This window comes from Myotis nattereri (assembly GCF_964212035.1).
Source record: "Myotis nattereri genome assembly, chromosome: 3".
Taxonomy (NCBI): domain Eukaryota; kingdom Metazoa; phylum Chordata; class Mammalia; order Chiroptera; family Vespertilionidae; genus Myotis; species Myotis nattereri.
Window position 1 is genome coordinate 115,896,138 of NC_138077.1, and position 65,897 is coordinate 115,962,034.

The window sequence follows — 65,897 nt, forward strand, 5'->3', positions numbered from 1 at the left end:
ACTTTAACACAGAGAAGGAAGAAATGTGCCTAGTGTAGGTTCTGCAGTAATGGCTAGAGTCCAGTCTGCCTGTGGTCTGTCTCCCATCTGGAGCGTGCAGTGGGCAGAACCAGCCACAATACATTCTGCATGGAGTCACTTACGGTCCCTGATTGGCTTTGTCTCGCTGGGTCATCTGCATCCCATAGCATTTGTGCTTGTACCTGTGCTTACACCACTGCCTATGGGGGTGGGCTGGGGGCTGAGGTCACCACGTAGGCCCCTTGGAGACTACCCCAGCCTTCCCTTCGCTCAGTGTGGGTCAGCATAGATGCTTTGGTGGGACCACTCTGGCCAGAACGAGAGAACCCCACGGTCCCTACACACACTCACTTGCTCCAGGTTGTCTGGATCTCACCAGTAGGAATGCAGACAGGTGACCAGTCATCTTAGAGCCTAACTCCTCAGAGCCCCCGTCCACATGTGCTTTCACTCCCTCAGCCTGCAAGGGTCAAATTGACATCAAAAACAACAACTTCTACTTTTTTCTTTTGTATTTTGATAAACACTGAAGAAACTAGAGCTGTTAAAATTTATCTTGGGACAGTATGGAGTTTCCTTAAAAAACTGAAAATGGAACTCCCATTTGACCCTGTGATCCCACTTCTAGGAATATATCCCAAGAAACCAGAAACACCAATCAGAAAGGATATATGCACCCCTATGTTCATAGCAGCACAATTCACCATAGCTAAGATCTGGAAACAGCCTAAGTGCCCATCAGTAGATGAATGGATTAGAAAACTGTGGTACATCTACACGATGGAATACTATGCTGCTGTAAAAAGGAAGGAACTCTTACCATTTGCAACGTCATGGATGGAACTGGAGAGCATTATGCTAAGTGAAATAAGCCAGTCAATGAAGGAAAAATACCACATGATCTCACTCATTCATGGATAATAGAGACCATTATAAACTTTTGAACAATAATAGATACAGAGGCAGAGCAGCCTCAAACAGATTGTCAAACTGCAGCAGGAAGGCAGGGGAGGGTTGGGGGGCAGGAGGTAGGGGGGTAAGAGATCAACTAAAGGACTTGTATGCATGCATATAAGCATAACCAATGGACATAAGACACTGGGGGATAGGGGAGGCTAGGGGACTGTCTAGGGCGGGGTGATAAAATGGACACATATGTAATACCCTTTGTAATACTTTAAGCAATAAAATAAAAAAAAAAAAAAAGAAAAAGAAAATCCTCTAAAAAAAAAAAAAATTTATCTTGGGGAAAACCTCAGAACTGGTTTACCTGGTGTTGTGGAACCTCTTACTGCTTTCAATACATGATTAGTAATCAACTGTTTTGTATACTTGTTTTCAGTTTTCATTTCGACAAACAAGCACTGTAATTATAGCTATTAAAATAGAATCTCTTAACTATTAAAAAAAATGATAGGAGCCCTAACCGGTTTGGCTCAGTGGATAGAGCATCAGCCTGCTGACTGGAGGGTCCCAGGTTCAATTCCAGTCAAGGGCATGTACCTTGGTTGCGGGCACATCTCCAGTAGGGGTTGTGCAGGAGGCAGCTGATCGGTGGTTCTCTCTCATCGATGTTTCTAACTCTCTATCCCTCTCCCTCCCTCTCTATAAAAAAATCAATAAAATACATTTAAAAATAAATAAATAAAAAATAAAAAAATGATAGGATGTAATAGGAGACAAATAAGGACATTACATTATAATTAAAGAATCAATCCAATAAGAGCATATAATCCTTGTAAACATTTATGCACCCAACATAGAAGCACCTAAATATATACAGCATAAATTGATGGAAATAAAGGGGAGAGGTCAGCAGTAATATAGTCATAGTAGAAAACTTTAACATTCCATTGACATCAATAGATAGATCTTTCAGATAGATCTATCATTGACACACTAGACCAAAAGGATTTAATCAATGTCTTTAGAGTATTTTATTCCCAAACAGCTAAACATATACATATATTCTTTTCAAGTGCACATTAACCATATTCTTTAAATGTATCATGAGAGAGGGCTCAAAATAAGTAAAATCTGGATGAAAGAGGATAAGAAACAATTGACACCATAAAATATAAAGGATTATAGGAAAATCTTAACAAAAATATATTACAACAAATTGGAAAATCTGAAAAAAAGGATACATTTCTGTCACATACAATCTTCCAAGACTGAATCAAGAAGAAACTGAACATTGAACACACTAAAAACAACTTCGAATTCTAAGCAGTAATCAAAACACTCCCAGTAAACAAATGTCCTGGATTAGATGACTTTAAGGGGAAATTTTATCAAAATTCAAAGAAGAGCTAACTTTTAGCCTTCTCCAAGTATTTCACAAAATTCAAGCAGAGGTAAGACACCCAAGCTCATTTTATGAGGCCATCATTATCTTGATTCCAAAACCAGATAAAGATATTACAAAGAGCCCTGGCCGGTTTGGCTCAATGGATAGAGCGTCGGCCTGCAGACTCAAGGGTCCCAGGTTTGATTCGGTCAAGGGCATGTACCTTGGTTGTGGGCACATACCCAGTAGGGAGTGTGCAGGAGGCAGCTGATCGATGTTTCTCTCTCATCGATGTTTCTAACTCTCTATCCCTCTCCCTTCCTCTCTGTAAGAAATCAATAAAATATATATATTTTTAAAAAAAGATATTACAAAGAAAGAACTGAGAGGAGATGATAGCAGTTTCTTCAAAGGCAGACCTTTCTTTCACCTACTCCCAGGACCAGACTGCAAATAAACTAAATTTGTGAACATTCACCAGGAAATTCCAACTGAGGTCCAGCTGAGAAAGTGACTTATATCAAGGAAGGACCTAAACCACCTGGAGACTGGTAGGAAGGGTGAAGTCTTGAGAAGGGTTGGCCAAGCTTTCACGGGGATGGGCGGAGGCTGAAAGTGATGAGGAATCTCTCAACTGCATGGGGGTTGTCCCTGAGAGGGTCAAGTCCCAGACCCCAGGCTGGACTCCCCAGTCTGGAGCACCAGAGCTGATAACAGTGGTTTACATAACATACAGCCATGAAAGGTGACCAGAGCCAATTAGAGATAAAGCACAGATGTGTGTGTGTGTGTGTGTGTGTGTGTGTGTTTTATTCTTTTATTTTTATTTTGTAAACAAAGCTCAGATCACAGGATTTTCATCTGCAACTACTCACCAGAGGCTTCAGTGGAGGGAGGGAAGTACAGACTAGAGGTGCATGAGGAGAGGCTGGGGTAGGAAGCATTGGGGAAAGACATGGAAAAACGGCAGCTGGGAGACCTGAATTTGGTCATATGCCTCCCCCAAATTGAAGTGACCATTTTTCACTATGGGTCTCTTGAAGCTTCAAAAAGGTTGCTGAGAGACAAATGAGGACAGTTTCTGAAAGTGGAAAGTGCCTAAGTACCTCCTAGAAGGCCCAGAATTGGCAGACAAAACAATCAGCCTCAATCGTCAGAGGAAAAGGATCCGAACGAAACTCCCAGGAGGCACTAAACTCTGTTGAGATGAAACACTTCACTTATTTTTGCATTATCTTCGTCATTCTTCTTTATTGATTTGTTATTATTTTACTCTCTCTTTTTTTCATATCTCTAATTTATCTTTTCTTACTCTATTTTTTCCTTCTTTCTCTTCTTTTTTCCTTTCCTTATACTACATAAGTCCACCCAATGAAGACTGAGAGGCATAGCAGTTTGATCTAATAAATAGAAATAAATACAAAGAAGCAGCAAAAAATTGGGAGACAAATAAACAATCCCCAAATGAAAGAAAAGGGGAAAACTCCAGGAAAAGAACTGAATGAAATGGAAGATATTTATCAGCTAAAAAGATCAAAGTAATGGATATAAGGATGCTCAAGGAACATACTGAGAAATTCAATGAACTTAGTGGGAACTACAAAAGCATAAAACAAGAAATAGAGAGATGGAATGAGCAGCTGAAACGAATAACATCCATGCCAAATTGGCAAAGGAGACTCAGCTGGAGCAGCAACCATGCGAGCAGTCTGCCCCCATCTGAGGAGCAGTAGTCACATGAGCAGCCTGCCCACGACTGAGGAGCAGCAGCCCTGCACAGCCTGCCCCAATCCGAGGAGCAGCAGCCACACACAGCCCACACGTGTCCAACAAGCAGCAGCCGGGTGAGAGTCCTGCCCCCATCCAAGGAGCAGAAGCTGCATGTACAGCACACTCCTGTCCGGGGAGCAGCAGCCATGCAAGCAGCCCATCCTGTGACTGAGGAGCAGCAGCTGTGTGAGCAGCCCACCCCCGTATAAGGAACAGCAGGCCTGCGAGCAACCTGCCCCTGTCTAAGGAACAGCAGCCTCATGAGCAGCCTGCCCCGTCCAAGGAGCAGCAGTCACGTGAGCAGTCTGCTTGCATCCGAGGAGCAGCAGCCAAGCAAGCAGCCCGCCCCCATTGGAGGAGAAGCAGCTGCGTGCATCCTGCGCCCATCCGAGGAGCAGCAGCTTTGTGATCAGGCCACCCCTGTCCAAAGAGCAGCAGGTGTGCGAGCAGCCTCCCCCAACCAGCTAGAGGAGTCACCACTGCTGCAAACAGCACCCACCAGAGGAGCTGCTGCCAACGGAGGAGCAGCCACTGCCATGACTGCCCAAGGAGCAACCTCAGTCCAAGGAGCCACTGACACCCAAGGAGCAGCTCCTGCACGACTTGACATCTAGATCCATCAGTGGGATAAAAAATGGGTAGACAAAGAAACCCCCAAAGGAAAGAAAAGGAGGAGTGCCAGAAAAGCAGCTAAGTGAAAGAGAGGCATGCAATATGCCAGAAAAAGAATTCAGAATAAGGGTCATACAGTTCATAAACCAGATGGATGAAAAAATCAACAATTTATCTAAGAATCAAGAAAAAATGAAGAGTAATATAGCTGCAATAAAAAACACCATGGAAAGTTTCAACAGTAGACTAGGAGAAGCAGAGGACTGAATTAGCAAATCAGAAGACAGGGAAGCAAAACAGACCCAAACTGAAATGCAATTGAAGAAAAAAATTAAAAGATAGGAGGAGAGCCTAAGGGAGCTATAGGACAACATGAAACAAAACAACATACAAATAATAGGGGTATCAGAAAAAAAACAGGAAGAGGAACAGGGTTAGAAAACCTATTTGAAGAAATAATGTCAGAAAACTTCCCTGGTGTGGGGAAGAAAAAAGTCACACAAGCACAGAGAGTCCCAAACAAGATGAACCCTAAAAGACGCACATCAAAACACAACATAATTAAGATGACAAATGTTCAACACAAAGAGAGAATCTTAAAGACTGCAAGAGAAAGATAGAAAGTTACATACAAGGGCTCTCCCATTAGATTATCAAATAATTTCTCAACAGAGACACATCAGGCCGGAAAAGAATGGACAGAAATTTACAAAGTGATGCAAAGCAAGGGACTGAATCCAAGAATACTCTATCCAGCAAGGCTATCATTCAAAATTGAAGAGGAAATAAAGAGCTTCCCAGACAAAAAAAAAAAAAAAAAAAAAAAAAAAAAAAAAAAAAAAAAGCTAAGGGAGTTTATCACTACCAAGCCAGCAATGCAAGAAATGTTAAAGGGACTGTTGTAAAAAGAAGAAATAGAAAGGGAAGAAGAAAAACAGGCACAAAAAATAAAAATGGCTACAAACAAGAACTGATCAATAATAACCTTAAATGTAAATGGAGTAAATGCTCCAATCAAAAGACAGTGAGTGGCTGAATGGATAAAAAGATGACCCCATATATATGCTGTCTACAAGAGACCCACCTCAGAAAAAATGACGCACACAGACTGAAAGTGAAGGGATGGAAAAATATCTTTTAGGCAAATGGAAAATTAAAAAAAAAAAGCTGAGGTAGCAATACTTATATCTGACAAAATAGACCTCAAAGTGAAAGCCATAACCAGAGATAAGGAAGGCCACTTCATAATACTAAATGGATCAATACAACAAGAGGATATAACCCTGATAAACATATATGCACCCAATGCAGGAGCACCCAAATACATAAAAAAAAACTTCTGGTAGATATCAAGGGCAAGATTGACAGCAATAAAATCATAGTAGGTTACTTTAATAGACACTGACATCACTGGATAAATCCTCTAGACAAAAAATCAGCAAAGAAATAGCAATCCTAAATGACTCACTAGATCAGATGGACTTAATTGACATCTTCAGAACACTTCACTCCAAAGCCACAGAATATACGTTCTTCTCAAGTACACATGGGACATTTTCAAAAATAGACCACATATTGGGTCACAGCAAAGTCTCCCCAAATTCAAGAAGATTGAAATAATAAAAAGCATCTTCTCAGACCACAATGGCATAATATTAGATATAAACTACAATAAAAACAATCCAAAAAATTCAAACACTTGGAAGCTGAATAGCATGCTATTAAACAATGATTGGGTTACCAAAGAGACAAAAGAAGAAGAAAAAAAACACACTGGAAACAAATGACAATGAAAACACAACAATCCAAAATATATGGGACACAGTGAAAGCAGCACTGAGAGGGAAGTTTATAGCTCTACAGGTCTACCTCAAAAAACAATAAAACGTGGTAATATATTATCTAACTCTACAACTTGAAGAATTAAAAAGAGAGCAACAAGAAAAGCAGAAGGAATGAAATAACAAAGATCAGAGTGGAACTAAATGACATTGAGACAAAAAAATACAAAAGTTCAGCCAAAACCGGTTTGGCTCAGTGGATAGAGCGTCGGCCTGTGGACTGAAAGGTCCCAGGTTCGATTCCAATCAAGGGCATGTGCCTGGGTGGCGGGCACATCCCGAGTAGGGGATGTGCAGAAGGCAGCTGATCGATGTTTCTCTCTCATCAATGTTTCTGACTCTCTATCTCTCTCCCATCCTCTCTGTAAAAAAAATCAATAAAATATATTAAAAAAATACAAAAGATCAATGAAACCAAGAGCTGGTTCTTTGAAAGGATAAACAAGATTGATGAACCTCTAACCAGGCTCACCAAGAAGCAAAGAGAGAGGACCCAAATAAACAAAATCAGAAATAAAAGGCACAAAATTACAACAGACCTCACAGAAATACTAAGGATTGTAAAAATAATAATAAAAAAATACTACAAACAACTCTACTCCAACAAATTAGACAACCTAGAGGAAATGGACATATTCCTAGAAAAATACAACATTCCAAAACTTAATCAGGAAGAATCTAAAAATCTCAATAGGCCAATAACTATGGAAGAAATTGAAGCAGTCATCAAAAAGCTTCCTTCAAACTAAAGCCCAGGACCAGACGGCTTCACAGGGGAGTTTTACCAAACATTCAAGGAAGAACTAAAACCTATCCTCCTCAGACTACTACAAAAAATTCAAGAGGAAGGAACACTTCCAAGCTCATTCTATGAAACCAGCATCACCCTAGTACCAAAACCAGGTAAAGACAACACAATGAAAGAGAATTACTGGCCAATATCCCTCATGAACATAGATGCCAAAATCCTCAACAAAATCCTAGCAAATCGGATCCAGCAGTACATCAGAAAGATCATACAGCATGACCAAGTAGGATTTATCCCAGGGATGCAAGGATGGTACAATATCCGCAAATCAATAAACGTGACACATCACATAAACAAATTGAAAGAAAAAAACCACATAGTCATATCAATTGATGCAGAAAAAGCGTTTGCCAAAATTCAGCACCCATTTTTGATAAAAAAAACTCTCAGCAAGGTGGGAATTGAAGGATCATACCTCAACATAATAAAAGCCATATATGACAAACCCACAGCCAACATCATACTCAATGGACAAAAACTAACACCATTTCCCCTAAGAACAGGAACAAGACAGGGATGCCCCCTCTCACCACTCCTGTTCGACATAGTACTGGAAGTATTAGCCATTGCAATTAGACAGGAAGAAGAAATAAAAGGCATCCAAATTCGAAAAGAAGAAGTAAAACTGTCCTTATTTTCAGATGACATGATATTAACACCAAGAAATCTATGGCAGTTCTATACACCAATAGTGAACTTACTAGACAAAAAATCAGCAAAGAAATAGCAATCCTAAATGACTCACTAGATCAGATGGACTTAATTGACATCTTCAGAACACTTCACTCCAAAGCCACAGAATATACGTTACAGAAAGAGAGACTAAAAAAGCAATCCCATTTACCATCCCACCAAAAAAATTTGGCTACCTAGGAATAAACTTAATTAAAGAGGTAAAAGACCTCTACTCAGAAAACTACAGTTCGTTGAAAAAAGAGATAGAGGAAGACATAAAGAAATGGAAGAACATACCATGTTCTTGGATTGGTAGAATCAACATCATTAAAATGTCCATACTGCCCAAAGCAATCTATAAATTCAACGCACTTCCCATTAAAATACCAATGGCATATTTCACAGACCTAGAACGTACTCTCCAAAAATTCATCTGGAATAAAAAACGACCCTGAATAGCTGCAGCGATCCTGAGAAAGAACAAAGTAGGTGGGATCTCAATACCAGATATCAAGCTGTATTACAAAGCCACTGTTCTCAAAACTGCCTGGTACTGGCACAAGAACAGACATATTGATCAATGGAATAGAATAGAGAGCCCAGAAATCAGCCCCAACCAATAAACTCAATTAATATTTGACAAAGGAGGCAAGAACATACAATGGAGTCAAGATAATCTCTTCAATAAATAGTGTTGGGAAAATTGGTCAGATACATGCAAGAAAATGAAACTAGACCACCAGCTTACACCATACACAAAAATAAACTCAAAATGGATAAAGGACTTAAATATACGACGGGAAACTATACAAATATTAGAAGAATCCAAAGGCAACAAAATCTCAAACATATGCCGAAGCAATTTCTTCACCGATACAGCTCCTAGGGCATTGGAAACTAAAGAGAAAATAAACAAATGGGACTACATCAAAATAAAAAGCTTCTGCACAGCAAAAGAAACCATCAACAAAACAACAAGAAAACCCACTGCGTGGGAAAACATATTTGCCAATGTCATATCTGATAAGGGCCTAATCTCCAAAATTTATAGGGAACTCATACAACTTAACAAACGGAAGATAAACAATCCAATCAAAAAATGGGCAAAGGACCTAAATAGACACCTTTCAAAAGAGGACATTCAGAAAGCCAAGAGACATATGAAAACATGCTCAAAGTCACTAATCATCCGAGAGATGCAAATCAAAACAACAATGAGGTACCATCTCACACCTGTCAGACTGGCTATCATCAAAAAATCCACAAACGACAAGTGCTGGAGAGGATGTGGAGAAAAAGGAACACTTGTGCACTGCTGGTGGGAATGCAGACTGGTGCAGCCACTATGGAAGACAGTATGGAGTTTCCTTAAAAAACTGAAAATGGAACTCCCATTTGACCCTGTGATCCCACTTCTAGGAATATATCCCAAGAAACCAGAAACACCAGTCAGAAAAGATATATGCACCCCTATGTTCATAGCAGCACAATTCACCATAGCTAAGATCTGGAAACAGCCTAAGTGCCCATCTGTAGATGAATGGATTAGAAAACTGTGGTACATCTACACGATGGAATACTATGCTGCTGTAAAAAAGAAGGAACTCTTACCATTTGCAACAGCATGGATGGAACTGGAGAGCATTATGCTAAGTGAAATAAACCAGTCAATGAAGGAAAAATACCACATGATCTCACTCATTTCTGGATAATAAAGACCATTATAAACTTATGAACAAAAATAGATACAGAGGCAGAGCTTCCTTGAACAGACTGTCAAACTACAGCAGGAAGGCTGGGGAGGGTGGGAGGGCAGGAGGGAGGTGGGTAAGAGATCAACCAAAGGACTTGTATGCATGCATATAAGCATAACAATGGACATAAGACACTGGGGGGTAGGGGAGGCCAGGGGATTGTCAAGGGCAGGGGGAAGAAAAGGAGACATATTTAATACTCTTTGTAATACTTTAAGCAATAAAATAAATAAATAAATAAAGCAAAAAAAAAAAGAAATCTTGAGATCCATGGCTTTAGACAAAAAAAAAAAATAAAAAATAAAAATAAAAATAAAAAATGGAACTCCTGTTTGACCAAGTAATTCCACTTCTAGAAATATATCCCAAGAAATCAGAAACACCAATGAGAAAGGAAATATGCACCCCCTATGTTCACAGCAGCACAATTTGCCATAGCTAAGATTTCCAAAGAGCCTAAGCGCCTATCAGCAGATGAGTGGATTAGAAAACTGTGGTACAGCTACACAATGGAATACTACGCTGCTGTAAAAAAGAAGGAATTTTTACCATTTGCAACAGCATGGATGGACATGGAGAGCATTATGCTAAGCTAAATAAGCCAGTCAGAGAAAGATATATATCACATGATCTTACTCATTTGTGGAATATAATAAACAATATAAACTGATGAAGAAAAATAAAACCAGAGTCATAGAAGCATTTAACAGATTGTCCAACTTATGAGGGAAGGCGGGGTGGGAGGGTAAGAGAAACCAAAGGACTTGTATGCATGCATATGAGCATAATCAATGGACACAGACGCGGGGGAATGGGAGCTGGTGAGGGCATGTGCTGGGGTGTGGGAGTAGCTGGGGAGTGGTCAATGGGGGGAAAAAAGGAGACTTATGTTTTACTTTAAACCAGTGGTTCTCAACCTTCCTAATGCCACGACCCTTTAATACAGTTCCTCATGTTGTGGTGACCCCCAACTATAAAATTATTTTTGTTGCTACTTGATAACTGTAATTTTGCTACTGTTACGAAGCATAATGTAAATATCTGATATTCAGGAAATATTTAGGGGACCACTGTGAAAGGGTCGTTCAACCCCCAAAGGGGTCTCGACCCACAGGTTGAGAACCGCAGCTTTAAACAATAAAGACTTTAAATTAAAAAAAGAAAGAGAGTAGCAATAAAAGACCAAAGTAGAAAGAAGGAAATAATAAGGATCAGAGAGGAAATAAATGGCATATAATGACAAAAAAAAAAAAAACCCACAAAAGATCAATAAAACCAAGAGCTGGTTCTTTGAATGGATAAACAAGATTGATGAACCTCTAGCCAGACTCACCGAGAAACAAAATGAGATGACCCAAATAAACAAAATCAGAAATGAAGTAGGTGAAATAACTACTGACCCCACAGAAATACAAAGGATAGTAAAAAAAAAAATTACTATGAACAACTGTATTCCAATACTAATGGACAACCTAGAAGAAATGGACATATTCCTAGAAAAACACAACCTTCCAAAACTTAGGAATAATCAGAAAACCTGAATAGGTTGGTAGCTACTGAAGAAATGAAAATAGTAATAAAAAATCTTCCAGCAAACAAAAGGGCTGGTCTGGACAGCTTCACAAGGGAATTTTACCAAACATTCAAAAAAGAACTAACACCTATCTTCCTCAAATTATGGCAAAAATTCAAGAGGAAGGAACACTTCCATGCTGTTTCCATGAGGCCAGCATTACCCGAATCCCCAAGCCAGATAAAGACACTCCAAAGAAAGAGAAATATAGGCAATATTGCTGATTAACATTGATCCAAGTCTTTATGCTCAATTAATATTTGATAAAGGAGGCAAGAGCATGCGATGGAGTAAAGACAGACTCTTCAAAAAATGGTGTTGGGAAAATTGGACAGATACATGCAAAAAAATCAAACTAGACCACCAACTTACACCATAAACAAGAATATACTCAAAATGGTTAAAAGATTTAAATGTAAGTTGTGAAAAATATAAAAATCCTAGAAGAAACCATAGGCAGCAAAGTCTCAGACATCTTTGTAGCAATATGTTTACAGTTATATCTCCTAGGGTTACTTGGAATCCATTGGTGATAGATTAGGGAGGCAGCTGGAAAGCAAAGCAGGAAACCTCTGGGACTGGATAAAAAGTAAAATGATTGACACATGCTTCCTTTACAGATGGGTGTAGGATAGTTAACAGTCAACAATTAGGAGAAATCAAGAAGACGGCAAAGGTAAACACCTGAAATAGTTGCCTCTCACTACCACTTCAAAAATACAACTACAAGATAAAACGGACATCATCCAGAACCACAGGAAGGCTGGCTGAGTGGAAATTCTACAATTAGAAGGAAAGAGGAAAGCACACTGAGACTCAGAGGAGGCGCGGAAGTTAAGTGCAGAGGTACGGAGGTGCACGCGAAAAGGGCTGGCATCTGAGGACACGGTTGTCTTTTTCAATCAGGAGGGAGTCACAAGCTCCCGTTTGCTCTGAACTCCAGTTCCGGGTGAGTCTCTGGGGACCCATACTCATACAGGGAGAAACTGGACTGTCTGGCATCGGGCAGAACTCGAGGGCAGCTTTCTCTCAGAGGTGTTTACAGCAATAACCACAGGACACTGAGACCCAGGGCCTCTTAGGGCAGAGCTGAGGATCAGCCATAGATGTTTGCTCTGCCCTGTTGATTCCCTGAGACCCCGCCCCACCCAAGCTGTGTGCAGAGGCTTTTGCATATGAATGGCCTGGCCCTTTGCAATCTAAAATTACCTAAGAAACTGAAGCTGGGCCAGAGAGACCCAGAACATCCAAAACAAGGCCCAAGGCCCCACAGCAGCTTGCATTACTTCACAGCTGGGCCTCATCTGGGCACCTCCAAACCCCAAACAAAGAAGAGGAATCTGCAGATCTCTCAATAGCTCCTGCTGGGTAGCCTCAGGCAGAGGCTAGATTAGCACCTCCTTAGAGATCCAAGAGCCAGTGTACCCAGTAGTCAGAATGGGACCATCCAGATTACAACTCCTCAGATCCATAAGGGACACACTCAGGGGGCAGACTCAGAAAGCACCAGAGCCCGACTGAAGCAAGTCTTGCCCCATAAGGGTGTCTCCAGCACAGAAGTTCTTCCACCATAGACACAGCTGAATCTCATAGCCAAATGGCCTGGAGGTCAATTCCTCCCACTGATACCATCAACAATCAAGGCTTAACTACAACAAGACTGTGCACAAAGCCCACATAGGGGTGCACCAAGAGTGTCCACCTCAGGTAATTGGAGAGGCTGAGCCATTGGGCGCCATAGAACACCTAGCACAGAAAGACACTCTATCAACACAGGGAAGCAGCCAAAATGCGGAGACAAAGAAACAGGTCACAAATGACAGAAATGGAGGAAAGCAAACTACTGGATATAGAGTTCAAAACCACTGTTATAAGGTTTTTCAAGAATTTCCTAGAAACCACTGATAAGTTTAGTGAGACCCTCAAAAATCTAGTGAGACCCTAGAGGATATGAAAAAGGACCAACTAGAAATTAAGCATACACTTACTGAAATAAAGAATATTATACAGAGACCCAACAGCAGACTAGAGGATCGCAAGAATCAAGTCAAAGATGTGAAATATGAAGAAGCAAAAAACACCCACTGGATCTCTCTCCCTTCCTCTCTGTAAAAAATCAATAAAATATATTTTAAAAAAAACACCCATTGGAAAAGAAAAAAGAAAAAAGAATCCAAAAATATGAAGATCATGTAAGGAGCCTCTGGGACAACTTCAAGCATACCAACATCAGAATTATGGGTGTGCCAGAAGAAGAGAGAGAGCAAGATATTAAAAACCTATTTGAAGAAATCATGACAGAAAACTTCCCCTACCTGGTGAAAGAAATAGACTTACAAGTCCAGGAAGTACAGAGAACCCCAAACAAAAGGAATCCAAAGAGGACCACACCAAGACACATCATAATTAAAATGCCAAGAGCAAAAGACAAAGAGAGAATCCTAAAAGCAGCAAGAGAAAGAAAATCAGTTACCTACAAGGGAGTACCCATACGATTGTCAGCTGATTTTTTAACAGAAACTATGCAGGCCAGAAGGGAGCAGCAAGAAATATTCAAAGTGATGAATAGCAAGAACCTACAACCAAGACTACTTTACCCAGCAAAGCTATCATTCAGAATTGAAGGTCAGATAAAGAGCTTCACAGATAAGAAAAAGCTAATGGAGTTCATTTCCACCAAACCAGTATTATATGACGTGCTGAAGGGTATTCTTTAAGAAGAGGAAGAAGAAGAAAAAGGTAAAGATAAAAATTATGAATAGCAAATACATATCTATCAACAAGTGAATCTAAAAGTCAAGTGAATAAAAAATCTGATGAACAGAATAAACTGGTGAATATAATAGAATCAAGGGCATATAACGGGAGTGGACTGATAATTCTCGGGGGGAAAATGGTGTGGGGGTGGGGTTAGAGACTGGAAAAAAATCGTACACCTATGGATGAGGACAGTGGGGGGTGGGGGGGTAAGGGCAGACGGTGAGGTGGGATCCGGTTGGAGAGGAGCTATGGGGGGGAAAAAGAGGAACAACTGTAATAATCTGAACAATAAAGATTTAATTTAAAAAAAATTAACATGATAACAATAACAATGAGGGAATTTGTGGTCTGCTCCTGGCACCAGGGTTGTGACCTGAGGAGTCCAGAAAAAGGGAAGTTATAAGTTACCCTGACATTCCACAAATATGTTATCTTAGATGCAAAAAGACAATAGGCTCAGTAAAAATCAAAGTTGATCTTTATCAGCGAAGATGCTGGCCTAGGACCTGACTACCAAATATAAACTGCTTTTTAATTAAAGGTTTTAATTTCAGACCATCCTTTGTGGTTACTTTAGGTCTCTTGAATTTGCAAGGCCACCACACAGGCCTTTCCTGAGTTAGTCACATTAGCATGTCCCTTTACTTGTCCCTTATCATCCACAACTGTTAACTATCCTGCAATGTAGTCAGCAAACTTTCCCCCCTCTGCCTCTGCTCAGGGATTCCTGGTGGCAGGTCTTCTTCGAAGATGAACCCCCAGGGGGAAGCAGTGGCAGTAACTGAGGCTGAAGTTGGGAAATACTGTTTCACAGGTGACCTTTATAATGGTTTGTTTGAAATCTGCAATTAATGCCAATGTCCAACATACCCAGAAGAAACATACTAGAACATTAGTGAACAGTATGGGCTCTAAAATCCCTTCGTGGTGACAGAGAGAAGACGCCCCCCTGCTAAGGTTGAGTCCGTCTTGAGGCTGAGAGAAATTCTGGCAGAGATAACACTTGAAGTCTGACTCTTCAATGTAGTACACAGAGTGACATAAGGACAATGCTGGATTCACTACAGAATGCGTGAAACTTACAGTGCTACCAGACAGCAACTAAGTGAGGTAAATATAAGGCTGCCATTCTTCCACACTACCAGAGTGAAAAAAATCTCAAAATTAAGGAAAGCTTTAGACAGTCATTCAGACAGGTGGTCATGTGGCTCTTTTGATGTCATTAAACTGTGTCCTTTTCTATGTACTGGGAAACAGGCAGTTTCTACTCAAGTTAATCATATCTATGACACAGCAGTTCAGATCCTAGGCATACACCCAAGGTAAATTAATGCATATGTCTACACACAAAAAGGAAGTGTTAAAGTCTCATAGAAACTTTATTCATAATCATCCAAAACTGGAATCAGCCTATATTTCCATCAAAAGAGTAGCAATTAAACAAATTATAATATATTCAGTTATATGGTGTATAGTAATAGAATAAATAAACTACTGACTGTTGCAACTCTATCAATAATGTTAAAAACACTATGTTGAAAGAATAAAGCCAGATATGAAGGGGTACATAATGATATGATGCCATTATATAAGGTTCAAGATTAGGCAATACTTATTTATGGCAATAAAAGTTAAAACATTATTTGCCTAGACATGGGTTAGTGGTGAGGAATTAACTGGAAAGAGGTAGGATGGGACTTTCTGAGGTGAAGGAAATGTTTCTGTCTTGATCTGGTGGCAGTTATATGGGTGTATCTATAAACAAAAATTCATTAAGATGTAAACTTAAGATTTGTGCATTTTATTGTATGCTAATTATGCCTTGATTTAAGAAAAAAAACACACCTCTATCTGGTAATACCCATTAAATATTACAGTCTAACCTTACACTTAAAGAAAATTTAAAAACCCACAGCGCCTTGAAAATTAAGTAACTCTCAAATTCAGACTTGGATGTTGGGATGGAATTCCAAGGTGAACTGTCCAAACTGGTGACATCAACATATGCTTCTAACAGGTGGCATGTTTACAGAAGCTCGGTTCTTCTCATTCTTGGGAAGGTATTCCTCCAAATGTCATGGATGACAAGCTCAGAACACAGAATCACTAACTTTGGATGAAGAAAGGAAGGGTGGTTCCTGGTGACTTGCCCCAGGTTTTCCTTCAGTGGCACCTCTCAATTTCCTATCTTTGTGGGTGCCCACAGGATCAGGAAGCGACCTCCCGGATCTGGGGAGGCCCCTTGGCTGAGCTGCCTTCTCACTGTTCTTCCTTCTGGTAACATCAAGGCGGAGTCCTGCCAGAGCCTGGCTATAAGGAAGGCATATTCTGGCACAATACTAGCATTATTTGTTCAGTTCCACTCAGGATATAGAGAGCCATGCAAATAAGGCCTCTTTTTTGCCTGAACAAACATACCTATCATAAGTGACTAGAGATCCGTTCCAAAGCACTGAGTATATAAAACCTGTGTGAGTCCTTTCATTTACTTGTCACGTTCCTCTGTTGGAACCCAAGACAAGATAGAGAGAATGGCTAATGATAAGGTGGAGAAGAAAAAGGAGTTAGAATGGGCCTTGATACCCCCAGCAGAAGTTTCCCAAGTAGATGGGATTGTTCTAGAGAAGAATATGTGCAACAGTTGGGATAAAATCTGGAATTTTGAAGCCAAGCCTGACGACCTGCTCATTGCTTCCTATCCCAAAGCAGGTATGTAAATAGGCATGTAGGATTGCAGCTAAGTTCAAGGGTGGGGTGAAACAGTGTACTTGCCTATAAATCAGATAGAAAGGCAAAAGATCTGAAATTTTTCTACAAAACTATGAGTGTTTTATTTAAAGATAGAGTACTTGATTTATTAAAAACTAGAGGCCCAGAGCACGAAATTCATCACGGGGGTGGGGGTCCCTCAGCCTGGCCTGCACCCTCTCCAATATGGGACCCCTCGGGGGACTGCTGGTTTACAGGGATCGGGCCTAAACCGGCAGTCAGACATCCCTCTCACAATCTGGGACCACTGGCTCCTAACCACTTGCCTGCCTGCCTGCCTGCCTGATCGCCCTTAACTGCCTCTGCCTGCTGGCCTGATCACCCCTAACTTGCCCCCCTGCCAGCCTGATCACTCCTAACTGTCTCTGCCTGCTGGCCTGATTGCACCTACCTTGCCCCCCTGCTGGCCTGATCACTCCTACCTTGCCCTCCCTGCCAGCCTGATCGACCCTAACTTGGCCCTCTGCCAGCCTGATCGCCCCTAACTTGCCCCCCTGTCAGCCTGATCGCCCCTAACCGCCTCTGCCTTGGCTCAGCTTAAGCCACAGTCTGGCCTTCCTCTGCAGGAGGAGACCTGGTGTATCAGGGGAAGGTGCCGCCCCCATTACCCCACTGCTTGTGCCACTGCCAGCCTGAGCCCTTGCAGCCGCTGCGGCTTTGTCTGGAATGTCATCTGGAAGACGTCCGCCCTAATTAGCACATTACCCTTTTATTAGTATAGATATACAACTAGCTAAATTATATTCTGCAGGTCAATACATGCATACTAATAATTTTTCCCATTCAATTATAACTTTTCATGAATCATCTAAACACCAGAGACTAGCACCAGGCATAGTGATAGACAAAATGTTCATTATATTTGCCCTGATGACATTTACAATCCAATCTGGAGGACATTAAATCATTAAGCAAATCAAAGATGTAGGTCTTTGGTTACAATATGTGCTAAAGGCACATAAACATGGAAGCAATAATGAGAAAATATTGGCAGGTCCTAATTTAGATTAAGGAAAGTATCGTAAAGAAACTCTGAACTACTGTGATTATTACACAGGTAGTTGATTAGTCTGATAGGGCAACTACAACCCAGTACTGGGTGGCTTAAACAACAGAACTTCAATGTCTCACAGCTACTGGTCGGTCACGTAGGTATATATATATATATACACACACACACACACACACACACATACATACATACACACACTAGAGGCTCGGTGCACAAAAGTTTGTGCACTCGGGGTGCGGGGGGGTGTCCCTCAGCCCGGCCTGTGCCCTCTCGCAGTCTGGGACCCCTTAGGGGATGACCACTTGCTGGCTTAGGCCTGCTCCCTGGGGGATTTGGCCTAAGATGGCAATCAGACATTCCTCTGGCAGCCCGGCAGCCCAGCAGCCCTCGGGGGATGTCCACTTGCCAGCGGGGGAGCAGGCCTAAACTGCAGTCAGACATCCTTAGCGCTGCTGAGGAGGCAGGAGAGGCTCCTACCACCACCGCTGTACTGGTAGCCATCAGCTTGGCTTGTGGCTGAGCAGAGCTCCCCATGTGAGAGCGCCCTGACCACCAGAGGGCAGCTCCTGCATTGAGCATCTGCCCCCTAGTGGTCAGTGTGTGTCATAGTGACTAGTCATTCCCAGTCTTTCTGCTGTTAGGGTCAGTTTGCATATTACCCTTTTACTATATAGGATAGAGGCCTGGTGCATGGGTGGGGGCCGGCTGGTTTGCCCTGAAGGGTGTCCCAGATCAGGGTGGGGTCCTGCTGGGGTGCCTGGCCACCCTGGGTGAGGGGATGATGGCTGTTTGCATCTGGTCGCACCCCCTTCAGGGTGGGTGTCCCCACTGGGGTGCCTGGCCAGTCTGGGTGAGGGGCTGAGGGCTGTTTTCAGGCTGGTGGGTGACTGAAGCTCCCAACCTCTCCTTTTTTTCTTTTTTCTTTTTATTCTGGGATTTATTTATCTTCTATAGCTGTCACTGGAGCTGAGAGCCAGCTCCAGCTCTGAGGCCCGGCTCTAGCTTGAGGCCTTGGCTGCTGAAAGCAGGTATCTGGGGTTTGTTTGGCTTCTATAATTGAAACACTGTTGCAGTTCCAGCTCTGAGACCTCGGCTGGCTGAAAGCAGGTATCTGGTGTTTGTTTAGCTTCTATAATTGAAACATAGTTGCTTTCGGAGTTGTTGCTTTCAGGCTCAGAGCCGAGCTGTGGCAGGCGGGGAAGCTTGGCTTCCTCCATCACTGGAGCAAGCAAGCATCCTGTTCGCTTCAGCTGCATGGCTGCGGGCCACCATCTTTGTTGGCAGTTAATTTGCATATCCTGCTGATTAGCCAATGGGAAGCATATCAGAGATACGGTTAATTACCCTATTTGTCTTTTATTAGATAGGATGCCATTTAACAAAGAAAAATCAACCAAAAAAATGAGTTCGTGTGTCACCTCTGACACGTGTGTCATAGGTTCACATCACTGGACTAGTGGGATTTAGCTCTCCTGGAGCTAGAGGGAATAATTAGTGGTGAGTGTGAGGCATGATGTGCACCCCCTATAAACAGGATTAATTGCAAGGCAAGTCTGGAGTATGAGGCAAGGAAGTCTGTCAGAAGCCCTTGGATGGTCTGGACCAACCACTAAGGGAGTCTGAGTTTCCTGAGATGCTCACAATGTCTACAACAGCAAAGCCAAGTCTAGAAGCAGAGTCTGCAAAGGAGGAGGGCACTTCCTTTGAGGGGCTCAGCCACCCTCAGAATCCAGGAAAGTCAGCAGATCCAGTAACCTGTATCTGGCAGACCCAAACATGGAGTTAGGACAATAAATTGACAAAGAGGCAACAAAACTGTCAAAGTTGAAGCAAATTCTGATTCCAGGGGGGGAAGCAGGAGAAATTGGTTTTAGTTCAGAGTAGAAACCAACCAGGAGCTGAGCAGATATGGCACCAGAGTAGAGTCTAGATGGGGACCATTGGACAGCACCCAGGGACCATCATCAAGGTACTAGGGAAAGGGGAACTAGGACCTCAGGAAACCCACATGAGGGTACCATGACAAGAATAGCACCTTTCTCCCCCTCAGGTTACCTGAGCAAGATGCTCTCACATGTACTGGTTCTGGCCCTCCAGGTATACTAACATCAACACAGTAAAAAAAAAATAAAACATTTAATATTTATTTAGTGCTGACTGTAAGTTGGGTTCTGCCTATTTTCTAATTCTTAAAACACATGAGAATAATTGGTGGCTCAATGAAATTTATATAATGTATCAAAACCACCCAAATCATGCATACCAGAGATAGTATTGGAGTCCATCAGATTCCACAGCCTCATACACATCCAAACCACCATGCTTTCTCCCTGAGAAATAAGACCAGGTCACCCACATGTCCCAGAAGTCAATCAGGGGGAGATTTTCTGGGAGGCTGAACACTGTAGAGGCCAAGGGGGCTCGGGTGTGAGAGGAACCGCCCTCCCCACCCCAAATCATTAAGCAGTTAGTAGATGAGTCTATAGAAAGAAAGAAATATTAACCCCAAATGGAACAAAGGTTATTTTTCCATTTAAAACCAATTCAACCTTCTTGTAGTTGTTTAATATTACATTGAGTCTTTCTTTTCCTTTTAAAGAGAAATTAATTCAATCTATATTCCTCCAGTTTGTGGATTATTTGTAATTCGTACTTTCCCTTTCTAAATTTCTTTCCTTTTCACATTGGAACAATTTCATGTTTCTAAAAAGAAAAAATAACCAGACGGGAAACAAAATTATTTATTAGCAGCAAGGGTTTAATTGTAAAAGTGAGTGGTTGTGAATTTCTGTGATTTTCCTCAAATGGAAATATTTTAAAAATAAACCCCTATTATTACATATAATAATTATTTATATAATCGTTTTCTAAAAATACAATGCATATTTAGATTTTCAAAAACACATCATTGAAAGATAAAAATGAATGTCACATTTCTTTCCTTTTTGGTGAGAAGATCTTAATAATTGGTTTCAATTCAACATAGTAAAGTAACATAAATGCAGTATTGATAGACAAATTAATTCCTGCTGTAGACAAGCTGTTTCTAAATTGTAAATTGCAGAAGATTAATAATTAGTTCCTTGGTTCTTCATTCTACTCTTAGGAACTACGTGGACACAAGAAATTGTAGATTTGATACAGAACAACGGAGATATTGAGAAGAGCAAACGGGCTCCCATACATCTTCGACAACCTTTCTTGGAGTGGGTAAGAACAACAAACTCTGGTAAGTCTCCAATATAAAAAAAAATCATAAACTTTACATAAAGATGGGAATTTGGGAGTAGAGACTCTGAAAGTCTACTACACTAAAAAAATGAAAAACTTCTTTTGGTCCCCAATTCTAAACACTGAATAAAAGTTATCTTTTCTTGTGCAAATCTAGATAAGTCCCTTAACTTATTTAGCCTTAATACTTAGTAGAGAAACACTATCTCCCTATTAAATGAAGTGTCAGTGAGTTACAAGTGCCAAGGAATGTCCCCCAATAGAGCTCCTGCTTTTACATGTGGGACCCCAGTGCCAAGGCCAAGGTCAGGGAAGCCTGGCACCAAGGACACCAGTATTCAAAGTAAGAATTCACAATGCACTTTTTTTAAAATAAAATTTATTACTCTATTTTTAAGATATAATTCACATACCATAAAATTCAGCCTTTTAAAGTTACACTTTTCAGTAGTTTTTAGTATATTTACATGATTGTGCAACCATCATCCCTATCTTATTCCAGAATATTAAAACAAAACAAACAAAAAACCCTGTATCCATTAGCAATCATTCTCTATTTCCTCTTTCCCCAGCCCCTGGCCACCACTACTCTACTTTTTGTCTGTATGTCTTTGCCTTTCTTGGATATTTCGTCTAAATGGAATTACATAATACATAGCCTTTTGTGTCTAGACTCTTTTACTTAGCATAATGTTTTCAAGGTCATCATGTACCATATATCAGTATTTATTCTTTTTTGTGGTTAAATAACACTCCATTGTATGGATATACCACATTTTGTTTATCCATTCATTAACTAATGGATACTTGAATTGATTCCACTATTTGGTTATTTTGAATAATGCTGCTATGAACATTCAGTTACAAGTTTTTTGGGTAGACATATGTTTTCAACTCTCTTGTGTGTATACCTAAGAGTTGATTTGCTGGTTCATACAGTAACTCTATGTTTAACTTTTTGAGGAACTGCCTAACTGTTCCCCACAAGCAACTGTATATATGAGGGTTCCAACATTTATTATTGTCCAACTCTTTGACCATAACCATCCTAACATGAAATGGTATCTCTTTATGTTTTTATTTTTATTACCTTAATAAATAATGAAGGTCGTCCAGAAGGTCGTTACAGAAGGTTTTTCCACTGACATCTGGTCTAATTAGCATATTAGCTCTATATTATATAGGATTTAAAATGTTTTTTTCAATCTTTATTGTTGAGATTATTACAGATGCCCCTCTTTTCTCCCCCCATAGCTCCTCTCCACTCAGTTACCATCCCACCCCAGGCCCTTGCCACCCTATTGTCTATATCCATAGGTAGTGCATACATGCATATAAGTTCTTTGTCTATTCTCTTCCCACACCCCCCACACCCGCTTCCTTCTGAGAATCATCAGTCTGTTTCATTTCCATGCCCCTGAGTCTATTCCATTCACCAGTTTATTCTGTTCATCATATTTTTTATTCATTCGATTTTTAGATTCACTTGTTGATAGATATATATTTGTTGTCACTTCGTTGTTCATAATTTTTTATCTTTACCTTTTTCTTCTTCTTCCTCTTCTTAAATAATACCCTTCAGTATTTCATATAATACTGGTTTGGTGGTGATGAAGCTTTTTCTTGTCTGTGAAACTCTTTATCTGACCTTCAATTCTAAATGATAGCTTTGCTGGGTAGAGTAATCTTGGTTGTAGGTTCTTGCTATTCATCACTTTGAATATTTCTTGCCACTTCCTTCTGGCCTGCATAGCTTCTGTTGAGAAATCAGGTGACAGTCATATGGGCACTCCCTTGTAGGTAACTAACTGTTTTTCTCTTGCTGCTTTTAAGATTCTCTCTTTGTCTTTTGCCCTTGGCATTTTAATTATGATGTGTCTTGGTGTGGTCCTCTTTGGATTCCTTTTGTTTGGGGTTCTCTGTACTTCCTGGACTTGTAAGTCTATTTCTTTCACCAGGTAGGGGAAGTTTTTTCTGTTATTATTTCTTCAAATAGGTTTTCAATATCTTGCTCTCTCTCTTCTTCTGGCACCCCCATTATTCAGATGTTGGTATGCTTGAAGTTGTCCCAGAGGCTCCTTACACTATCCTCATATTTTTGGATTCTTTTTTCTTTTTGGTCTTCTGGTTGGATGTTTTTTGCTTCCTCATATTTCAAATCATTGACTTGATTCTCAGGATCCTCTAGTCTACTGTTGAAACACTGTATATTATTTTTTATTTCAGTCAGTGTATGCTTAATTTCTGACTGGCCCTTTTCCATTTTTTTTGGCATTCTCACTAAGATCCTTGAAGGTCTCACTAAGTTCCTTGGAGGTTTCTAGAAGATTCTTGAGTAACCTTATAATTGTGGTTTTGAACTCTATATCCAGTAGTTTGCTTTCTTCCATTTCTTTAATTTGTGACACGTTTCTTTGTTCACATTTTTGCTGATTCCCTGTGTTTGTTTCTATGTATTGGGTAGCTGCTAAATCTCCTTAAGTTGATAGAGTGGCCTTGTGTAGTAAGTGTCCTATTGGGCCCAATGTCTCAGCCTCCACAGTCACCTGAGGTGGACACTCTTGGTGCACTCCTGTGTTGGCTGTGTACACAGTTTTTTTGTAGTTGCACTTTGTTTGCTTTTGGTGTCGCTACAAGGAATTGACCTCCAGGTCAATTGGCTGTGGGGACCAGCTGCTACTACAGTGGGAGAGCTGCTGCACAGGAGACACTCTTCAGTAGGACTTTGGTGCTCACTGAGTCTGCCCCTTGAATGTGTTGCTTATGGATGTGAAGAGTTGTAATCTGGTACGGTCTCAAACTAACCACTGGGTACACTGGCTCTTGGATCTCCAGGGAGGTGCAAAGTCAGCCACTGCCTGGGGCTATCCAGCAGGAGCTACAGAGAGATCTGCAGATTCCTCCTCTTTGTATTGGGTTTGGAAGTGCCCAGGTGAGGCCTAGCTGTGAAGCAAGGCAGGCTGGTGCCGGCCTTGGGCCTTTTATTGATAGCTTTGGGACTCTCTAACCCAGCTGCAGCTTGTTTGACAGGTTTTAGGCTGACAAAGGACAGACCATTCATATGCAAAAGCTGCTGTGCACAGCTTGGATGGGGTTGTAAATTGGGTGGGGTGGGATCTCAGGGAATCACCAGAGTGGAGCAAACAGAAATGGCTGCCAGTCAGCCCTCCACTGGGGAGGTCCCAGCACAGGGACAATGACCCCTGCAAGCACCTTCTTCTAGAAGAATGCTGCCCCAGAGTTCCTTTCCTGATGCCAGACAGTCTAGTTTCTCCCCATATGTGTCTGGGTCCCCCAGAGCCTTGCCCAGCACTGGAGGTCAGAGCAAGCAGGAGCTTGTAAGTTCAGCTCCCGGTGCCGGCCTTTTAAGTGGAGTAGCTGGGTCTCCAGCAGCCTATACGTCACTCAGCCCCAATCTGCACTGGTATTCACAGTCCATAGTTTTTATTGCCCATAGGTACTTCTTTCCCCCGCTTTGGGACCCTGGGCTGGGGGTCTGGTGTGGGGATGGGACCCCTCACTCCTCCAAGTGGCCTCCACAGAAGCGATCTCCCTCCCGATTGAAAAAGCAGCACATCCAGGTGCCAGACCAGCTCGTTCTGTGCCTCCACACCTCCTACCAGTCTCAGTGTGCTTTCTTCTTTACCTCTGTAGTTGCAGTACTTCCACTCAGCCAGCTTTCCTGCAGTTCTGGATGATAGTTGTTGTTTATTTTAGTTGTAATTTTGATGTGGTTATGGCTATGCCGCTATCTTGGTTCTTCTCCCACAATGCACTTTTAATGGAAAAAATAATAAATGGTATAGCCACAACTAAGATTTTTATAGCACTTACCACATGCCAGGCATTATTCTAAACACTTTCCATGTAGTGTTTTAATCTTCACAACACACTTGTGAGGTAGTTGCTATTTTATACCCATGTAAGAAATGAAGAAACTGAAACACAGAGGTTATGATTTGCTCAAGGTTCATAACTAATAGGTAACTAAGCCAAGATCTGAACTCAAGAATTCCATTTCTAAAGTCATGCTACTAACATATATATAATCTCCTGTATGGACTACTCCAAATTTATGTATTTGAGGTATAGGATGGAGTTAAATAGACTCTGATGGAACCTGGTCATCCTATGTAATAAAAGAGTAATATGCAAATTGACCTTAATGGCAGAATGATCAGGAACAACTGGTCTCTATGATGTGCACTGACCACCAGGGGCAGACACTCAATGCAGGAGCTTCCCCTGGTGGTCAGTGTGCTCCCACAGGGGGAGATCTGCTCAGCCACAGCTGAGCTGACAACTGAGAGTGCAGTGGCGGTGAAGGGAACCTCTCCCACCTCCTCCACAGCCACCTCCTCTGCAGCGCTAAAGGTGTCCAACTGCAGCTTAGGTCCTGTCTGGTCTCTGGGGGACCTGAGGGGTCCCAGACTGTGAGAGGGCACAGGCCATGCTGAGGGATCCTCTTTCCCCGTGAGTGCATGAATTTTTGTGCACCGGGCCTCTAGTCTATATCTCTATATATAAAGATCCAGGGTCCGTAACGTCCAAAATGACCAAAGGCTTCACTGAACGCCAGGCGGGGGGTGAGCAGGGCAGGGCAAGGTGGATGCTGCAAAGTTGTTAGCCTCCAGCCTGGGTGGTCTGCTGCCTCAGCGGTTGACTCCAGCAGAACCTGGGTCCTCCCCTCTGTGGACCAGAGGCTTTTTTCCTGATACCATGTTCCCAGGATCTCTCAGACCCGTTTGTGGAAGTCAGGAAATACTGCAAGTGGTCATTCCACCCTGGGCACTCCCAGGGCTGACAGCAAGGGTGGGCTTCTGTAGGGTCCCCTCTGTTATGTGATGCAAGGTCGCAAAATCCTAATGTTGACTCTGGCAGGACTTGGGCCAGTCCTCTGTGTGTCTGAGGTCCTGCTCCCTATACTAAAGCCCCCAAGTCTCTGAGGCCCAGTTGCAGAAATTGCCTGTCATTGTCATCCCACTCTGGGGACTCCCAGGGCTTACACCGGGGGAGGGCTTTGGTAGGGTCCCCTCTGTTGTGGCATCCAGAATCCCTTTAGTGTTTCCTTGGGGTCCTCACCTTGACTCTGGCAGGACTTGGGCCAGTCTCTGCATATCTGAGGTCCTGCTCCCTATACCAAACCCCCGAGTCTCTGAGACCCGGATACAGAAATCACCTGTTGTCATCTGCCCTGGGTGGGATGATTTTTTTCTAGGGTCCAGGCTCCCTCTCTCCTCCCTCATGTTCCTCACCTTGAGCCCTGGCAGGTCCTGGGATCCTCCCTCTGTTGACCCAAGGCTGGACTCCTCAGATCAAGGCCTCACTGCCCTGAGTCCTCTGCAGGAAGTCAGTGTAGGTCACATCCAGTACCAAGCCCAGCAATTCCAAAGCCAGATGGCAGGGGCTGATATGGATTCTGTAGGGTCCTTTAGCCCTCCTTCTGATCCATACTTTGACAGGGCTTGGGCCTCCTGTCCTTTATGAACCTGAGTCTGCAATCCTCAGACCAAGGGTCTGACTACCCGAGTTCCCTGAGGAGGTAGGGTTGGGGGGAGGTGCAGTTTTCAACATACAAACAGGAAGCGCAACTTCGGGAATTTAAATTCCTGCCTCATTCACCTTATACTGTTAAACCCCAAATCTAGATACTATACCTACTATAATCACCCCCAAGATTTTAAACAGAGCTAAGATAACCAGCTGAGCAACTCTATTCATTAAAGACAGTCTAAAGGCAATGATTTCAACCTTGAAAACAGAAACCTAGGGAGAGCCACATGGACCGTAGAAAAAGGGGGGTGAGAGGAAAAATTTCTCTGGTAGTAGCCAAGAAGTGAATGGTTTTCAAGGTGCATAAGAGCAACCTGTACTAGGGAAGCAGGATGATTCACATCTCCACAGAGACAGTCACATTACCTTGAAAAGATTTTAGGTAAATCTTATGAAAACTAGGTAATGGTGAAGGATGAGAAAGAACAATGAACCACTGAAATGGGTAGCCTAGGGAAACGTTTAGGAAGCATCATCTCCCTACCATGTGACCCATCAGAATTGAACGTGGGGTCAATAAGTTCGAGAAGGCTTAGGAGTGCTAAAGAAATGCTCCCTTTCTCTTACCAAAGCATCTTGGTCTCCTCACCCCTCCCCATGGAAGTGTCAGGATGGTGCTCTATGATGTCTAAATTTCTCTCCCAGAGCTACCATTAGCTGGAGGAGAGGCTTCCTGATTAATTAAAGCCTAGGGGGTGCAGCCCCTCATTGTCCTAGAGAAAAGCATATGTTCAGGAGGCCTGGGTAGGGCCCTGGGAAATTTTGACATGGTGAAGATGACCAGGAAACCACAAACTCCTAGCACAGTTATGTAACAACCAACCCCATTCACCAAAAGAAGGTAAAAGAGGAATACGCCCTGTTAACCCAGGTCCAGTATCCAGGATGAAAGGACCACACCCAAACTTATCCTCTTCTTTAGTGGCATATCCCCAAGGTTCCCTGGTCTTGCCTGGCAGATTCCATCCTCAACCCATACTTTTTCTCATGAAGACTTTTTTCCCTTTCATCCCAGCTATTTCCCCACAAACCAATGTCCTTCTGTGCTCACTCTGTTGTCCTTCCAGGTACTAAAGACATCCATGGGGCTGAAAAGATGTCTTTAAGGGAATTCAAGGAAAGGAGCCTTTCCAAAAATTCCTACCCATTCAAGAAAACCTACGAAAGCTATAAAACCAACAATATGTGGCCATTATCACAGGTCAAATGAGGAACTGAATAAAAATGATTCAGAAAAAGACCAAGATAATGTAGAAAAATTCACCACCTTGAGTGATAACTTGGGCAGCCCAGTAACTTCAGAGCAAGGCCAAAGACCTCCGAACTATCTATGAAGTCTCCGAAGTCTGGCCCCCAAGAAATGCTGACAGTGTGGAAGCCAAATTTTATACCTACAGGGTACACCAATAGTGATGATTAAAATAAAATTGATAACTGATTCACTTCCAGTGTAAGCATAATTTGCAGACAATTTTTATTAAATTAGTGGCATAACATCTATACTAATAAAAGAGTAATATGCTAATTAGACCAAGAGACCTTCCGGAGACCTTCTGACGTCCTTCCTGACAAAGCCATGGTGGCGGGGCTGAGGCAGAGGTGGTTAGGGGTGATCAGGCTGGCAGGGGAGAGCAGTTGGGGGCGATCAGGCCATCAGGGGAGAGCAGTCAGAGGGATCATGCCAAAGAAGAAAGTAAAAAAAAAAAATAGAGGGATCATGCCAGCAGGGGAGGGCAGTTGGGGGCAATCAGGCCATCAGGGGGCCAGTTGGGGGCAATCAGGCTGGCATGGGGGGTAGTTGGGGACAATCAGGCCGGTAGGCAGAGGTGGTTAGGGGCGATCAGGTCAGCAGGCACAGTGGTTAGGGGCAATCAGGCAGACAGGTAGAGTGGTTAGGGGCAATCAGGTAGGCAGGTGAGCGGTTAGGAGCCAGTGGTCCCTGATTGTGAGAGGGATGTCCAACTGCAGGATTGAGTCTAAACAAGCAGTCGGACATCCCCCAAGAGGTCCTGGATTGGAGAGAGTTCAGGCTGGGCTGAGGGACTCCCCCCCACACACACACACAAATTTCATGCACCAGGCCTCTAGTATATATATAAAAGCCTAAGCAACTGGTTGACCAGTAGCTATGATGTGCACTGACCACCAGGGGGAAGATGCTTAATGCAGGAGCTGCCCCCTGGTGGTCAGTATGCTCCCACAGCGGGAGCACCACTCAACCAGAAACCGGGCTCACGGCTGGCAAGCGCAGCTGCAGTGGCGTGAGCCTCTCCCGCCTCCACAACAGTGCTACTGAGTGGCAGCAGCAGACACCACCTGCTGCTTTGTGCACTGCTACATCCTCGGGGGATGTCAGACTTCCAGTATCTCCTGAGGGGTCACAGATTGTGAGAGGGTGCAGGCCAGGCTGAGGGACCCCACCGGTGCACGAATCCATGCACTGGGCCTCTAGTTTTTAATAATACTGTTTCTACCAGAATTCATTCTTATTTAATTTAAAACAACTGACTTATGAACTCATCTTTGAAAAGTGAATTAACAAATTAATGGTCATTGTTTTATCCTTTTTGTTTTTTGAATTAGCCTAACATGTGCCATGTTTTCAAAAGAGCTTGGTTAGTGTCAAACCAGGATGCTTGAAGAAAAGTGGCAAAAGTGAGGGTTATAAATACCTGGGGACCAATTTTGAAAAGTATTCTAGGTCACACTAAGTAATTTGGGTTTGATCTTAGAGGCCATCTGTGGGCACATATTTGGAAGGCCTCAAGAACTCTACAAGAATTTCTTTATTATTTTATTTGAATAGTAACTTTAAAATATAATGTAGGCATGCTCTGGATGATCTATGACCAATGTCCCCTTTTGTATCTGTATCAACAACCCCTAATGCTGAGCAATACTGCTGTAGTTAGCGAAGGTTAATGAGATGAGAAACAGATAGGGGGGACTCTCTCTCTCTCTCTCTCTCTCTCTCTCTCTCTCTCTCTCTCTCCATATATATATATATATATATATATATATATATATATATGTATATATATATATACACATATATATATGTGTGTGTGTGTGTGTGTGTGTGTGTGTATGCCTAAGTAACCATTACGATTGAATGACCGGAAGGACCAGTCGCTATGACACACACTGACTAACAGGGGCCAGATGCTCAATGTAGGAGCTGCCCCCTGGTGGTCAGTGCGCTCCCACAGCCAACCTCCTGCAGCCCCTTCCCCCTGGCCACCCGGCCCTCATCGACCCCTGCTGCTAAACCATCGTACAGACTTGTTTCTGGGTTGGGGTTGCATACATAGCAGAGCAGCTCCCTCGCTGCTATCTATTGAAAGTCAGCCCTAGACACAAGAGTTTGTCTCACTCCCATCCTCTCTCTTCCTTGGGAGCCGCCCACCCACTACAGTGGCAGTACAGTGGTGAGGGAATAATGGGGGGAGGCAGGAAACCGCAAGGTGCTCAGGGCAGTGGTGTCAGCATCCAGCGTTCGTTCCTTCTGCATCCAGCCTGGCAACCATCGCCACCTCTCCCGATCCCTCTGGGGCCTTTGGGCCTGGGCTGGGTTGGGGAACCAGGGGTGGATGATGGCAGATTCGGCCCCTTTCCCCTGGGGGTCGAGGGCTGGCTCCCTCCTCAGGGCCAGCAACCAACCTCCTTTGGTCCCTCCTCCCCTCAACCCCCCCCCCCCCACTGCCATGCACAAATTCATGCACCGGGCCTCTAGTAGTAAATAAGACACCAAGTGAAGGCCAATGTATCAAAGATTTTAACATACAAAATGAAACACAATGTACTAAGTACTAAAAGAAAACAGGGAAGAATGCTCTTACCATCTCAGAGTGACAAAGGGCTAAACATGACATTAAACTCAAAAGTCATATCTGAAAAAAACGACACAATCAATTGCATAAGAAATAACAACTTTTTAAAAAGTAAGTAATAAGCCAGTATAATTTTTCAGGAATTGACCAGGCTAATGCAATGCCTTCCCCGAGGACACTGAAAACTCATCTTCCTGTGCAACTACTACCTCCATCCTTCTGGGAGAAAAACTGTAAGGTAAGTTTGAAGCAGAAAATAGTCATAGATGAATATTCCTCATAAGAATATTGTGTTAGAACAATGGTCTAGTCATCCCCATGCTGTGTCTACCAGGAGCACCAAGGAATAGATCATGAGACCTGCAATTATCTTCCATGTTCTTTATTTCTCATTGATAAGGATGGGCTTAGTTTACACCTACATGGAGAAGAGGGAGAGGACCAAAATCTATTAGCTTTGGTTCTGAGCATCCTCAGCCCCTCAGTAATGCCATAAAGGGGAATAAAGATGAGCACACTACAGCTCAGAGATGTCACACAACTTGTCCAATGATAAACACCTGGAAGATAGAAGTGATGGGCTGCAAATCCGGGTCTTCCTGACTTGACAACCCATGATCTTTTCACTACCCTATGCTGCCTACTCTGTGCCTCCTACAACCACAACGTTCTTCTTAAGCTTGTACTCTGTTGGTCTGCTCCTAGCCTTGAGGAGATGAGTATTTATTTAAGTTATCAGAAGATTTCATTGGTGGAATCTTAAAAACCAAGGGCTCCACTATCTTCTCACTTTATTTCACTTGTAGCTAAATTGCCTCTTTCAAGCCTCTAAGGGTGCCTACAAGTTCTAAACATTCTGAGACCTGATATAAAACCAAATAATTTTGTCAAATTTTTATAAACATAAAAATTATTTTATATATTGAAGTCTATAGGGGTACAAATTGATTTTCATATACATCTTTTTATTTTTCAATTACAGTTTACATACAATATTATATTAGTTCCAGGTGTGTAACATAGTAATTAGACATTTATGTAACTTACAAAGTCATCACTCAAATAAGTCTAGTACCCATCTAACACCACATAATTGTTACAATATTGTTGATTATAATCCCTATGCTGTACTTTATATCCCCATGACTGTTGTTTTTTGCTGTTGTTGTTTTAAAGCAGGCTAAGGACATGATCTATTTTAGGTTTCTCAGAGATTTGGCTAGCAGCTGACAGAGTGGACAGCAGTGGGACAAGGGGAGGAATGGATAGAATTTCCATATATTTTGAAAGTAGTTCTGAAAGAAATTGCTGTCAGACAGGCTATGGCAGTGGTCGGCAAACTCATTAGTCAACAGAGCCAAATATCAACAGTACTTCTTCAAAATAGACTCGCCCAGGCCGAAAACTGACTTCTGCACATGGGCCACGAAGTTTCAATCGCACTGTATGCATGCCTACACATGGTATTTTGTGGAAGAGCCACATTCAAGGGGCCAAAGAGCCACATGTGGCTCGCGAGCCGCAGTTTGCCGGCTATGGGGTTGAGAGTCTGAAAGGAGTCTGGGATGAGTTGAAGGATTTGGGCTGAGGCGCTGAATGGATCGGGGTGAACTGAAGTGGGAATAGCACAGAAAAGCAGGGCTTCTGTCCTGGTTGCTCAGGGGAGACCTGGGCCTCAGCCATGCCTGGGAATGAGAAGATTGACTCATGGGAAATACACTGTAATCAAGGTCAGTATGATTTTTGTGGCGAAGGGTATTAGAGAAAGACTTTTGAGATGTTTATTTTGCTTTCTTCCCACTGCTCATCCTGTTATCTGGATCCCACACCCACTTCTGCTGATGGGGAAAGCCCTGTGCCCCTTCACCTCCATTCCCAGAGCTGCAGCCCACCGCCATCTTGCCTGTCTTCTCTATAACAGTGGACAACGCACTTACCAGGAAAAAAAAAGCCCATGACTGTTTTTATAACTGGCAATTTGTCATATATCATGAGTTGGTCCCTAAAATCTCATTACAACTCTTTCAGAGCCCCAAGAAAACATTTGCTGACTTGTAGTCTAAAGAACTGCTTACCTACAGAGAATCTGCAGACGTGCTCTTGGCACTTAGCCAAAGGAGTCCTTGGCCTTCCCTCTCCATGGAATAGTTCTGTGTCTTTTAACAGTCTTGTCAAGAGCCACAGCTTATACCATCCCTGGGTGTATCCAGAGCCTAATCACTCTACCTTGCATATCTTTCTGTGTAGATCTGGGTCCAGGGGGGGAAAATGACTAAAGACCAATGTCAATATATTGGTAGTATAGACAGAACCAGAGCTGAGTTGGGGGTAACAGTAAAACACCATAAGAACTGGGTAAGGTGTTCTGAGGACAGAAAAATGAGAGTACTTAACTCCTTGACAAGGCGGGTTGGCAAGGGTTACAGAGGAGAGGATCATGAGAAGTAAATAGGAAATTGCCAAGTGATGAGAGATGGGAGAGCATTCCAATTTACCAGATGGGTAGGAGCCATGACTCTTGTACTTAAAAAGTACATTTAAGGCCAGAAATGAAGCCTGAAAGGTTGGAGTCATAAGTGAAGGACCTTGTTGCCATGCTAAATGTTTGGACCATATAGGCTGCTTGGGTCACATAGAAGAATTTGAACAAGAAAATGAATGATTCCATTTACATTTTAGAAAGATCCCATATGGACATGGCAATGTGGAGGGGCAAAAAGACTGGGTTCCCTAGCCAGTTTGGCTCTGTGGATAGAGCATCGGACTGTGGACCAAAGGGTTCTAGGTTGAGTTCCGGTCAAGGGCATATACGTAGTTGTAGGCTCCTACCCAGCCCTGGCCTTGGTTGGGGTGCATGCAGGAGGCAACGAATCAATGTTTTTCTCTCAAATCGATATTTCTCTCTGTCTCACCCTCTTTCTTTCACTCTCTCTAAAAATCAACGAAAAAATATCCTCTGGTGAGAAGGAAGGGAGGGAGCGGCGAGGGAGGGAGGGAAAGAAAGAAAGAAAGAGAGAGAGAGAGAGAGAGAGAGAGAGAGAGAGAGAGAGAGAGAGAGAGAGAAGGAAGGAAGGAAGGAAGGAAGGAAGGAAGGAAGGAAGGAAGGAAGGAAGGAAGGAAGGAAGGAAGGACTGGGGCAAGACTGAATGGAAAAAAGGACACATATGTAATACCCTTTGAAATACTTTAAGCAATAAAAAAATAAAAAAAGAATGAATGGATATCAATGAGGAGATGGTGGCAATAGTCCAGAAAAGGAATTAGGAAGACTTGAATTAGGATGAAGAGATTAAAGGGAGTCAAATACATGGTGACAGAGACTAGACTTTGGGTGATGAGCACACAATGAAGTGTACAGATGATGTATTATAGAACTGTATACCTGAAATTTATATAATGTTATTAATCAATGTTACCCCAATAAATTTAATTTTAAAAATAAATTTAAAAAATTAAATATGGGCAGTAAGGAGATGAATTCCAAATGTAAAGAAAAGACAGAATCTACATACTTGGTCAAGGATTGGCTTGGAAGAGTTTAAAAAAGAAGCATCTAGTATGATTTTGTGATTTTAATTGTTTGGTAGTGGTACCGTTAATGAAAAAAAGTGAACGAAGGAGGAAGAGTAAGTTTATCTGAGTATGAATTTAATTTTGAGCCCATTAAATCTGAAATGCCTGAAAGGCATTCAGGTATAGATATAAAAGCATGTAGCTTAGGAGAGTGGTATGTGTTGGGAACAAATCTGTCATAAATATATGTAATTTAGAGCAACAGAAGAAGGTGCAAAAAAAGTGAACAAAATAAGATTAAATGTAGGCTTCAAACAGAGCTCAAAAAAAAAACCCCAACATTTAAATTAAAGGTTTTTAAGTTTTAGTGATCACAGACCCTGCTGAGAATCTGAAATAAGTCATGTCTTCACTTCTATCAAAGTACACACCTATACAACATTTTGCTTGCGACTTAAAGGAGAGGCACAGTACTCTTGATGTCCATCAGTGTAAGACCTCCTGGTTTAAGGGAGGAATGGCAGAATAGCACACATTGAAAACAATGGCCACAAAGATCAGAGAACTGAAAAGGAGTGTACTGCGGAAGGAGTGAGCAAAAGGAAGTTAGAGAGCTGGCTGAGAGACAGATCACACAGGGCCTTATACTTAATACTAAGAGCAATGAACAGATATTGAAATTTTACACAAGGGAGCCACTTGATCAGATTTGCATATTTACAATTTTATACTGGCTGATGGGATGATGAGTGGAAGAGAACAAAAATGTATTTGTGGCCTTTAGAACTTGGTCTGTGGACACAGACAGGTACTATGCACGTTAAATGCTCAATTTCTAAATCTTTTTTTTTTAATTTACATTTTAATTCTTCTGACCACTTTAGATAATTTATGTGGCAAGGAATGTCAAAGACAACATGGTGTCCTACTACTATTTTCAAAAGATGAACAAAGGACTCCCAGACCCAGGAAGCTGGGATGAGTACTTTGAAACATTCCTGTCAGGCAAAGGTAAGCCAAATGGAAGGAACCAGTCTTACTCATGTCTGCAGAGGATAAAGTTTCCTCATAAAATTCTTCTTTCTATAAAATTCTCTCCATAAAATTCACTCACAGAAGAAACTCTGATTACAGGGAGTGGAAGACAAGAGGCAACATTCCTGAGAGATGTGGCATAGCTCTGGCTACTTGTCATTGTATGTGTATCTGTGTCCAATGACAATATGTTCACTGAATAAAGCCAAAACTGTACTGTAGGGAAAGCAGCTATAATAAAAGTTGGTTCCAACTCTAAACCTATACTAAATGGTTTACATGAATTTGCTTGTTTAATCTTTACAGTAATAATATCCATAATTCACAGGTGGTGAAATTGAGACTGAGTTTACAGAACTGATGATTACCCTGTTAGCAAGAGTAGGGACTAGAATTTGAATATAGGCAGGACTAATTAAGCTCAAATCCTGTGTATTTGGCTGCCATGTTAAAGTCTTCCCAATTACTTACATGTTCAACTGGAGAGAAAGGTTTTGTGCATGATCAAGTTTTCTAACCGTGACCATCATGAGTTTGTAACATGGTGGCCCATGGTGCTTCGAAATAACAAACTACATGTGCAGAAATGTATGGCCTTGCAATCATGCTTCCAGTGTCAAAACTAAGTTACCACAAGATTCTTGATGTTTTCCTAAATCTCAAATACTACTAGACCTTTTAATACATCAGTCCTTCTCCTGAAGAACATTAAAAAGTGATTAAATTGCCCTAGCTGGTTTGGCTCAGTGGATAGAGCAGTCAGCCGGCTGACTGAAGAGCACATGCTACTCAAGGGCACATGCTCAGGTTGCAGGCTCAATGCTCTGTAGGGGGTGTGCAGGAGGCAACCAATCAATGATTCTGTCTCATCATTGATGTTTCTATCTCTCTCTCCCTCTCCCTTCCTCTCTGAAATCAATAAAAAATATATATATTTTTAAAAAGTGATTAAATTATTGAAACTGGGTAATGGGTTCATGGACAGTCATTATACTATTGCCTCTACTCTTTTGTATATCTAAATATTTCATAGGAACAAGATTTTTCAAACATTAAAAAATAATTTAAGCAAACCTTTTCAAGTTTATACCCTTTGGGAGGTATAATATAATATAAGAGCAGATTGTTTTGTACTTTGCAGCTTGAATTGGCAGTTTTGCATGATTAAAACCTAAGCACTACATTACTTGGTTATTTAAGCTCAAAATTTATGTCTGAAATCCTTTTGCTAATTATTTATATTGATCTATGAAGAAATAATTGCCCTCTACAGTTCTCCTATAGTTGAGTCCTATACCTCTGAAATAATTATGAATAAATCTGATAAAATATTTTTTTCCATGCCTGGCCAGTGTGGTTCACAGGTTGAGTGTGACCTACGAATTAGATTCAGATTCTGGGTCAGGGCACATGCCTGGATTGTGGGGCATGTAGAAAGCAGCCAATAATGATTCTCTCTCATCATTGACATTTCTACCTTTCTCCCTCTCCCTTTCTCTTTGAAATCAATAACAATATTTTTAAAGTATTCTTTTCCACTGGTCTACAGTAAAGTGTGAAAATATGCCTTTAATTGCCATTTGATTTCTATAATCCTAAATGACAAAAGCTATTATTGCTAATTTGCTCCTTATAAGATACATTTTGAGAATGATCCATTTATACCCTGAGGTATTTTTACTGATTTAATGTCTTCAGCAAATTCACAGTGGATGTTCTAACAGTGATGTCAGATGCTTTTGACAAAGAATGAGCCACAAAGAAGTGATGTAGTTGAAGAATTTGAGAACATGGGACTGGGGTGATGTATAGATGGATCTTTCTAAATTAGAGCTGAGTGTAGTTCCAACTCCTTGTCCTATGTGAGGTTAAATTGTACACCATGCTGAAATCTTGGAAATCAAAACCTTGGAGGGTTCTCCTCTACAGAAAGGGGGGGGGGGGGGGGAGGGAGAGAGAGAGAGAGAGAGAGAGAGAGAGAGAGAGAGAGAGTCCTGATGAAGCAGATTTGGGATTATCCCAATCATCTCCTAGTTTCAAATGTCATCCATCTGCTGATGATCCACAGATTTGCACTTCTATTCTTGGCCTCCACCCTGTGTTGGGTACATAGACCCAGCTGCCTCACTGACTTCTCCATTTGGATGACTATGAGGCATCTCAGACTTCACATGTCCAAATCCAAACGTTTGTCTTTCCTTCTGGAGGCTTTCACATCTTAGTTAATTGTGACTGTGCTTTAAGTTTCTTATGCCTAAAATCTTGAACTTATCTTGAACCTCTTTCTTTCTTACTCACCCCACCCAATCCAACAGCAAATCTGTTAACCCTACCTTCAAACTATATCTAGAATCTTACCTATCCTGAGCACTTCTCCAACCACTTTGGTCAAATCTACCATCACACCTTCCCTGGAAAAATGAATAGCCCCTGTCCCATCTCTCAGCTTCTGATCTTGCCAAGCTCCAATCTATTTTACACACAGAAACCAAGGGGATTCTATTAAAAGGGAAGTCAGACCACTTCATTCTTCAGCTCAAAGCCCACCAACGCCATTCCATTTCACTCAGAGTGAAAACTGTGACCCATAAGGCCCGTAGGGTTGAGCCTCCTTTCTGCTCACATTTTTTCTCCTGTTCCTTTGCCCCTCTCTTAGTCTGTCCTAGTCCCATTGGCAGCCTTGCTATACCTCAAACACAAGGCAGTTTCTGCCCCAGCACTTTACCTTGCTGTTCCGCTGCCCAGGAATGCACTTTCCTTCTTCAGGTTTTTATGCAATCTTGCCTTCTCAAAGAATCCTTCTCTGGCAAGACTATGAATATTTAAACCTTCTACATAAATGCAACATTTCCCCTCTCCTTCTCTGATTTCTTTTTTCTCCTAAACATGTATTATGATCTCATATACTACGTATTTCACATTCATCTCATTTGTCTCCCCTACAAGATGCACTTCCAGAATAGGGCTTTCCCACCTGTCTTGTCCACTGCTCTATCCCCAATACCTAGGATGGTGCTGAACACATAGTAGGCTCTGCAGAATAAATTAATACATCCTAATATTATCTTATGACATAGGTACTATTATTGATTCTCTTTCAGAGATGAGAATTAAAATAACTGAGGCTAAGAGAGGTTAAGTAACTGGCCCAGGGTCATACAGCTATGTCAGGACTGAGATTCAAACCCAGTAGGCTCTAGAGCCTGAGTGTAATCTTGCCAGCTTCCAAAAGGAAGAAAAGTAATACAGAATATGGATATAGGATGTATAAAAAGTAAGTTCTTCTGCTCTTGTGTTGACCAAGCACACCTTCCATTTGTATTCTGAGGAAACAACTCATTTTCTCTTCTGTCTTTTCCTACTCTCACTTATGTGTTTTCCTTCCAGTGGTATGGGGTTCCTGGTTTGATCATGTGAAAGGCTGGTGGAAGAAGAAAGAGAGTCACCCCATTCTCTATCTCTTCTATGAAGAAATGATGAAAGTAAGAAATATACTTGAATTTTGACTTCACAGAATTTTTTTTCTGAGTTACAGATCCAAGACAACAATGAAGGAAAGTAACATATAAAAGTTTATCTATGCAAAATATTTTGCATGCCACCTTCAACTTCTTCAACCACCTTGCCATGTGACATACAAAATGCCAAACATGGTACCAGTATAGTAGCTACCTTACTCCACAGCCTGTTTCTTCCTGCTAGCCTCCCTGTACTCTAGGGCCAATTCCCACCTCATTCAGAAGCATGGAAGAGGTCTTCTGTTTGAGCCACAAGATTTTTCCCTCTTTAGCTCTCAAGGTTCCTCCTTCCAGGATCTCTACCTCCCCCCATCATTTGTTCTGACTTTCAAGAAAAAGAATTAGGACTCTTAACAGGAAAGAAGTACTGAGGAAGACTAGAGTTGTTTTAATTTGTTCACTTTTTTAAAAAGTATATTGAAGTTTTGTCACTCTAGCCTGTTTGGCTCAGTGGATAGAGCATCGGACTGCAGTCCAAAGGGTCCTCGGTTTGATTCTGGTCAAGGGCACATATCTCAATTGCAGGCTCCTCCCTGGCCCAGGCCCTGGTCAGGGTGTATGCAGGATGCAACCAATTGGTGTGTGTCTCTCACATTGATATTTCTCTCTGTCTTTCCCTCTCTCTAAAAATCAATGGAAAAATATTCTCAGGTGAGGATTAAAAATAATAATAATAAATATTTAAAATAAGTTTTGTCATTTTATTTTATTTTTTATTTTTTTTAATTAAATCTTTATTGTTCAGATTATTACATTTGTTCCTCTTTTTTCCCCCCATCACTCCCCTCCTCCCAGTTCCCACCCCACCCTACGCCCTCACTCCCCACCCACTGTCCTCTTCCATAGGTGCATGATTTTTGTCCAGTCTCTTTCCGCATCTCCCACACCCCTTTCCCCCCCAAGAATAGTCAGTTCATTCCCTTTCTATGTCCCTGATTCTATTATGATCACCAGATTATTTATTCACTTGATTCTTAGATTCACTTGTTGATAGATGCATATTTGTTGTTCATAATTTGTATCTTTACCTTTTTCTTCTTCCTCTTCTTAAAGGATACCTTTCAGCATTTCATATAATACTGGTTTGGTGGTGATGAACTCCTTTAGCTTTTCCTTATCTGTGAAGCTCTTTATCTGACCTTCCGTTCTGAATGATAGCTTTGCTGGATAAAGTAATCTTGGTTGTAGGTTCTTGGTATTCATCACTTTGAATATTTCTTGCCATTCCCTTCTGGCCTGCAAAGTTTCTGTTGAGAAATCAGCTGACAGTCGTATGGGTATTCCCTTGTAGGTAACTGAGTTTCTTTCTCTTGCTGCTTTTAAGATTCTCTCTTTGTCTTTTGCTCTTGGCATTTTAATTATGATGTGTCTTGGTGTGGTCCTCTTTGGATTCCTTTTGTTTGGGGTTCTCTGCGCTTCCTGGACCTGTAAGTCTATTTCTTTCACCAGGTGGGGGAAGTTTTCTGTCATGATTTCTTCAAATAGGTTTTCAATATCTTGCTCTCTCTCATCTTCTGGCACCCCTATAATTCTGATGTTGGTACGCTTGAAGCTGTCCCAGAGGCTCCTTACACTATCTTCATATTTTCGGATTCTTTTTTCATTTTTCTTTTCCAGTTGGGTGTTTTTTGCTTCTTTGTGTTTTGAATCTTTGACTTGATTCTTGCGCTCCTCTGGTCTGCTGTTGGGTGTCTGTATAATATTCTTTATTTCAGTCAGTGTATGCTTAATTTCTAGTTGGTTCTTTATCATAACATCGAGGGTCTCATTAGATTTCTTGAGGATCTCACTACATTTATCGGCGGTCTCACCAGTCTTTTCGAGGGCCTTACTAAGTTTATCGGCAGCTTCTAGACCAGGGGTGGGCAAACTTTTTGACTCGAGGGCCACAATGGGTTCTTAAACTGGACCGGAGGGCTGGAACAAAAGCATGGATGGAGTGTTTGTGTGAACTAATATAAATTCAAAGTAAACATCATTACATAAAAGGGTACGGTCTTTTTTTTTTTTTAGTTTTATTCATTTCAAACGGCTGGATCCGGCCCGCGGGCCGTAGTTTGCCCACGGCTGTTCTAGACAGTTCTTGAGAGACCTTAAAAGTGTGGTTTTGAGCTCTATATCTTCCATTTCTGACATTTGCGTCCTGTTTCTTTGTCTCCGCATTTTTTTATCTTTTCTTGGTGCACCCCCTAGTGGTCTTTGTGCGCAGTCGTGTAGTTAAGCCTTGATTATTGTCGGTAATACCAGGGGTGATTTGACCTCCAGGCTAACTGGCTATGAGAGTCAGCTGTGTCTGCAGTGGGAGAGCTTCTGTGCTGGATCTCTAGGGCGGTGCTAATCTAGCCTTTGCCTGAGGCTATCTGGCAAATGGCTCTGTGCAGGGCTTGGGCGGGGCGGGTCCCCGGGGATCTACAGGGTGGGCCAGAGCAAGCAGTTATGGCTGCTCTCAGTTCCGTCCCTAGGGGATCTGCCTCTCAGAGTCCCAGCAACTGCTGCAAACCTCGGAGAGAAAGCTGCCTTCGAGTTCTGACCAAAGCCAGACAGTCCCGCTTCTCCCGTTTGAGTCTGGGTCCCTAGAGACTCGCCCAGATCTGGAGCTCAGAGTCTGAAACTCCCTCCTGATTGAAAACAACAACCGCGCCCTCCACCGCCAGCCCTCTCCGCGCGCACACTCCCCACCTGAGTATTTCACTTCAGCACTGTGCCTCCTCTGAGTCTGGGTATGATATTCTCTTTCCTCCTAGTTGTAGAATTTCCACTCAGCCAGCCTTCCTGTGGTTCTGAATGATGTCTGTTCTGTCCTTTAGTTATATCTCTGAAGTGGTTGTTCGAGGCAGCAATCTCTGGCGTTAACCTATGCCGCCATCTTGGTTTCTCCTCAAGTTTTGTCATTTTAAATAAGATCCCCATTAGCAACATGTATAATCTCTGGTTCAAAGTCTGTCATAAATTTATATGTAAAATAAATGCCTGGCAAATGTAGCCCTGACTGGTCCATGGTTCTCCAAGCCTTGGTTTATGACATGGATTTCCTTCATTAACCATGGCCTCTCTTTTCTTCTTCTACTCTGGGTAGAAATAATGTATTGCTTCTTTCCTTCCAAATGTTTGGCTGGTGCCATACTTTCTCTCTGCAGCTTTCCTAAGTATCAGCATCGCCCTCTGCTTCCCTCAGCATAGCCCTCTGTCTATTTGAAAGAGCCACAGTGAATGGGGGCCAGACCCCTCTTCTTCACTTTTGGATGAGGCAGGAACCCATTGCAGAGTGTAAGGCGCTCTCAAAAAGTCCATCATTAAACAGGTATACCCAACATGTCCAGAGTCAGGAATAAGCAATGATCCAGAGTCATCAGACATCAAAGCCAGAGAAACATGGGCTCTGTATGTGTGTTTCTCCAATCACAAGGAGGAGACATATCTTGTTTATTTTGAATGACTGTTACCTGTTCTCTCAAATAGCTTCTTATCTGCTACCTGTAAAAGTGAAGGAAAATAATAACCTTCCCAAATAAAACAATTTTCAGCCTATTCTCTTAGCATCAGCTATTGCACAGTATGAAACACAACTGGTTTTAATACAATTGCACTTTATATGTACAAGCTTATTGATTTTACATTCATAAATTTAAATGTGGAATTACTTTTGTTAGAATTACTTTTAAACATAAACTAATAGATCTTTAAATGGTTTAACCATTATTCCAATGCTTAATTCTTTAAGATTTGTTCGTTGTTACATTTTTTTCCTAAGATATAAAAAACATCTACTACATTTCTTCTACTCTCCCCCATAGGACCCAAAACGTGAAATTAGAAAAGTTATGGAATTCCTGGGGAAGAACCTAAAAGAAGAGATTTTAGACAAAATTGTCCATAACACTTCATTTGATGTAATGAAAAGGAACCCCATGACCAACTACATAAATGATGTTAAAATGAATCATCGTCTTTCTCCATTCATGAGAAAAGGTGATGTATAAATGCACTTTGTATTTCCTCTGATAAAAAGAAAAACATTATCAATTTATAAAATGGTTTCCTAACATTCAAGCTCAGTGAATCACTATGTACAGTGTTTTCTGAAGTGAGTTCTTCAAAGCCTTATTAAGGGACCTAGACCATGTTGCATGTTTCACAGAGAAATGTGGGAAACTACAAACTTAAACATACACTGCCCCCTTTAAAGAACATGAACATATTACATTTTCTGAGAAGAAATTTGTTTAATTTTGTTAACTCAGAGCTTCAAAAATGTATTTGACCGAAAACTATTTCTCAAGTAAAGTCTTTAATCTCTGGGAAGCTAGTATTTCTCTCAAACTAGTATTCTGGCTTCTTGAGATGTCAAACTAGGTCGCCTATTTGATATATTTTTGTTTCCCAATGTAGGCATTTATCACACTGTGCACTTTCTTCTTAGAAGTGTTTTTTTGCAGCATCCTGTAGTTTTTGGTATGTTGTGTTTCCACTTTCATTTGTTTAAAGGTATTTTTATGTCCTTTTGATTTCTTCTTTGACCCATCAGTTGTGCAGAAGTATGCTTTAAATTTCAAATATTTGTGAAATACCCATAAATTATTGTTTTCTAGTTTCATACAATTGTGGTTGGAAAAAATACTTGATATGATTTCTATCTTCTTTTTTAAAAAAAATTTTGACAATAAGCTACCTTCATCCTAATACTACTACTCATGTAAACCGGATGGAACTGGGACCTCCCCGCCCTTCAGAGATTGAGGGGAACATGGTGCCAGCACCTATTTATTTTAGGGACTATGAGAGTTCAGATCCCGCTTCGAGATTTCTGAGAATTCCTCGAGGTTAGTTTCCTTAGGATGTCCTGCTTTTCTGCCCAGGCTAATATGGACATCAGATGCATAAGATCTCTTCACTAGTTTCCACTGGAATTCTATGCCTGCCAAGAACTTTGTGACGTTAATATTTTCACCAAAGATTCATGGGGTTGCAGGGTGATAGACAGCACAGCCAGCTTTCTATCATCCCAGCGGCTGTACCTCCACCCTCTGCCTCTCCAGTGCATTCAACACATACCTCCCTTTACTCTGGACTGGGCATTCCTTCACACTTAGGTCCCCGCTTCCAAGCAGCCTAATCATGGCATTTTCCCAGCAAAGGTGGGTCACATTCCTGGGTTAACGGAGCTCTGTCTGGCTGTCATCCCACTGATCAGAAAGGTTGTTGTGGTGCTGAGAGTCTCCTGTTTTCTATCTCTTCATGTGGTCCATTTGGGAAATGTGAGCTTCAAAGCCAAGCTGAGGAGTTTCTACTCAAAGGATGTGAGGAATGACATCATCCGAGCTCTGCTTTAAGAAGATTAATCTGGCAGGGAGGTATAAAAGCAGTTGGAACCAGGATCAGCATTAAGCATATCAGTTACAGGTCTAATGCAATAATATTCTTCAGGTTTTCTTCTTCGCTCAAGACTGGTTGTGAAGCAGCAAAAGGAGTAAAACTGGTGTCCAGAAATGAACATGGTGAATACCATGCCAGGTCCATCTGAGTGCAGCTGAAAAGGCAGGTTAGGGAGAAGTTGGGGGATCAGGGATGGGTGAGATCAGAGAGAGCCCCAGAGGCAGGTTTGGCTAGTGGGGGCCCAGGGCAGCGGTCCTCATGGGATATAAATAGCCAGCTCCCTCTATCTTCTTAAATGTGGTAAGACTTGTTTTGTGACCTAACATATGATCTAGAGCAGGGGTCCTCAAACTACTGCCCGCGGGCCACATGCAAATACAAATATTGTATTTGTTCCCGTTTTGTTTTTTTACTTCAAAATGAGATATGTGCAGTGTGCATAGGAATTTGTTCATACTTTTTTTAAAAACTATAGTCCGGCCCTCCAACTGTCTGAAGGACAGTGAACTGGCCCCCTGTTTAAAAAGCTTGAGGACCCCTGCTGTAGAGCGTTCTGTTTGGCTGCTTCTGGATGGAATGATATATATATACATATACATTCCATTTGATATAAAGTTCATTGTTTTCTTATCTATTTCCTGCTTGTATAAACTATCCATTGTTAAAAGTGAGGTATTACTGTCTGTCTCCCTTCGGATCAGTTAGTATGTGCCTTATATATTTAAATGCTCTGATGATGTTGGGTGAATATCTATACTAATAAAAGGCCAGGCATCACGACCAGAATGACCAGAGACCAGACCACCACGGCCCCTTGCCAGGTTGGCCCCGCCCCCAAGCAAGAGGTTAGGGGCAATCAGGCAGGCAGGCAGAGTGATTAGGGGTGATGAGGTAGGCAGGCCAGTGGTTAGGGGAGATCAGATAGGCAGATGGCCCCTTGCAGGGCTGGCCCCGCCTCCCCCCCCCCCCAGCAAAGAAAGAGGGAAGCCCAGGCCAGCCAAGCCATCGCACCCCAGCCTGTTGCCTGCAAAGGGAGGCCATCAGTGGCGGGGGGGGGGGGGGGGGGGCAGCACTGCACAGATGGCAAGCAGTGGCAGCGGTGGGGGTGGGGCCAGGTGCCTGCAGCTGGGGGAAGGAAAGCCCTGCTAGGCCCTGATATCAGGCCAGGCGAGGGATCCTACCCAAGGGGCCCTGATTTATGAGATGGTGCAGGCTGGACTGAGGGACCCTCCCCACCCCCCCACCCCCACCCAAAAGTGCATGAATTTTTGTGCACTGGGCCTCTGGTCTATCTATACTAATAAAAGGGTAATATGCCAACCAGGCTGGCAGGGGAGGGCCATTGGGGGTGAGATCAGGCCAGCAGGGGAGGGCATCTTCCAGACATCCGACTTCCTTCTGGACAAAGCCATGTGGTAGGGGCCAAGGCAGAGGCAGTTAGGGGTGATCAGGCCAGCAAGGAAGGGCAGTTGCGGGGGAGATCAGACTGGCAGGGAGTTAGGGGCAATCGAGCTGGCAGGGGAGGGCAGTTGGGGGTGAGATCAGACTGGCAGGGGAGGGCCGTTGGGGGTGAGATCAGGCCGGCAGGGGAGGGCAGTTGGAGGCAAGATCAGGCCTGCAGGGGAGGGAAATTGGGGGCAAGATCACGCCGGCGGGGGAGAGCAGTTAGGGGTGATCAGGCAGGCAGAGGCTGTTCGGGGCGATCAGGCAGGCAGGCAGGTGAGTGGTTAGGAGCCAGTGGTCCCAGATTGCGAGAGGGATGTCCGATTGCAAGGGGTCCCCAATTGGAGAGGGTGCAGACTGGGCTGAGAGAACCTCCCCTTCCCCGTGCACGAATTTCATGCACTGGGCCACTAGTCCTATCTAATAAAAGAGAAACATGTAATTGGCGTACGACCGCTACCCTTCCCATTGGCTAATCAGCGAGATATGCAAATTAACTGCCAGCCAAGATGGTGGCCGGCAGCCAGGCAGCTTGAAACTAACATGAGGCTTGTTTGCTTCAGTGACAGAGGACTGCAACGTTCCCCGCCTGCCTTGCCGGCCTCTGAGCCTGCAGTTTCAAACATTGTAACAAATATAGACGCTAAACAAAACCCCAGAAACCAGCTTTCAGCCTGCTGGGATCTCAGAGCTGGAGTTGATACAGAGTTTTAATTATAGAACCGAAACAAACCAGATACCTGCTTTCAGGAGCAGAGGCCTAAGAGCTGGAGCCAAGCCTCAAAGCTAAAGCTGGCCCAGAATAAAAAAAAAAAAAAAAGAAAAAAAGGAGCAGTTGGGAGCTTCAGTCCCAGCCTGAAAACAGCCCTCAGCCCCTCACCTAGACTGGCCAGGCACCCCAGTGGGGACCCCCACCCTGAAGGGTGTGTGACCAGCTGCAAACAGCCATCATCCCCTCATCCAGGCTGGCCAGGCACCCCAGTGGGGACCCCCACCCTGATCCAGGACACCCTTCAGGGCAAACCAGCCAGCCCCCACCCATGCACCAGGCTTCTATTCTATATAGTAAAAGGGTAATATGCCTCCCAGCACTGGGATCAGCGGAGCCGCGAGGCCTCCTGGCACCGGGATCAGTGTGACAGGGGGCAGCGCCCAAACCCCCTGATCGCCCTGCAGCTCTGTGTGTGACAGGGGGCAGGGCCACAACCTCCCTATCAGCCCTGCTCTGTTCGTGACAGGTGAAGGCGCCCCAACCCCCTGATTGGCCCTGCTCTGTGGGTGATAGAGGGCGGTGCCCCAACACCCCCCCCCCCCACGGGCCCTGCTCTGTGTGTGATGGGGTAGAGCCATAACCTCCCCATCGGCCCTGCCCTGAGTGTGACAGTGGCGGCGCCCCAACCCCCTGATCTGCCCTGCTCTGTGTGTGACAGGGGGCAGTGCGCCAACTCCCCTATCGGCCCTACTCTGTGATTGACAGGGGGGAGCTCCTCAACCCCCTAATGGGCCCTGCTCTGTGTGTGACAGGGGGGAGCTCCTCAACCCCCTGATGGGCCCTGCTCTGTGCATGACAGGGAGTAGCTCCCCAACCCCCTGATTGGCCCTGCTCTGTGCGTGACAGGGGGTGGCGCCACAACCTCCCCATCGACTCTGCCTTGAGTGTGACAGGGGGCGGTGCCCCAACCCCCCAATCGGCCCTACCCTGAGCGTGACTGAGGGTGGCATCGCAACCTCCCAATCCGCCCTGCTCTGTGCATGACAGGGGGCGGTGCCCCAACTCCCCAATCAGCCCTGCTCTGAGCCCAACCAGGGGTTGCACCTAGGGATTGGGCCTGCCCTCTGCCACCCAGTAGCAGACTAAGCCAGCAGATCGTTATCTCCCAAGGGGTCCCAGACTGTGAGAGGGCACAGGCTGGGCTGAGGGATCCCCCTCTCCCCCCCGAGTGCACAAATTTTTGTGCACCGGGCCTCTAGTCTACACTAATAAAAGAGAAAAATGGTAATTGGCGTACGACAATACCCTTTTCATTGGCTAATCAGGGCTATATGCAAATTAACTGCCAACTAAGATTGGCAGTTAACTGCCAACAAGATGGCGGTTAATTTGCATATGTAGGCACAATGCAGGGAGGCGAAAGGGAAAGCAGGAAGAAGCCCCCTGCCACTGACAGTGATCGGAAACCCAGGGGGGAGCTAAGAGCTGGGGGGCAGGGCAAAGGCGGCCCTGGGGCCGCCTTTGCCCTGCCCCCCAGCCATGATCAGAGAATCAGGCGCCTTTTCTGCCCTGGCCAGTGATAGCAGGAAGTAGGGGTGGAGCCAGCGATGGGAGCTGGGCACGGTCGAAGCTGGCAGTCCCAGGAGCTAGGGGTCCCTTGCCTGGGCCTAAAGCGAAGCCCACGATCGCGGGGCCGCTGCAGGTGTGGGTCCCTGCTGCCCGGGGCCGGAGCCTCAGCCAGAGGCATCCTGCAGAGGCAGGGGCAGAGCCCACGCGATCGCGGGCTCCCCCCCTCACCCCCCGCTGCCACTGCAGGTCCCCGCTGCCCAGGCCGGACACCTAGGCCAGAGGCGTCAGGCCTGGGCAAGGGGCCAATCCAGTGATTGGAGGGTGATGGGGGTCAACGCTTGAGGGCTCCCAGTATGTGAGAGGGGGCAGGCTGGGCTGAGGGACACTCCCTCCACACACACACCCAGTGCACGAATTTCGTGCACCGGGCCCCTAGTATATATATAAAAGCCTAAGCAATGGTTACGACCGAACCACCAGAACAATTGGTTGACCAGTTGCTATCATGTGCACTGACCACCAGGGGACAGACACTGAATGCAGGAGCTGCCCCCTGATGGTCAGTGCACTCCCAAAGCCAACCTCCCATGGTCCCCTTCCCTTGCTGGCCAACCTTCTGCAGTCCCTCCCCCAGGCAACCGGCCCCCCTGATTGGCCCCAAAGGGGGATTGGGGCAGCCAGCCAACCTTCCACAGTCCCTCTCCCCAGGTGGCTGGCCCCTGCAACCTGCCACAATGGGTGGGGGTGGCTGGCCAACCTCCCACAGTCTCTCCCCCCGGCTGGTCAGTCCCCCCAATCGGCCCCGATCTCCAGCCAGGCCGAGGGACCCCACACATGCATGAATTCATGCACCAGGCCTCTGGTATATTTATAATTGTTATGTCCTTTTTTTAAATTGATCCTTTTATCTTCTTGGTCTCTTGTGACAGTTTGTGACTTAAAGTTTATCTTGTCTAAGTACTTCTGTTCTCTTTTGGTTTTCATTTCTATGGAATTTTTTTTTCCATCCCTTCATTTTCAACCTATTCCTTAAATCTGAAGTTGCTTATTGTTTATTCAGCCACTCTATTTATTTTGATTGGAGAATTTAAACCATTTACATTATATATATTTTTAATATATTTTATTGATTTTTTACAGAGAGGAAGGGAGAGGGATAGAGAGTTAGAAACATCGATGAGAGAGAAGCATCGATCCGTTGCCTCCTGCACATCCCCTACTGGGGATGTGCCTGCAACGAAGGTACATGCCCTTTACCGGAATTGAACCTGGGACCTTTCAGTCCCCAGGCCAATGCTCTATCCAGTGAGCCAAACTGGCTAGGGCAAACCATTTACATTATTAAAAGTTATTGGTACATAAGGACTTATTATTCCCATTTTATTAATTCTTTTCTGAATATTTTGTAGTTTTCTCCATTCTTCCTCTCTTGCTATCTTAATTTGTGACTGATTGTTTTTGTAGTGTTTTGCTTTGCTTCCATGAGGCTTACATAAACTCATATCTTACAGATATGAGTTTATTTTAAGCTAATAACAACTTAACTTTAATTGCATATAAGACTCTACCCTTTTACTCCCACCCCCACATTTTACATTTTTTGACGTCACAGTTTAAATATTTTTTATATTGTATCCATTAACAAATTATTATAGCTACAGTTATTTTTAATACTTTGTTTTTAACCTTTATGCTGGTTTAAAGATGATTTATACACCACTATTCCAGTTTTAAAGTACAGTTAACCCTTAAACTAGATGGAGATTAGGGGTGCCAACTCCCTACACAGTCAGAAATCCACATATAACTTTTGATTCCCAAAACATAAATATTAATATCCTACTGTTGATCAGAAGCCTTACCAGTAACATATACTGTTGAGTAACATATTTTCTATATGTATTATATACTGTATTCTTAGTATAAAGTAAGCTGGAGGAAAGAAAATGTCATTAAGAAAGTCACAAAGGAAAAGAAAATACATTTACAGTATTGTACATATTTATTGAGGGAAAAATCTGTGTATAAGTAGAACTGTGCAGTTCAAACCCATGGTGTTCTGGGGTTAACCGTATTCTAAATTTGACTATAGACTAAGTTTTCCAAGTGAGTTTTTACTTTCACATGTTTTCATGTTACAAATTAACACCTTTGTGTTTCAGCTTGAAAAACTCCATTTAGCAGTTCTTGTATGGCAGGTCTAGTAGTGACTGACACAGTCAGTTTTTGTTTGCCTGGAAAAGTCTCTCTCCTTCACTTCTGAAGGACAGTTTTGCAGGAAAATATTCTTGGCTGACAGGTGTATGTTTTTCTTTCAGCACTTTGAATATATTATCTCACTCCTGGCCTGCAAGGTTTATGCTAAGAAATCTACACTAATAAAAGAGAAAAATGGTAATTGGCGTACGACAATACCCTTTTCATTGGCTAATCAGGGCTATATGCAAATTAACTGCCAACAAGATGGCGGTTAATTTGCATATGTAGGCACAATGCAGGGAGGCGAAAGGGAAAGCAGGAAGAAGCCCCCTGCCACTGACAGTGATCGGAAACCCAGAGGGGAGCTAAGAGCTGGGGGGCAGGGCAAAGGCGGCCCTGGGGCCGCCTTTGCCCTGCCCCCCAGCCATGATCAGAGAATCAGGCGCCTTTTCCGCCCTGGCCAGTGATAGCAGGAAGTAGGGGTGGAGCCAGCGATGGGAGCTGGGCACGGTCAAAGCTGGCAGTCCCAGGAGCTAGGGGTCCCTTGCCTGGGCCTAAAGCGAAGCCCACGATCGCGGGGCCGCTGCAGGTGTGGGTCCCCGCTGCCGGGGCCGGATGCCTCAGCCAGAGGAGTTAGGCCTGGGCAGGGGCGGAGCCTGCAACCGTGGGGAGCTGGGGGGGCGGAGCCAGGGATTGGGGGGATATGATGGTCCCCTTGCCCAGGCCTGAAGCCTGGGTCAGAGGCGTCAGGCCTGAGCAAGGGGCAGATCCTGCGATTGGAGGGTGATGGGGGTCAACGCCTGAGGGCTCCCAGTATGTGAGAGGGGGCAGGCTGGGCTGAGGGACACGCCCCCCCACACACACCCAGTGCACGAATTTCATGCACCGGGCCCCTAGTCTATATATATAAAAGCCTAAGCAACCCTTAAGACAGAACAACTGGAACAACCAGTCGCTATGATGCGCACTGACCACCAGGGGGCAGACGCTCAATGCAGGAGCTGCCTCCAGCCTGCAGGCCCCAATCACTGATGGGGCCTGCCAACCAACCTCCTGGTCTCTCCCCCAAGCCAGCAGGCCCCAATCACCTGATCGGGGCTGGCCCTGAGCTGGGATGGGGAACTGGGGGTGGGTAGTGGTGGACACTGGCAGTGAGGGAAGGAGGAGGCAGGGAGGAGGGAACCTGCTTGGCCCTGATTGCCAGCCAGGCCTAGGGACCCCACCCGTGCATGAGTTTCGTGCATTGGGTCTCTAGTCTATTGATAGTTTTATTGGGATTCCTTGTATGTGAAGAGTCTCTCTTCTCTTGTTGCCTTCAAATTTATTTATCTTTGTTTTGGGACAGTGTGATTACACTGTGTCTCAGTGAGGAACTCTTTTGGGTTGAACCTGTTTAGGGACTTTTGAGCTTCATGTCCCTGGATGTATATATCTCTCCTCAGTTTTTAAAGTTTCAGCCATTATATCTTTAAGTAAGCTCTTTGCCCCTTTCTCTCTCTTCTCTTTTTGGTATTTCTATGGTTTGTATATGAGTCCTCATGATAGTGTTCCATAAATCCCATAGACTTTCTTTACTCTTTTTAATTCTTCTTTTTGCTTTTTTAATGGGTAATTTAAGTAGCTTGTCTTTGTTTTCTCAGGTTTTTTCTTCTGCTTGATCAAATCTGCTATTTTCTCCCCATTTCATTCATTGTATTCTTCAGCTTCAGAATTTCTATTTGATTATTTTTTATTATTTCTATTTGTTTAAATTCTCATTTTGTTCATGTATAGTTTTCCTGATTTCCTTGAGTTGTCTGTGTTCTCTTGTAGCTTGCTGAACTCCTTAAAATAATTATTTTGAATGTTTTTCCTCTTTTCTTTTTATTTATTGTTTAAAGTTTTACATATGTCTTCTTTTTCCCTGATTGGAGCCCCTGCCCCCAGCCATTCCCACCCCAGGCAAGCCCCCACCACCCCAGTGTCTGTGTCCATTGGTTATGCTAATATGCATGCATACAAGTCCTTTGGTTGCTCTCTAACCCCTATTTTGAATTCTTGATCCAGTCATTCACAGATCTCCATTCCTTTGGAGTAGGTTACAATTGTGTTCTTTTGGCAGTGTCATGTTTCCTTGATTTTTCATGTTTCTTGTAACCTTGTGTTGATTTCTGCACATTTGATGTAGTCATTCTTCCATACTTCGTGATTTGGCTTCAATAAGGAAAGACCTTCACCTATGGGTGGGTGTGGGTTCACTGACTGGGTGAGCTGCAGCAATTCTGGCTCCAGGGAGGGCACAGCAGTGTGGGCTTTGTGGCATTCCATCAACTGGGTCAGCATCAGCGAAGATTGTAGAGGGCCCAGCATTTCTGAGGGCAGGTGGTCACAGCAGCACGAGCTGTTGCAAAGGATGCTGAGGTCCTCCTGATCTCTTTTTCTCCTACAGGGGAGCAACCATGGGACCAGGGGTTAGAGTGTGGGACCTTACAGGATTGCAATGGCTCCAGGGTTCAGGGCTACTATGATGGTGGCTTCAGGGTTCTAGGTGTGGGCACTCACAGAGAATAGTTGTAGAGCCAGAGTACAGATTGCAAGTACATGCAAATCAACTACAGCCCTGAGGTCTGGGGCATGGATGCACTTGCTGTATTGGTGATTTCAGTATTTCTGGTGTGGTTGCTCATAAAGGGGTCATGGAGCCAGAGTCTGCAATTAGGCACATGTGAAGTGGTTGTGGGCCTGGATATGGAGAGTGGGCATGGATGGGGTGTCTTGGGCCCTGGGGTCCAGTGCATGCATGGGGCTGAGGTAAGTGAAGGCCATGGTCTCAGACCAGCGCAACAGTGGCTCTTTCTTGGAGAAGAGGGCACATCGTAGTGTCTCCCTCTCTAGAGGGTTCTGTGGTGGTGATGGTTGTTGCTTATCTCAGTGGGAAAATGGCCAGTTTTTTTCACAGAGCAAACCACTGGAGTCCATGCTGACAAATACTATGGAGTCCTCCTCTGTGAGAGCTACAGGGTGTTTGTACCTGTCACAAGATTATTAAGGCTTCAGGGTGGCAAAGAGTACCAGGCCCTCTCCAGAGCAGGCCACTGTGGACCACAATGACATCCACTGTGTGTTTAATACTGATAGCCTCACCCTTCTTTGCTCCTAGACATCTCCAAACATGTCAGCTATGTCAATCTCTTCAGCAATCCTTTCTGTATGGTTATGCTCTTGTTTTTTCCCCACTGAGTTGTTTCAGGTTCTAAATTAGACACTTGAAGCCTTCCCAGGTCTATTTTTGTTCATGGATCGCTGTCTAATTATTAGTTTTTGTGGGTTGATAAAGGCTGGTATCTCCTCTACCAATTTGCTGATGCCACTTGGTCACCTAATTTTCTTGTAGGACAATTGATAAATCATATAATTTATTAAACCTAGAAAATTAAGCAAATTGACACTTTGTACATGAAAATAACATTGCACAAATATAAAGGCATAAATAAATCAGACAATATAGAGTAATCAAAAGAGAAATAGATTTCTATCGTCTCTCTGACCATTTTTAGCTATTGAAGGTAAAAAAATATAAATTCTCTATTACATAAGCATGAAACAAAGTTAACCAACCCTACCACTCCTTTACTAGTATATTATACTAGAGGCCCAGTGCACGAATTTGTGCACCAGTGGGGTCCCTCAGTCTGGCCTGTGGGATCGGGCCAAAACCAGCTCTCTGACATACCCCAAGGGGTTCCCAATTACGAGAGGGCGCAGGCCAGGCTGAGGCACCCCTCTGGGCCATGGTCTGCACCCGTCTGGTGCATGATAGGGGCCGGGGAGGGACACAGGAGGTTCCCCAGCCAGGGAGGAATTACAGTAGGGCTCCAGGGCATGTCCAGCCCTTCTCACTCAGTCCCAATTGGCTGGACCCAGCAGCAAGCTGGACCCCCTGGTGGTCAGTGCATGTCATAGCAAGCAGTTGAATGGCCTTAGCATATCATTAGCATATTACACTTTTTTAAAAAAATATATATATATATTTTTTTAATATATTTTATTGATTTTTTACAGAGAGGAAGGGAGAGAGATAGAGAGTTAGAAACATCGATGAGAGAGAAACATCGATCAGCTGCCTCCTGCACATCTCCTACTGGGGATATGCCCGCAACCCAGGTACATGCCCTTGGCCGGAATCAAACCTGGGACCTTTCAGTCCGCAGGCCGACGCTCTATCCACTGAGCCAAACCGGTTTCGGCAGCATATTACACTTTGATTGGTTAAACGGACCACTGGATGACCGGACACTTAGCATATTAGGCTTTTATTAGATAGGATTGCTTTAATTTACTTATATATTAAAGCAATGATTATTTATTTATTTATTTTGGTTAATCCTCACCCAAGGACATTTTTTCTATTGATCTATTTTTTTAGAGAGAGTAGAAGGGAGAGGGAGAGACAGACAAAAACATTGATGTGAGAGACACACATCAATTTTGATTGCCTCCCACACATGCCCTGACTGGGGCCAGGTAGCCTGCAACTGAGGTATGTTCCCTTGACCAGAATCAAATCCGGGGCCCTTCAGTCCATGGGCTGACACTCTAACCACTGAGCAACAAGCTAGGGCAACAACAATGATCATTTAGATTAGAAAGGAGAATTCTCATTTGTATTTAACTATGAATTTTGCCTGCACTAAAGCTACAGATAAGAGGAGCAGACAGTGCTCTGAGGATGCAGCCACTCATATCAGTGCTCCAGTGATCGGTAAAGAGAAGCTAAGAAAATTAGATCCAGTTAACTTAAATAGAATGTTAGATGTACTGAGGGTTCACAAAGTACTGGTAGATTAGAGAGCTCAAGAGTGTAATGCAGAGAATTAGACAACCCATGATCTAGATTTCAGCCCTCCCCAAGTGTTTCAGAATAAAGCTTTCTATTTACAAGTACCTCACTTGTGCCATGGGTAATATTATTTCTCATTCAATGTCAGGAGGACAATGAGCTAATGTCTAGGTAAGGAATTTAAGTATTGAGAGGAAAAGGATTACTTAAACGCAAAACGGTCAAAGTTCATAAAAGTGTTATTGAATGTGTTTTACATTACTCTTTTTAGGAGTCACTGGAGATTGGAAAAATCAGTTCACTGAAGCTCAGAACAAGCAATTAAATGAAAACTATGAGAAAAATATGGCTGATACCTCTCTGTCATTCTGCATGGAGCTCTAGAAATCAGAGCATGGAAATAAGACCTACTCTCTCGCCAGCCTAAGTGAAATAGAAGAGAACTCTGTTTCCAAATACCACTAATGGTTTACGTGACTTTATGTAAGGGTTTTAAACAATGACTTGGATATTCTTATTCCTAAATTTATGATTTACTTTTTTGGATTAACCCCAATGAGACTTCATTTATCCAGTATCAATAGTCAGCATTTTCCTTCTCTCTCTCTGCAGATTTTTCGTGTTTAGATTAATTTCAATATACCAACATGTAATATCCTATATAACAAAGAAGTAATATGCAAATTAACCCTCACGCCCTTACAAGATGGCTGCCTATGACCAGGCCATCGGTGGGGGTTAGTGAGGGACAACCAAATGACTGAACAGCAGGCTGAATGGGGCCACCAGGTGAGGGGGGGAGTTAAGAACGACCAGGTCAGTAGGGGGGCAGTTGGGGGACCAGGCTGGCAGGGGAGGGCATTTAGGGATAACCAGGCCAGCAGGGGGGGGCAGTTGAGGGTGACCAGGTCGGCAGGCAGGTGAACGATTAGGAGCCAGCGGTCCTGGATTGTGAGACCCTGGGGATAAAGAACTCATACATATCAACACACACAAAAAAGGTGAGCGATTGTGAGCCAGCAGTCCTGGGGATCAGTCCTAAACTAGGCAGTTGGACATCCCCCAAGGGGTCCCGGTTTGGAGAGGGTGCAGGCTGGGCTGAGTGGAACCCCCTCCCCCGTCATGCATGAATTTCGTGCACCAGGTCTCTAGTATAATTTCTGTTCTTTCTATATATCCTCTTTCCATATTCTATTATAATTTCCTTTGAATTGAAATGTTTCTTTCAAAAGTTCTGTACAATACAATCATACCTAGAAAAAAGGCCAACTCCATTCATTTGATGACAGACATATATTGAGTGCCTTATTCATGCTGGGAAATGGAGAGCATCAAAAGATGACAACAACAAGGTGCAGCCAGTAGTGAAACTGGACAGGAAAGGGGCCTGCTGCCTGTCAGTACACAAGTCAATAAGTAGAGACAAGGTTGAATCTTTGTGGTGTGTTTTATTCAGATGGCCAGCAATTCGAGAGAGCAGCAAGAATAATACCCTGAAAGAAATTGTTCTGACATTTCACTTCAAAACGGCCCTTATGTAAGGTTAGAGGGTGGGGAAAAATTTAAAACTAGTGAGTTCCCAGGGTCTGTTTTCTATCATTGTTCTTGCAAAGATTAGCTTGGGAACACTGCAAAGATTAGCACCAGAACATGTCTCCCTTCAGATAGGCCCTTTCTTTTTTTTTTAAGTATATTTCTTTATTGATTTCAAAGAGGAAGGAAGAGGGAGAGAGAGATAGAAACATCAATGATAAGAGAGAATCATTGATTGGCTGCCTCCTGTATGCCCCCCACTGGGGATTGAGCCCACAACCTGGGCATGTGCCCTTGGCTGGAATCGAACCTGGGACCCTAGGTCCTTTCTTTGATCTGCAATAAAAAGGTGTCTTCTTTCAGAGTAATGGACCCATCTGGGCTTCGAGGCCACCTTATCTTTACAGCCCTGTTTTTCTTCTTGCAACACGTCTCCCAGTTTCCCAGGGTCTGCAAGTATAATCTCTTTTCTATGGTTAATATAGTGAATAGCTTATTAAACAACTAAGACTCTATTCTTATAGCATGTTCTTCCCCTAACAGTCGGAAACTATAGCATGGCACAGGTGAACTGTATTATCAACCAAACTGTGATACTAACATAGACTGAAAGATGCAGCAGGATCATAGAGAAGAGAAACAAAGCCACATAGTATGGAGTCACAGAAAAACTGAGGAAAATAGGAACATGACACTGTGGGTATTTCACAACAACCCATTCCCTAGCCACAAGTACATGTACCACATTTAGCACAGTCAGCATTCCTATCTTCCCATCACCCCAAAGTGCAAAAGTGCCTACTTAATAATTTACAGTTGACCTTTAAACAAACCGGGTTTGCATTGTACACGTCCACTTATACCCAGTTTTTAAAATAAATATTTAATCTTCTGTATGATTCCCTTAATTACATTTTTTCTCTAGGTCACTTTATTGGAAGAATAACATGTAACATACAAAATATGCATTGATTGAAAGTTTATGTTATTAGTAAGGCTTCCAGTCAACAGTAGGCGGTTCATAGTTACCTTAGGAGGGAGTCAAAAGTTATATGCAGGTTTTTGACTGTGCTGTGGTTGGCACCCCTGACCCTTGCATTGTTTAAAGGTCAACTGTATTTCTAAAACCTCAGGGACACATAGTTCCAGAAATCCTTCAAGACCCAATGGAATAATTCTTCAATAACAAAGCCCAAAGGAAGTGAAGTTATATTTAGGAGAGAGAGAAGCATCTCTATCTTATTTCCTACCCTACCTCTAAGGCCAAAATGCAAGGTCTCTTTCCATAACAGATACTAGTTAATTAAAAATGAATAAAACACAACATTAGTCACTCATGCTCTTCCTATCTAATAAAACAGAAACATGGTAATTGGCATATGACCGCTAACCTTCCCATTGGCTAATCAGCGAGATATGCAAATCAACTGACAGCCAAGATAGCGGTAACCACCAACAAAGATGGTGAACTGTATTATCAAACAAACTGTGATACTAACATAGACTGAAAGATGCAGCAGGATCATAGAGAAGAGAAACCCCTACTCGCAATGATGAGAGGCGAAAGGGGAAGGACTGAAGAATGGTGATCGGCAATCCAGGCGGCAGGCAAGAGTTGGGGGGTGGGCAATGGCTGCCTTTCCCCACCCCCCAGCCGGTGATCGCCATGGGAAAGCTGAGGTTGCCGCCTGGCCTGCGGCCCTGATCGCCATGGCAATTGGAGAGCAGGAGGGCCTGAGCGCAGGCCAGGCAGCAACCACGGACCCCCACCATGGCAATTGAAGGGCGGGAGGGGCGGGGCGCAGGCCAGGCCGCAACCCCGGACCCCCCCGCCATGGCAATTGAAGGGCGGGAGGGCCTGTGTTCCTCGATCGCCATGGCGATCGGAGGGCGGGAGAGCGGGGCGCAGGCCAGGTAGCAACCCCGGACCCCCGCCATGGCAACTGAAGGGCGCTAGGGCTGTGTCCCTCGATCTCCATGGCGATCGGAAGGCGGGAGGGCGGTGTTGCAGGCCAGGCAGCAACCGCGGACCCCCACCATGGCAATCGAAGGGCGGGAGGGCGGGGCGCAGGCCAGGCCACAACCCCGGACCCCCGCCTTGGCGATCGGAGGGCGGGAGGGCCGAGTTGCAGGCCAGGAAGCAACCGCGGACCCTCACCATGGCGATTGAAGGGCGGGAGGGCGGGGCGCAGGCCAGGCATCAACCCCGGACCCCCGCCATGGCAATCGAAGGGCGAGAGGGCGGGGCGCAGGCCAGACCACAACCACGGACCCCCCGCCTTGGCGATCGGAGGGCGGGAGGGCCGAGTTGCAGGCCAGGAAGCAAACACGGACCCCCACCATGTCAATCGAAGGGCGGGAGGGGGGGGCGCAGGCCAGGCCGCAACCTGGACTCCCGGAACCTCTCTTAAAGGTTCTCTTAAGGCAGTTGGCGAGGGACCTCAGAGAGCCCCAGGGGGCCCTAGTGCCAGCAAAACTGAGACCTGGGGCGGCTCTCCCCAGAAGGTCCAGAGAACAGCCACTGCAGCCCGCCCCCACCCCAGCGCAAGGCATGGCACGCTGGGCCCGAGGACCCATCCCCTCCCAGAGGCCCCTGGCTTGCTCATGCAGCCCTGGTCACATCACCGGAGCAGCTATAAGGCACAGAAAGCACCATGGACAGCCGCTTGCTCCCACTTGCATTTGCTAAGACAAGGCCGGAGGGTGTGAGAGCCGGCTCACATCTCCTTCTCCCTCCCTTTGCTCCTCCTCTGGCTGCTTAGCTCGCCCAGCTTCTTATCCAGGCTCCTCTGCAGCTGGGCTCACTTGGCGGGGTCCAGGGACCGGTCCTTGGCCCCACTGCCAGCGTACAGCACTCCCACCCAGCTGATTCTCTGTGGGGCGTGGGCTCGGGCCCTCTCCCCACAGCCATGGATCTTGGGCAGGCAGTGGCTGAGGCAGTAGCGGTGGCTGCAGTGTGGGCAGAGCAGTCCCGGATTACGAGAGGGATGTCCGACTACTGGTTTAGGCCCAATCCCTGTAAACTGGCAGGACATTTTTCGAGGGGTCCCAAATTGGAGAGGGTGCAGGCCAGGCTGAGGAACACACCCTCCACTAGTATAATATAAAGTTCAAAAGCTGTGGCTAGTATCTTGAATTAGAGGAAAAGTCCAAAATAAGAGGAAAAATATTTTTTACTTTGAAGTATTCATTTTTTTCCTTCAAGCAGCAGGTTACCAATTTCTTAGGCAGGTTCCCTGGAAACAGAAACTAAGATAAATATTCCTGGACACTGTGATTTATTGAGGAATGAGGTAAGCATGACAAAGAATGAAAGGAGTCACACAAGAAAACAACATGGAGTGGGAGATGGGGATGAGGAGAGGAGCTGCAGAAGCTGTGCTGCTTTGAGACTGTATAGCCCAGTGTGGGGGGTAATGGGTTATAATTTAATTCCCAGGCACCTTGAGGCAAAGTAGCTGAAGGCTATGAACTGAGCCATGAGCTGAAGCACCTGCAGTAGCTGGGCGATGGGTATACCATCCTAACCAGGAAGCACCACCCCAGGGGATTTGGCTGGACACTAACACCTGCTATGATTAGGCATTTCCAAAGAAACAAACGTGTAAGAAAAGCTGTGAACTGAGAAGGAAAAGCACATTAGAAAACAGGAAAAGAAATTGGACTCTCCATGCTGCCCAATTCTGTAATTATACACACAACAAAACCTGTACAGAGGTATGGGAACAATATCTGAATGAGAACTGTGGGAGAGCATATAAGTTTGGTGGCTCAAATGGTATCGGTCCTAGATTACAAATGTATACCATTATCATGTTTCAACTATGTACTTTTTGAAATCTTAGCTGACCTAAACTATGGGTTGCAGATAGAAGGCTCTCTAGTCTGCAGGAAACTTTCTGTTACCACTGTCATATTTCCTCATATCTCCCACTAAATCCTTCCCTTTGCTTGGCAAGAGTCACTGCCAGTTTCCTATAGGCACAACTCCCCACTGAAACCTGCACTCACATTCCTACAATGCATATTTCTATATGATGTTCAGATTCCACATGTGAGTAGTTGTTTGTACAATATTACTAAGTGTGTTTTAATAAAAGTTCAAAAGGCATAATGTATAGCAAGAGATAGTTACAACCAAAACAAAGACTATTTAAAAGTTCCCATGGTTGGTCATAACCCACTCTGGGCTTATTAAAAGTCAAGGCAAAAAGAGAAATAGTTTTCACTAACTTTTGAACAAATAGGAATTCCAGTCCATTGAGAGAAAGAAAGCTTTTAGATTCATTTTTGTCTGGGTTTTTGGTTTCTTAATTTTTATTTTTTTGTTAATCCTCACCCAAGGATACTTTTTACCCACTAAATTTTAGAGAGTGGAAGGGAGGGGAAAAGACAGAGAGAGAGAAACATTGATTTGTTGCCTCCCGCACTTGCCTGGACCAGGGCCGAGGAACCAGCCTGCAATGGAGGTATGTGCCCTGGACTGGAATTGAACCCTAGATCCTTCAGCCTGCAGGCCAACACTCTACCCACTTAGCAACTGGCTAGGACCATTTTTGTCTTATTTTACGTGTTGTTGTTGTCTTAGAATGGAACACTAAGAGATCACATATAGGATACTAAGAGAATCTTCTTTCTTCTATTTTCTGCCTTCTCACTAGTTGCCTTTATGGGCTATTATCAGGACAAATTGACAACTTCTTTCTGTATTTTTGCTTCAATGCCCAGGAGAGAATTTGACCAGCCTGCCCCCAGATAACCACCCACCCCATTCAATTAGCTGTGTGGCAGAGTGGAGGAGGCACAGACCAAACCTGGTACCTAGAAATTCAACGATAAAAAAAAAAGAGAGGGGGAGGACAAAGCACCAGGATGACATAGCTGACATATCCAGAGTACAAAGAGTGTCTTGGACAAAGTTGGACATGTGAATGGACTCAACACTGCCATCACATGGAAGAAGCCATCATGTTATTACAGGGTCTGGCAAAAGCTTTTGCCTATGTTCAATATGTAATTAAATTAATCAATCAACCAATTAATCCTGGTAACCTCCTACCTTGAGGGGGTAGAGTAACACTCTAAAATAAGTATAATGAATTACTATCACTTTAGAGAAATTAGTTCCTCCTCTTATGCCAAAATATTATCTGGTTGATAAATTTATTTGAAAAAATTAGGAAAGGCCAATATGATCACAAACACATTACAGACAAATGTTATTGCTTTGTAAAAGATTTTTTTTTACAAAATATTAATGGAACATAAAAACTTAAGTCTAAGATGTCATCACCCCATCTACCTTCCTCAGATTTCTTTTTTTCCCCAATACTTATCTTGATGTCTGATCTCCTATCTGATTTTGTCTGGGAATGCTACATTGTCCGGGTTGGCCTGATGTCATAGGTTGCTGGAGAAAAGAGTCTGCCAATGAGAAATTCATCCCTGAGATAGAGTCAAAGATTGCTCTCATTTCACATTGAGTAAAATTATAGTTTTCCTCTTTGATGAATGTCCAAGTTCTTTGCAAAATATAATCACAAATCTGAATAAGCAGTAAAATTTGTTCCTGCTTCTATTTATAGAATTGTAAACTTTAACCTAGAAATGGGTATATAAGCTGCTCTCAGAGAGTCCAAACTATTAGGTGAGCACTAAAAGATCCTGAGTGAGTCAGGTTCCACTCATGTCTGCCCTGTGGGTCACATAAACCAGGAAGTAGGACCAGAACCCTTCCAGGGACAGAGAGTAGATCAGTTGGCAATATGTAAAACCTCTCTTAATCTTGCAGGTGGAGCTATTGAAGGTCTTATCCACATTGTGTTCCTCATCTCCGAGTTAAACTTGGAAAAGTACTGCAGCCTTCCTTGTACCAGGACTCCTCTGGCTGTGGTGGCTAAGGCTTATATAATCAGAGGCTTCTATGTCCATGGATGCTGTAAGGCAGGTCAAAAAGAACTTGAGGATACTTGCCTAAGATAATACTTTTGATAATGAGGCACAACGGACATTGTAGATGCAGTGCTAAAGAGGCAAGTAGGAATTAGACACAGTCCCTGCCCTTCAGGTGCTTGGGTCAGGGATCATATCTATATATATAAAAGCCTAATATGCAAAGTGTCCCCTCAGGAATTCAACCAGGAGACTGGGAGTTCGATCACTTGCTATGATGTGCTCTGACCAACAGGGGGTGGTGCGGAACAAAGAAAGGCCCTGGCCTTGGCCAGCAGCCACTAGGGACCCTACCCATGCATGAATTTCGTGCACTGGGCCTCTAGTAATAAATAATTGTAAATCTTGTTTCCATTTTTGCTTAATTCCTATCACTAGGTGTTGGCCATAGTAGCTAATACAGGTAAGAAATTTCTAAATTCTGCCCTCAATGAGCTGAAACTCAAATCCAGAGCTAGAACCAGAAAAAGCAAACTAATACTACTTTCATGGCTATGGGAACCAGGTTATAAACTCTGCCTTAAGGAAAAGTCCAGAAAGACTCCTCATCAGGCCTTTCTCTTAAAGACATAGTTCCACCTAACTGTCCACTTAGAGCAGTGGTTTCCAACTAGTGGCTGTTGGGTTGACGATGCTGAAAAAAAATAACTTCTTAGATGCTCAGAATAAGCACTTTAATAAACTGTGAAAACAATTGGCTGGTATTTCTCTGCCTTTCTGCATAGAACCCTGAGAAGTAAAGCTAGATATCAAGAGTAGTTGCCCTGGCCTTAATGACTCAATGGTTGGAGCCTTGGCCCATGCACAAAAGTGTTGCAGGTTTGATTCCCATTCAGGAGCACGTGCCTGGGTTGTGGGTTTGATTCCCCAGCCCTGGTTGGGGCACGTGTGAGAGGCAACCAACTGATGTGTCTCTCTCACATTGATGTCTCTCTCTCTTCCCCACAACCCCCACCTCTCTCTTCCCGTCCCTCCCTCTTTTCCATTCTCTCTAAAAATCAATGAAAAAAAATCCTCTGGTGAGGATTAAAAAAAAGAGTTGAAGAACATTTTGTTTTCAATGCAATTAATAATACATATGGATTTTTGTCACACTTTAAAAATAATAATAATCTAAAAGAAAAGGAATTTACAGTAGCTTTTTTTTTTTTTTAACCTGGCTTCCCAATGTCACCTAGGCCCATCCCTGGGGTTAGGGATAGGACAGCAGTGGATGCTTCCAGGAGAGAAAATTTCCCCAGATATTTTGTCTCTTCTAGGTTGAATGTGCATGTTTCTAGCCTGTGACATAAGCCAGGCTAGATGACATGAATTAATAACAATTGAACATTCACTTCTACATGAGGATGAGCTGAAGAATGTACCAGAATGTCAACAAAAGAGCTTATCTCACAGTTGTCTTAAAAAGTCCTGGGGATATTCTGCACAAAGAAGCCGTCAACAAAATGAAAAGGGAGCCCACTGCATGGGAGAACATATTTGCCAATGATACATTTAATAAGGTGTTAATCTCAAAAACATATAAAGAACTTATACAACTCAACACCAGGAAGATAATCGAATTAAAAATGGGCAAAGGGCCTCAATAGACACTTCTCCAAAGAGGATATACAGAAGACCAAGAGACATATGAAAAAATTCTCAATGTCACTAATCACCAGAGAGATATAAATTAAAACCATAATGAGATATCACCTCACACCTGATAGAATGCCTACCATCAATAAATCAACAAACAATAAGTGCTGGTGAGGATGTGGAGAAAAGGGAACCCTAGTGCACTGTTGGTGGGAATGCAGACTGATGCGACTTTGGAAAACATTATGGAGCTTCAAAAAATTAAAAATGAAACTCCGATTTGACCCTGTGATCCCACTTCTAGGAATATATCCTAAAAATACCAAAAAACCAATTCAAAAGAATATATGCACTCCTATGTTCATAGCAGCATTATTTACAATAACCAAGATCTGGAAACAGCCCAAGTGCCCATCAGCAGAAGACTGGATTAAAAAGCTACGGTACATTTACACAGTGGAATACTACATGGCCATAAAAAAATACCAAAGGAAATCTTACCTTTTGTGACAGCATGGATGGACCTGGAGATTACTATGCTAAGTGAAATAAGCCAGTCAGAGAAAGACACCATATGATCTCACTTATATGTGGAATCTAATGAATATAACAAACTGATGGAAAAAAAATAGGCATGGAGGAAACTGATATATCTCAGAGGGGAAGGGGTGGAGATGGGAAGAAATTTACCAAAGAACTCATATACATATATGCATAACCAGTGGACACTGACAATAGTGTGGTGAAGGCCTGGGGTGGGGCAGAGGCTTGATGTCTCCTGTTTCTGGTCTCAGAGCAACAAGATAATACAAAAATTAAAAGGGTGTTTTTAGGGATTGTTGAATTCCCAGGCATTATCTTATTATTTCCCCAATCGCCTTATGACTTGAGAGAGCAAAATATGCTGGAAAATGGAGTAGTAATATGGCAGAGACCTGGTAATAATGCCTTACATTTGTATAGTACTTTTTATAACCTGTATGTTCCCACATATTCACATAAAAATATGCCAGCATAGGTTTGGGGTTGGGGGGGGGGGGGCAGTCAGCACAGCATGATATGCTAAGGAGAATTCTAAATGGAATAGGCATGGAATAGGCAACCAAACTCAGAAGCAGTATTCATGGCATATGCCCTTGATCCAGGGGATCCAGGAAAGAAAAATTCTTGTTTCTCCTCATCACTACTTTCCACAGGTTATGAATGAGACTAGTGGAAATGTAAAAATTTGGACTGTCTAGTGATCTTCTCAATGATAATACCTAACAATTCAATGATTACCATTCATGCATTTTCTATAATAAGACTCCTTTCAATAGTCCTAGAAATGATGGGAAGTGCAAAGGTGGAATAAGCCACATGGGGGATAGAAGGGTTGAGTTCCATACAAGGCTTCTCTTGTTTTTTATCTTTATATCCATTCCCATAGAAATCATGATTTTTAATACAAATATTTTGGGTTGTATGTGTTTTTACAAAGTGAATATTTTTGCTTGAGTTTGTATAGTTTTTAATTTATATAAACTATATTGAGTTATATAGCTCATTTGGTTACTTAACTTTTTTCCTTTAAGCAAATATTGTAAAGATGTGATAGTGCTGCTGAAAACGGGGGACCAAGATGGCGGCATAGGTTAACGCCGGAGATTGCTGCCTTGAACAACCAAATCAAAACACACCTAAAAGACGGAATGGACATCATCCAGAACAATAGGAAGGCTGGCTGAGTGGAAATTCTACAACTACGAGGAAAGAGAATATCATACCCAGACTAAGAGGAGGCGCAGTGCTGAAGTGAAATACTCAGGTACGGAGCGCGCGGAGCAGGCTGGCAGCGGAGGGCGTGGTTGGTGCTTTCAATCGGGAGGGAGTCTCAGATTCTGAGCTCCAGATCCGGGCGAGTCTCTAGGGACCCAGACTCAAACGGGAGAAGGGGGACTGTCTGGCTTCAGTCGGAACTCAAAGGCAGCTTTCTCTCCGAGGTTTGCAGCGGTTACTGGGACTCTGTGAGGCAGAGCCCCTAGGGACAGAACTGAGAGCAGCCATAACTGCTCTCTCCCGCCCACCCAGTTGATCCCAAGCCCGAGCGACCCACCTGCCCCGCCCAAGCCCTGCACAGAGCCATTTGCCAGAGAGCCTCAGGCAAAGGCTAGA

At 43.5% G+C, this 65,897-nt stretch overlaps 1 protein-coding gene across 1 annotated transcript; it reads left to right on the forward strand.

Moving 5' to 3' along the window:
* Window positions 1-16,635: 16,635 nt before the first annotated feature.
* LOC308515666 (sulfotransferase 1C4-like) lies at window positions 16,636-55,064 on the forward strand (the record flags this gene model as incomplete). The annotated part of the gene is made up of 7 exons (XM_081086183.1): window positions 16,636-16,813; window positions 20,992-21,114; window positions 30,640-30,737; window positions 34,897-35,023; window positions 38,435-38,529; window positions 42,360-42,534; window positions 54,952-55,064. 7 exons carry the CDS (start codon window positions 16,636-16,638, stop codon window positions 55,062-55,064), a joined length of 909 nt encoding a protein of 302 aa, XP_080942309.1.
* Between the last annotated feature and the right edge of the window lie 10,833 nt (window positions 55,065-65,897).